Here is a 52,087-nt window from a genome sequence, read left to right on the forward strand (position 1 = left end):
CGGAGGGGCGGGGCCGACAAGGTGGGGTAAGGGGGGGTACACAAAACCAGGGGCAGGAGGAGTTAATTAGACGCCAGCCGAGGAGGGCGAGGGGCCACAATAGGGCTGAGGGGCTGCCAGGGACGGCCCCTTCACTTCCGAGGATTAATGGGGGGGGGGAGCTCAGCCCTGGGGGAGGAGAGCTGGAAGCTTCACAAGGTGGCACTGCCCCCTCTTGCCCTGCTGGGTACCTATGTGACAAGAGGCTGGAGGCAGGAGACTGGCCACCTGGGCAGGTGCCCTCAGTATCCCACAGAATGACTCTTCCTTACATGGCACCTACATAGGGAAAATGATGGGGCAGAGAGGGGAGGAAGCACCTCCTCATTTGTCAGGGAAGTAGAGGAGACAAGCATGTAATTTAGGAGCCCTGTTCTCAGCCCCTCTTACCCAGTACCCACAAAACCTACTCTGAAGCAGATTCCAGAGCCTGAAGCTTTACCTTCCCCAAGGAGGCTGCCAGGTTAAAGCCAGAACCTTCTGGCCTGTATGGCTGGAATTGATGTGAACACATAGGACTAGGGGTGGTTGCAAGTGTGCACAGGAGATTTTGCCTGCAGGTATGCCTGTGCACCGGGCTTGGTGTTGGCATGTCCTCAGTAAATGCCTGTTGAATGAATGAATGAATGAATGACCTTTTGATGAGAGTAACTGATTTGAAAAAAGAGAAGTGGTACTTGGCTGCACCCTGACACAGAGTGGGTGACTTTGGGCCCTTCCATACCGAACTTTCAGCCATGGCCAGGGAACTCCATTTCTGAGGAGATGAGCAAGTGTCTAGGGAAAATGGAGCAGCAGTGGTTCCTTCACCTGGAAAAGACAAAAAAAAAAAAAAAAAAGGCAGTAGGCTGTTGGAAGCCCCACTTCCTCCTGGGCCTCAGGGAACAGGGCAGCCCTGGCTCCTCCTTAGAGCCACCCCACCCTACCCCCTCCCAGGGGATGACAAGGGAGAGTTGGCGGCAGTTCCCTGGGCATATTTATAACCTGCTGCTCCTCACCAGCGTCTGCTTTTAGCCCAGACGGGGGAGGGGGCAGGAGGGTGGTCTGTCTCATGCTGGGCGCCCCAGCTGGGTGTGGAAAGAGTGAGTAAGGGTGAGTGGTGGGCAGCTCTGCATGGATATTCCTGCTCACACCACAGCCAAACAGCTTATTTTCTCCTCATTTTGTTATTTTTCTCTCTCTGTCCTGGAGAGGAAGACTGAGCCAGCCTGGGACAGGGGGTGGGGGGAGTGGACTGGACCCTAGGGTATTTGCAGCCCCACTGACAGGGTTTTTCCAGGGTGCGTGTGGCAGGGTGTGTGCGGGTGCCAGTTTGCTGACCCCCCAGGGACTACGCAAGACTGCTGTCTCAGTCCTCTCAGCTTTTCCACTCCCCTGAGGATATTTCAGGACTAGTACCTCCCTCATTTTCTGAGGCCAACCTTGTATCCAGGGTCCCTGCCAGCCTCAGATCCCCTTGGGTATGTGGCACCTGAAGATCAGAGGTGGGTGGGAGCCAGAGCATCAGGCACATTCCTGCTGACATTATCCTGTGGCCACTACCCTGAACCACTCAGCCCTGAGACCTTTATGAGACTCTTTCTAGGCACAGCTGTTCTTTCCCCCAGGATCTACCCACTCTAGCCCCAAGTGAGAACAGCACAGATGATCATAATAACAAAGTAATTAGTTCCTGTGCCATGCTTTTCGGATCCTGCACTCCTTTTACTTGTCTCCTACCCCATGCTAGGGATAGAACCCAGGACCTCCAGCATATTCGCCACTCTACCACTAAACTATACCCCAGCCCTTTTAAGAGCCTTTTTTCCCCCTTTTATTAGCGCATGCCCTGTTAGGGCCCAGCCCTGTTTTGTACTTCCCAGAATATTCTGCACTTTCCAGCCTCAGGAAGAGAAGGATCTCCAAGCTGAGGGCTTATGTATGGGAGTCTGTCTTTAAGCTTAGTACCTTAGTAAAGTCTTCAGGTACATGCAGAAGACTTTACACTTCATTGAACCTTCATTGTACTCCCTCCCACCCTTTAAACTGACAGTATCTGTTTATGTGTTTGATTCTCTGGCTGGACTGTAAACTTCTCCTAGCAGGAAATATGGCTTGTACAACACCATATTGCCAGCATTTGGTGTATACCCAGTACAGAAGAGGTGTCAGTAAGCTTCAAATGACTGAAGCCTTCATGTACATGATCTCATCTGAACCTCATATCCTCCCTGAAGAATAAGTAACAATAATCTTTCTTTCCTGTTTAATGATCAAGGCAAAAGAGGTTGAGAAAGCAAAAGATATTTACTGGAAACCCAAGGTCTTTCAGGTGTCTCCTACTCAGAATCAATAAGGGTTTTATTCTTCCCACTAGGCTGCCCATCAGAACTGAAATGGTGCTGCCTTAACCAAAGAAGAGAAAGGGAAAGGGATGTCCTTGCAGGGTTGAGCAGATCCTGGATCCACTTCCCTACCCCCACACACATCCCAAAGGCCAACAAGGGTCAGAGTTCATACACCCAGGGAGAGGTGGGAGGCAGTGACAACAGCAAAGGAGTCCTGGGGAGAGGGGGAAATTCTCTTGTTGGCTGGGACCAGTTGTTGCCCTTGGGGGGGGGGGTGGTTCTTAGCTCCTGCTGCCCTTCTGGTCCTTCCCTGGAGGGGAGGGGTTAAGATTAGAGACAGACATTAGAGTTTAGGAAGGGGCTAGTGTTTGTCTGAAGTTAGGGTTCAGGCTAGGCTTCAGCCTAGACCTGGGGACAGGGAGAGGATTAGAGTTAACATAGGTTTAGAACTATGGGCAGGATTAGCATTCCTGCTGACTCCAGTGAATGTGCACACAGAGGTAGCCTCTAGGAATTGTTAGTAACAGAATCCTCATTCTGACTCTGTGGGAATGGCCAGTTTAATGATTTGGTTATGGATCACACTTTGTCTCCTTTTGGTTTAGGGTGGTTTAAGCCTAGTCCACATTTGAATTCTAAACTTCCTGCTCCTTTCTTCTCTCCCATCATCATTCTGAGCTTCCTCAGCATGGAGATCCTTCTCTGAGGAAAAGAGTCAATAACCTGTTACCTGGATGCTCCTGCGTCCAAGGTATAACTGGGATTCTAAGAAGATATTTCCCTGTCTTGCAGAAGAAAGGGGTGCTTCACCACTGCCCTATACCTGGGTCCTAGTAGGAGACAGGATTCAGGGAACAAGAGATCTATATCAAGGGCAATAGCATCCTTTCTGCTTGGATTTCTCTTTCTACTCTTCAGAACATGGCCACAGTTATCACTCAGTTGTCTTCTAGGAGGAAAAGCAGGCTCAGAGTATGTTTAATCCCCATTCATCAAATGAATGCACTTGCCTATATCACATAGAAAGTTGCTTTTAGAATAGGAAGATGAGGGGCTGGGGTTGTGGCTCAGCAGTAGAGTGCGTGGGACCCTGGGTTCAATCCTCAGCACCACGTAAAAAATAATTGGGGCTGGGGAGGTGGCTCAAGTGGTGGCGCGTTGGCCTGGCATGCGTATGGCCGCCCGGGGTTGGATCCTCAGCACCACATAACAGACAAAGATGTTGTGTCCACTGAAAAACTAAAAAATCAATATTAAAAAATTCTCTCTCTCTCTTTAAAAAATAATAATTGAGTGAAACAAAGGTTTTGTGTCCAACTATAAAATAAATATTTTTTTAAAAAAAGAATAGGAAGATGAACCCTGCAGGATGTTTAAGCTTCTGACCAGTTTCTTCTGGAGACCAGGGTCCCATCTGGTCTCATTAGGTCATCCAAGGCTCAGAATTTCAGGATCTTCTTGCAGGTCCAGGAAACCAGTTCCCCAACAATATACCCTATTTGTTTAAGAGAAGTAAGCACCCAAATCTGGGAGTAGTAAGAGGAAGGTAAGTGGATACCACAAACCATGTTGTGTTCTGGATTCAAGGAAACACTACCAAGTCATTGATAAAAATAGAGATTTTATTCTGCAGAGGAAGATATTACATTAGTGGGGGCGAGGAGCCACTAATAGCTACAGTGGAAGGAAATACTGATTCCGGTAGGCAAAGGCATCTTTGAGAAACAGGAGAGGAGAGAAGGTTGGAGGGCAAAAGGAGAGAAGAATGGAGAGGGACTGGGTTAGAGTGAAGGTGGTCTCTGCAAACCAGGCTGGAACCCAGCACAATAAATAATTTTATTTACAACAACCAAACTCGTGGCTTTGTGTCCACGTTTCAGTGCAAATTATTTACACACTGATGAGGAGGCAGGACAGGAAAGGGTGGGAGGTGGTTGAGGGAGGCATGGCTCACAGCTGTTCAATGGCTCCAACAGAGAGGCTGGAAGAAAGGGGGATTTTTTGCTGCGTCCCCCACCTCCTCTTCCACATCACCACAGCTGCCCTTTCACCCTGGAACTTCTCGGCTTCGCTTGAAGCAGGGAGGAGAATGGCCCTGATGCCCAGGTGTGTGTTCAGGGTCTGCGCCCATCGCTGGAGAGTGGTAAGGCGCCTGTAGGGACCAGGAGAATAGGGAGGACAAAGGGGAAATGAAAGAGGCAGAGAGGACGCTGGTGTAGTGTGGCACAGTCAGGGCAGCGTCAGGAGCTGACCCCGGGTAGGGGAGGGGACGAATCCTTCTCTCACCTCCAGGCCAAGCAAGGGGGCAGTGCAACAAGGGGTCTCCCGCGGAGAGGGAGGTAGGTAGGTTGGGGCAGGTCCATCAGGATGGCAAGAGGGTTCATGCCGCCCCACGCAAGTGGTTTGAGGAGTCCCCAGAGAGGAGGAGATGGGAGAGATGGGACACGTATGAACCGCGGGGAATGTGGCTGAAGATTTTGGAGCGGGCCAATATCAATCAGGGTCTTGAATGCCAGCGAATCTGTCGCGGGAAGTCTGGAGGACAGCGTTCCCGGGCAAGTCTGCGCAGCGCCTCACAGACACTCGTGCAGTACGCGCGTGTGAGTGCAGTTGCGGCAGCTGACGTGGCAGCACCAGTGGAAGGTGCAGTTGCAGCGCTCGGTGACGCGCTGCGTGCGTGTGCGGTGGCCCCGGCCACAGCAGAGCAGCTCGCAACCATCCAGCGCCGGTGATGAACTGTTGCAGGAGCGCCCTGCAGTGCCTGCTGTACCAAGGCGTCCACTGTATGTGCAGAAGTTGGGTGATTTCTCGAAGTAGACGAGGTCATGAGGGGAAGGAGGCTTGTGCGCAGGGTCTTCGGGCTCTAGGCGCAGCAGCTCCGCCCGTGAAGCGCGGTTGCTACCGCGGTTGCCGTAGAGTACGCGCGATGCGCCGTCGAAGCGGTCACGCAGCACGTCGCCCACCGCACGCAGCGTGGGTAGCCGCATCCAGCAGGTGCGCACCGTGCATGAACCAGACATCCCATGGCACTTGCACTCCTGACGCATCTCAGAGAACACTGTCTGGGGTGGGGAGCGGGGTGGGGGGGAAGAAGGAAAAAAGATGTCCCAAGGCATTGTCAGTCAGAGCCCTTATTCCAGATACCGCCCCCTCCTGGACGCGGACGGGACCTCAGCAAAGTCCTAGCGGAACCCAGGAGAAGGCGCGAAATGTCCCTGTCCCTCTGAGATTTGGACACTTGGCCAAACTCAGCTGCACACCAGCGAGTCACTCTCGGCCTCTCTACCCTGTTTTTTTTTGTAATCTCTGCAAAGGAGGGGCCATAGGCAATCCATTCTATGTGTTGTATAACTTGTATCTTCTTCCGTTCTATCTGCTCTCAACCCAGAAATTCCTTTGCTTCAGCCACTATCTCTTTTTTGGCTTTTTTCCAAATCTCCTGCTTCCCTCAGGACGCCCACCCCTGGAGTCCTCATCTTACTACCGACTCTTACTTTCTGAGCCCGAGGTTAGCCTGGTCACTCAGCTTCGGGTGCTGAGCCTCTCAGGTCTACTCACCGTGCGGCCCGCCTCGTTGTTATGAAGGTTCATGAGGAAGCGCAGGTCCCGCCCCTTCTCCCCAGAGTCCACGAACTCCCGACCGAAGAGGCGGCCGAAATCAATGTTGTCACTGCAGCCCCCCCAGTGCCAATCGGGGCCTCCAGGACCGCGCCGCCGATAGTCGCATGTGCAAGACTCGATAGAGCCTTCTGAGCAGGAGCGCGCCACCGAATGGGTGACCCCGGCAGAGGTGATGGCGAAGATAAACGCTGTTTCCCTACAGCCTAGGGGTGAAGAGACTAAGAATCAAGAGAAGGCGCTTGTGGTCCGGCCAGCGCCCTCCTTGGAGGGCTTGGAACCTTGGAGTCCCACGCCCGGATTCCACCCTTGGAGTCCTGAGGGCTAGACTAGCGGTAGTGTTGGAAACCTTATTTCTAGGTCTCACAGAGAAAACAGGTGCGTGGGCACGAACCCACCAACACACTGGTAGTCACGCTTTACGGAGACTTTTCAGAACACTTTTTGGCTTTAGAGAGGAAGTGAGGCAGCACCAGAGAGAAAAACAAGAGAGGAACGGAAGAACTTTGCATTGTCAAGACTTCTACGCAGCCCAAACAATCTACGCAGCTTTTGGCGTAGCAAACTTTGCTAAGCATGAAGCAAGACACACGCGGGCAGACAGCAGCTTCCCAGGAACTTCGATAGATTGAGGAAAGCGACCGTCATCCAGCGTGCACAACCTGGAATTCATTTTCTTTTGGTCAGTGGCTCAGAAAAGTTAAGCTTGGTACCGAAAATATACAGCTGGAAAGCGCCTGGTAGAGTCTGGCCTGGAACTGGCGCTCGGCAAGAAGCAGTTAGGTGGGTTGATTGTGTGACCCTGCAGTGCCTGGGACATCTTTCCTGCGTTCACCGGCCTATGCCCTGGGGGTGACCCTGCATTTCCCCTGGTCCCGGAAGCGTCGACTTCCTGGGTACTCACCTCGGTTGACGATCTTGCCGAAGAGGTGGGGCCCCGGAGCAGTGGGGCAGTTCCAGCGGCGGTTCCGGAACTGCCACTTGCACTCCCGGACTGCGCTCTGCAGCCCACCGCTCACGCTGTGCAGGATCCCCGGGTTCTGGCGGATCAACCGCCGCTGCTTGCGGCTCAGCAGTTGCAGACTGGGCTCCAGCACCAGCTGCAGACTCTTGGAGTCGGTTAGCAGGTTCGTAGAGGAGGCTATGTTCACGATACCCCTGGTGGGACGCACAATGGGAGCTCAGACTGGGGAAGGGGACCTGCACTCTAATCATAAAGAAGAGTTTCTAACCTCACTCCTCAGAACTAGGAGTTTCTGAACATACCAATACATAGGAGCATGCACCTGACCTTTGGGAATACATACCAGGAGAGTTCGGGGGAGATCAATTATAAGGTAATGTCTTTGTGCTCCCAGACTTACTAGTATGAAAGAACTGGGTATCCAGACTTTTGGGTGTCTAGTAGTCCTAGGGGATTCTCAGAGTCCTGGGTCCAGGGACTGCACAGAAGAGTCATGGGGAACATGGAGACTGCAAGAGTACCTGGGCTTTCCCAGCCTCCTTCTGATCAGTACCAGGAAGAAATCCTGACCTGCAGTTCTTGCCTAGGAGTGAGATGCCCAGGAGTCCCACCCTTTTCGGGTCTCCTTTCTAAGTGAACACCTAGTCCTTCACTTCTGATCTTTGGAAATCTGTGGCGCAACCACGAGTATGAGGTTAAGACTGGGGCTCAAAAGGGAATGACAATCCTAGATGGGAGTGGGCTCCCCGACTGGGTTATGGTGGGCCTCTGCCGGCAGATCATTGATCCCACTTCATCAGAAATGGAATCTCTGGGGCTGATGATACAGGTCAATGGTAGACCCATTGCTGAAGCATGCCCGAGGCCCTGATCCCTAAAACCAAAAAAAAAAAAAAAAAGGAAAGGAAATGGAATGGAATTTCTGGTGTAGCTCTGGGCTAGAGCAACCTTTGGTGTGGCAGAAGGAAGTCAGAGATGGGGCAATGTCTGTGGACTGACGGGTCCCAGAGCATAGGAGCTGGATAGGGTTGGCCCCTGGCTCTGTCCCCCAGAACAAGAGGCCACCACCCGACACCAGCTCACTTACCACCATCGGCCACTGCTGTTGGCGGCCAGGGCAGCGGGCAGAGCGGCCAGCACCAGTAGCAGAGTAGCAGAAACCCAGCTGGGCAGCAGCGCCCAGCGCCCCATGGCCTGCCTGGCCTGGCCGCTTCTGTGCTGCAGTTGCGGCGGCTTTGGCTGCTGCCCGCGACGGTGGGACCGGACGCGGCGGTGGCGGCGGTGGCGAGAGTTTGCAGTCTGGCTTTAACAACCCCGGAGGCGGTCGGCGGGCAGCATGGCTTGTGGTCCCGGCTGGTGGGCTGAGGCGGCCACGGAGGGCGGCACCGCCTCTTATACTTGCGGCGCTGGCTGGAGTGACGAGAGAAGGCTGCCCAGCCAGGCTGCACTGTGGCACCAGGGCGCACCAGTCAGGGGCGCAGACAATGGGCAGCGAGCGGGGCCGTGGCTCCCTCCCGTCTGAGCAAAGAACTGACGGGATGACCGTCGGGGCTTACCCCCCCCCCGCCCCCTGCCCGGTGGCCCCCGCCTCCAGGCTTGCACTGGCCGCCGACCCCTCCCCTTGGGACGCCCTCCCACGCGCGCGCCTGCCTCACTACTCTTCGCGTCGGGAGCCCGTCGGGGACCAGCATCCGCCAGGGGGCGCGGGGACAATGTGCTTGGGGAGAATCCCCCAGGAGCTCAGACCGCCTCTCCAAGCGCGATGGGGCTGTCCCCTCGACGTCACCCTGGCCCCACTGGTGTCCCTTCTCTCCCCCATCCTGAGTGGCGGAAGGAAGGAAACCTGTGGTTCTGGCCAGAGACTAGGGAGATGCTTTCCCACCCAGGAACCCCCAACGGCTGGACAGAGAAGGAAAAGGGGGAGACAGGGACGTGGGTGGAGCTGTGGTCAGGGAAATCCCGAGGTTAGGATAGGGGTGGGCTGACCAAACAGAGCCTGGCGGTGGAGAGAAACCTGAAGCAGCAGCAGGTTGCACATGTGAGCCAGAGGAAAGCACAAGTGGCTGTGTGTGTGTGCAAGTGAAAATGTACACTGTGTTCTGAAGGTGCATGCTCCTGTGTATTGATATGTTCAGAAACTCCTAGTTCTGAGGAGTGAGGTTAGGAACTCTTTCCAAAGAATTTTGGACTCAAGTCAGAAGAGATCATCAAGTTTTTTTTTTTTTTTACAGTTGCTGCCTGGGGCAGTGTGTCAGGAAGGAGGTGGCAGCTATGATAGGAGAAACCCAGAAGCTTGACTAAGGGATGCAGAGTGTCTGGTACTGTTGGAAGGTGGGTGGATGAGTGTGTGCATGGGAAGATTACATATTGTGGATGTGTCACAGTCACCCTGTGTATCGTGTGTCATCCTACAGTGTGTCACCTTGTGGTATGTGTCAACCTGTGCATATCACTGGGGGAGAGAGCTGAACCTACAATGAAGTGGGTATGAAGATGAACCAGGCCTGAATGACTGAGTCTTTGATGACTAGGATTAGAAAGCGTGGGCAGTGGAGCCAGCCATGGAGGCTGCACATGCCAGTAATCCCAGCTGCTGGTGAGGCTGAGGCAAGAGGATTATATATTTGAGGTCAGCCTGGGCAACTTAGTGAGACCCCCTTTCTCAAAATAAAAAATAAAAAGGGCTGGGGGTGTAGTTCGTGGAATGTTATTGAATTAAACCCCCAGTACTCAGAAAAAAGTAACAGAAAAAGAAAAAGATAGGGTGGGCAATAGAGTAAGTGTAAGGTAAGGGAGGACTAGGAAGAAAAAGGCTGCTGACTGAACTGAACCTAGATTAGGAAATTTGGCCTCTATGTGTTTGCTTCTCTCTGGATTTTGCTACCAAGTTACTATCTTCTCCTAAAATTCTGGTTCTTTCTGCTCTCACCACACAGTGGTGCTTTGAGTGCCCAAGATCATCTTAACAATAGTACACTTTTCTCTCCCAGGGACTTCAATTCAACTTCATGGCCATCATGGTTTTCTGTTGAAGAAGTGGTGCTGTTCCCTGTGTGGGGCATAGGGGGCACTGCCAGCTTGGTTATCATGCCTCAATGTCACTCAGAGATGGCTCCTGGAGGGAAAGAAAAATCTCTTCTTTTACCTCTCTCCTCTCTCCCATTTTACAGAGGACCAATAAGTGAGGCAGTTGTACAAGGTCACAACTAATAAGTGATCAGCAATACAGCCCAAACCATTTTGACTCAAAGCTTATGTTCTTTCTTGTTCCTCCATTTCCCAGGAGGATGGAGGAAAGAGGGGAAAGGCCCTAGGTCTGAGTCACATGGTATATGGTCTGCTTAAATTACTATTCTGATCAAATCATATTTTATCAATTGTCCCCTCTTTCTTTTTTAATTTTTTAAGTTGTAGATGGACACAATACCTTTATTTTATTTTATTTTAATGTGGTGCTGAGGATCAAACCCAGTGCCTCACACATGCTAGATGAGCACTCTACCACTGAGCCACAACCTCAGCCCCCATCTTTCTTTCTTACATCATCAATTTATCTCTCTTTTGGAACACATCTATCAACATGCAAACATGCTGTAATATCTTCTATCTGAAAAATTCAAATGCTTTGTTTGATCTACATTATTGTCCAAGATTGCCCCATTCCTCTTCTTTTACTACAAAACTTGAAATTTTAATTTTAATTCTAGCATCAATTTATTTTCTTTCTATTCAAATTACATCTTTGCAGTGCTAGGGATGAAACTCAGGGCCTCATGCATACTAGGCAAGTGCTCTAACCACTGAACCACACTGGTAGCCCCTTAGAAGTTCTCTTTTAAAAATTTATCTTCTTCTTTTTAGGTATTAGTGATTGAACCCAGGGCTATTAACCACTGAGATACATTCCCAGCACTTTTTTGTTTACTTTTGTTTGTTGAAACAGGATCTCACTAAATTGCCTGAGCTGGCCTTGAACTTGTGATCATCCTACCTCAGCCTCCAGAGGAGCTGGAATTACAGGTATGTGCTACTGCCCCCAGCTCCAATCATACCTTTCAACTCACTATACTTCTTTATCAAAACCATTAATGAAAATCTGTATTGCTCTATCCAATAACCAATTCTTAGTTCTTATCCTAGTTAGCCATCCTGGAACAGCAGACACTGCTCAACAACAACAACCACAACTACTACTACTACTACTAGTTCTTCTTCTTCTTCTTTTTTTTTTGTACCTGGGATTAAACCCACAGGTGCTTTACCACTCAACCACAACCCCAGCCCTTTTTATATTTTATTTAGAGACAGGGTCTCACTGAGTTGCTCAGGGTCTTGCTGAGTTGCTGAGGCTTGCTTTGAACTCGTGATCCTCCTGCCTCAGTTTCCTGGGCTGCTGAGATTACAGGTGTGTGCCACTGCACCCAGCCATTTCCTTCTTCCTTCCTCTCATTTGGTTTTGAAATACTATTCCTATCTCAATGGCATCTTCCCTTTCAGGCTCCTTACCTGGATGCTCCTTGTTTACTGAATTTCTAAACACTGGAGCATACCCAGGTTTAATTGACCTTCTTTTCTGTCTTCATGAATTCCCTTGGTAAACTTTCCAGTCTTATGCTTCCTAATTTATATCTCTAGTCCTGAAATATGAACTTGCACATCTAACACTTAAATAGCATCTCAAAATATACCTGTGCAAACTGAACTCTTGATTCCTCCATTGCCTTAACTTGCTCTTTCTTCAGTCATTTCCATCTCAGTAAATGGCAACTCCTTTGTTTCAGTTGCTCAACACAAAAATCTTGGAGTCATCCTTGACTCAACTGCTTTATACTCTGAGTTAAGCCATCAGCAAATTCTGTCCCTCAATCTTCAATAGGTAGACTCTTATCCAATCTCACTACTCTACTGCTACATGCTAATAGGAGCCACCATCAACTCTTGCTTTCATTCCTGTAATAGCCTCCTATTTGACTCCTTGCTTCTAAGCTTTTCCCCACAGTCTGTTCCTGTTCTCCATATAGCACAAGGGGCCATCCTTTCTAAAAAGGAAGTTAAATAAGTTCATTACACAGCTAGAAGTTTTCCAGTCATTCCTCATCTCACTTGAATCAAGCCAAAATCTTTACAGTGGTCTACAAGGCCTCAGGTGATTTAACCCTGTTCCTTCCTAGTACTCCATCTTTGTTGCCTACCATTGTCTCCCTTATGTATTCCTCCCCCTTAGCCATACTGACCTCTTTGCTGATTATTTGAAAATAACAAGAATGCTACTTTTTCAGGGTCTGTACACCTGTTTTTCTGTCTTCTGGAATGCCCTTCCTTAGATATCTCTATGCCTTTGTTCCTTCACTTCCTCGTCTGTCCCCTTATATAAAATAGAATCCCATCACCAATCTCCTTTACCCTGCCTTATTTTTCCCTCTGTATCATCTTTGACCACAGATAACATTGTGTGTGTGTGTGTGTGTGCACACATGCACTGGAGATTAAATCCAGAGCCTCAAGCATTCTAGACAAACACTATGTCACTGAGCCATATTCCCCACCCAACCACAGATATAAAAGCTTGAAATGAACCAGGCATGGAGGTGCACGCCTGTAATCCCTGTGGCTCAGGAGGTGGAGGCAGGAGGATCACGAGTTAAAAGCCAGTCTCAGCAATTTAGTGAGGCGCTAAGCAACTCAGTGAGACCCTGTCTCTAATAAAATGCAAAAATAGGGCTAGGGATGTGGCTCAGTGGTCTAGGGCCCCTGAGTTCAATCCCCAGTACACCCTCCTCCCCCCAAAAAAGCTTGAAATGGAAAATCAGGAGAAAACCACCCTCCTGGAATAAGCATGGGGAGAGATGTTGGAGGGAGAGGAGCCTTGTTTTGACCTTGGGATATGGGAAGGAAGAAGGGAATCAGGGAGTTTTGTGGACAGAGGAGTCTACTTCCTTTGAAGCAACTGCCTCTTAGGCTGGAAAGGCACAGCCCATCCATCAGCCCCCTGTAGAAAAGGGAGCAAAATTCTCTCTAGGGTAATCCTGAAGATTTGTTGGGGCCAACTGCCAAATGTTGGGGGGCTTCCCCAGAGACCACCAGAATCTGGCTGTGGATACTTTGGTGCCTCCAGGTGGTAGCCTGTGGTGCTGCAGCAGAATGTGTGTGAGGTGGAGGGTAGGCAGCACAGCTGAGCTCACCACCAAGAGAGCGCATCCATTCCTCCCGGGCCTATAATTTGGGTTCCCCCGGCCTGGCCGCCCCTATCAGCGGCTTAGCAACAGATGAGTCACCCAAGACCCCGGGCCAAGGCAAACATGAGGGGAGGAGGAGGAGGAGGTTCCCGAGGCTGTGACTGGGTTTAGCCACCGCCTCAGTTACTTGATTCCCCCAATCTCCAGGGGCCCCCACTTTTTTCTTTGACCCCCGCCCTCCAGGGCCCCAGTGTTCTTCCCACATTGTTCTGTTACGCCCTCCATCCTCATGAATGGAAGAGCAGCCCTTTATTCTTCTCATTGAGAGGAATGGGGACCAGCTTGCTCCCACTCCCTTGCTGCAGTGATGACAGCCCCCCATTCGCCCCCTCCTGTCATAGCCCCAACCCTAGTCAAGGTCTCTCTGGTTCCTGCCCCTCCCCTTTCCTGGAGCTGGCCGCGTGCTTCGGGTATTAGGCAATGGGTGTGCACCCGCAGCCCTCTCCAGGCCCCGCCTGTCCCACCGCCCTTTAGCTGCCTGCGGGTCAGTGCTCAGGCCAGCCGGTCGGGCTGAGGGCACTGTGGGCCAGCTCAGGCCACCCAGTCAGCCTGCTTGTGGCCTCCTATCCCAGAGCTAGGCTTCAGTGAGGAGAGGGAGCAGGCATATGCATCCTTGGATTTGAAACATCCACCTTGGACAGCCACCCAATCACTGAGATGTTGAAACTTATGGCAATAGTTCTGACCCCGGTCCCATCTTGTCACCTGCCTGGAGTCTGAGGATAGAATCAAAGGCAAAAACAAAAACAAACTAAAACTGGACAAAATCCAAAACTTGAGGGAGACCAGAGACTCATGAAGAAATACAAATGTGTATGAGGTCCCCATGGAGAAAAGGGGCATAGGAAACTTCATTACCTCCTTTTCCAGGGACCTGGGTGGAATCCCAGGCTGACATGAGGAAAAAGGATGAGGACACTGGTAGGAATCACTGAATCCAGGTGTAAGGATGAAAGCTACAAGACAGGGCTTTCAGATTCTGGTGACCTCAATAGTCACACGTGTTTGGGTCGCATCCTATAAATAGGAAGGCTGTTCAGGAGTTCTTGGCCTTCTTCTTCCCACCCCAGAGATGGGGAATAAAAGAAAAGCAACCATTTGTGGTCCATGCTGTCCAATGTCAGGAACTATGGCACTTACTTCCCTAGACTGTTCAGTATGTGCCCAGTAAACATCCCAGTAGATTTAAGTTCCTGATTTCTCTCAGACTGCTATGCCCCTTAGCCAGGAGTGCCCCCTTCAGCACAAGGCAGGACCTGCCACAGCACAGACTCCAGGCTGGCTGCCCAGCAGAGCTGTTGCCACCACCAAGGAAGAGGTGATTGTGGCTGTGGGTATCATCTCCGTCCTTCTGCTTACTTGGTTGGGGGGCTGGTCTCTGAGTCAATGCGCTTGAGTGCACAGGGCCAGCAGTGCCTTAGGCTGTGGTCTGGCAGGGGCTGGGGGCGGTTGGGAAGCCTGGGGCCCCTCTCTGGCAAAAATAGTCCGCAGTGGTTAGAGCTACTAGGGTGAGTCAGGCGGGAGTGCAGCGGCGCCTAACCCCTTCGCTGCCGCTGGAGCTACCTAAGGCATTTTGTCTTGCTTGTGCACCCCAAGACCAGATTACTTCCCGGCTCTCCCTGAGCTAGGCTCAATTTGGGATTCTGAAGCACTCCTCAGCCCATGTGAAGCAAGTCTAGGAGCCTGGAGCAGGAATACAGTCCTCCCAAGTGCAAAGCCAGGAATCCACCAATGATAGGAGACCTCTTTGGGCAGTATGCCTACGGAGGAAGACAAGCATAGGCGCGAGATACAGATCTTTGGGGCTACCTGAACCTTTTGACTAGAGTCAAATTCTCCCAGGGGGTTGGGGTAGGGTTGGGAGGTGGGCAGGAGCCAAGCCACTTGGTCTCATTGGCTTTTTCTGCAGGTACTGAGTGCCCTGCTGTGTGCTCACCTTGTGGGTTCTATAAGTGACTGTCAAACGCCTGAAGGAGAAGATAATCCAGCTCCCTCCTCCCCTTGTCAAAGAGCTGTCCACCCATCCCACTGTCGGTGGGAGAAACTGAGGCAAAGAGCAATGAAAGATTTGGTCACTTGGGCTGGGTCCTGGCTCCCTAATCTGGGCCAGGCATCCTCCCTATACGTCCTTAGTGACCCCAGAGCAGGTGAAAGAAACTCCGGCCACCTCCTCTTTCAGGAGGACCAAGCGTGAACCCAGGCGTCGGGGGAGAGGGTGTGTGTGCGCGCGCGCTGGGAAGAGGGGGAGCGGCTGCGTTCCCCTAGTCAAAGGGGGGTGGGGTGGGGATGCCCGGGGCTCGGGGAGGGGCCATAGCTTCGTCAGCCCTAGCAGAGCCACCCGTCAGTTCGGCTCGAGCAGAGCCAGAGCCCCCAGTGCTTTGCTCGCCCGCTCGTTCGCTAGCCCTTTCTATCACTCCCTCTTTCCCTCCCTCCCTTCCTCCCGGCGGCCGCGGCGGCGCTGGGGAAGCGGCGAAGAGGAGTGGCCCGGCTCTGGAAGAATGCAGCTCTGCCGAAGGGGCAGAACCCGTCGCAGTCACCCCACGGTTTAAGCAGTCCGAGCGGAGCCCAGGCGACCCAACCGTGTGGGTCACGGACTCTGCACCCGAACCGCTGGAGGTAATCGGACATGGGAAAGCAGGAAGGGCAACGAGGCGCGCACCCAGGACCAGACAGGCACACGGGTAGTCAGACAGACACATCCACCCATAAGAGCACAGACACGCAGAGAGCCAAAGATGTTGCCAGAGATAAAGACAGAGAATAAAGGAGTGCTTCCAGATTTAGAGGGCAATGAACACCAAGGCAAAGGGGTGGGGACCGAGGCTGGGACCTGTGGGGACCAGACGGTCGCAGGCTGAGGAGGGGAGCATTTACTTAGGAAAGGGTGGACAGAGAAGAGGACCCAGCTTGCCACACCATCCCTTGCTGGGGAGCACCAAGTTTCCCTCCTCTTTTGCTGCACCTGGAGCCTCTCCTGTTTCTCTGTAGTGCAGGGAGGGGGTAGAGCTGGGTGGAGAGCCCAGTCTTCGACCTTTCTGAAGGAGCTTGCCTGCCATTGATGGCACCTGGAGGCAACGCCCCCCTCCCGCCCCCAGGTGGTGGGGAACCCCCTCCTGATCCCACCCCCTTAGCCCTATAAGGGTGTGGAAGCCAGTCTTGGGGCCCTTGAGGAGGGAGCAGAGGGAGCAGTGGGTGAGGTCCTGGAGCAAGTGTTTGCAAGTCTGTATTTGCATGTGAGTGTGTCTGTGTGCCGGGCATTGTGTCTAACTGGACTGGGCTCCAGGGGCCTTCGGGTGAGTCCTTAGTTGGGTGACCTGGACTCTTTCTCTTCCAGCACTCCAAGACTCAGGGACTCTGGAAATCAAGGGGGTGATTCTAATTGCTTGGTTTGGAGAGGGGTGAAAAGGGTCAGTGAGGTTGGCACCGGTGGCTTAGGAGACCTAAGTAGGGCATCCTTCGGTTCCCTGGGGAGCAACCATATTTCAGAGCTAGCATTAAATCTCCCTGTCCCGCAGGCGCTGATCATCTGCGCACCGGAGCCTCCGGGCTTCGACATGCTGGAGGAGCCCCGGCAGCGGCCTCCGCCCTCGGGCTTCGCGGGTCTTCTATTCCTGGCCTTGTGCAGTAGGTGAGCAGATCCCCCTGTCTTCCAGACTACGAGAGAAGCACTGACCTGGCGTGGGGAGATTGGGAGGGAGGTGTGCGGCCTGATCCACAGATCCCAGACGCCTTTTCTGTTCCCAGGGCTCTAAGCAATGAGATTCTGGGCCTGAAACTGCCGGGCGAGCCGTCGCTGACGGCCAACACCGTGTGCTTGACGCTGTCGGGTCTGAGCAAGCGGCAGCTAGGCCTGTGCCTGCGCAGCCCCGACGTGACGGCGTCCGCCCTTCAAGGTCTGCATATCGCTGTCCACGAGTGTCAGTACCAGCTGCGCGACCAGCGCTGGAACTGCTCGGCGCTCGAGGGCGGCGGCCGCCTGCCGCACCACAGCGCCATCCTGAAGCGTGGTGAGCCTGGCGGGCGGGACCGTGCAGCAGCCGAAGCTAGGGGGTGGGGGGCAGGCTGAGGCGAGCGGAGGCGGGAAGAGACCGGTTCATGGCTTCGGGAGGGGCCTCTTCGGGAATTCCCCCCGCCCCAGCGCTGAGCCGGGTCTGGCCACCCGTCCGTCCGTCCGTGGCTTTGCAGTCCCGATTTCCACCTGTGCGCTGCTGGCAAGGCAGCTGGGTCCCTGCTTCCCTACCCCAGGGCCCCCTCTTTCCTGCCTCTGCCCAGCTCAATCTGGATTGCACCTGTGAACAAGAGATGCCCCCAGCCCTGGAAGCCTCAAATTTCCCCTGTTCCCTCCCCTATTTTTCTCTCCCCCTCCCTCTCTACCGGGACAAGCCCAGGCCAGTGTCCCCAGCGGGGGTGGGGTGACGCCCCCAACCGTTTAAGGGTTAAACCTGCTCCCCTAATTGCTGGGGTTCCCAGGAGCCAAAGCTGGGAACAAAGACCCTGATGGCTTTGAAGCTGGGGAGCAGCCCCCTCCTCTGTGCTGTGGGGAGCCCAGGTGTCACTCACCTGAGCAGGTGAGGAACGCTGGAGGGACAGAGAACAGGTCACTGCTGGCCAGGTCTGGAAGGGATGATCTGGGAGATTTTATTGTCAGTACCTATGCCTTGCTTAAGTTTACTCCCTGAGGAGTAAAGATCCATGGGGGCTCAGCCTGGGGTGGGTGTAGTGTTTTGGGGACTATGGGGTTAATAAGCAGCTGCCATCTGCAGGGGAATTCCCAAGACTTGTGCAAACAGCTTCACCCTTAGAGGGTTGGGATTGGGGGGATCAGGAGGCTGGCCTGGGAGCCCTGAATCCCAGTGTAAGAGAGACCTGGCCTCTAAGAGGGTGCTGGAGCCCCTGCCTAAAATGAAGTAAGGGACCCTTTCTTCACCTCAGGGCCTGGCTTAGGGGAAGGCTTTGACACCCAAATGGTGAGCACATCTATCTAAGCCTGGGAAAGGCTTGTCATCCTGAGCCTCCATGACCCCAAAAACATAACAAAGAGGCCAACCTTTTAAGAGGGCCTTAGGGAAAATCACCCCCTCCTCTCTCCTCCTCCCAGTGTTTTATAGAGTAATAGCAGGTTATGATAAACATAAAGGGCAGTCTTGAAGGGCAAATATATAACTAGAATCTGGGAAAGGGAAGGGTAACTCCATAGCTCCAGTGTTTTGGGGTTTTCTGTGGGGTAATGGAGGGTAGATTGATTAAAAGACTGATTTAAATAATTCTTCAGGGGAATACAAAAGAACCCTAAAATTCTCTGCTCCCACCCCACTCCAGCTCCTGCAGGGCTGGGGAATTCCTAAGGCTTTCAGATGTAGAACTCTATGAATACATTTTCTCATCTTCTCAGGGATTCCCTCTTAGTCATCGCCCAACCCCAAGGGTCTCTCCCTCTGGATTGGCTCTTTTATCTACACCTGAAAATCAGAGTGAGAATGGACCTCAGAGAGCATCTTGATCAATGAGTCTGCTTTTATAGATGAGGAAACAAGCTTTGTGCTATTTCCTTTCTTGTCCTGTTAAACTTTCTCCCAATCACTCAGCTAGAATATAGCAGGGTCAGGATTCAATTAGAAAATTTTGGAATTGGAGGATGGCTGTTTATTTCCTCCTGCCTCCCCATTCTCAGCTGCCTGTCAACCTTACCTCCACCATTATAATCCTTATCATCCCCAGGTTTCCGTGAGAGTGCTTTCTCCTTCTCCATGTTGGCTGCTGGAGTCATGCATGCTGTTGCCACTGCCTGCAGCCTGGGCAAGCTGGTGAGCTGTGGCTGTGGCTGGAAGGGCAGTGGTGAGCAGGATCGGCTGAGGGCCAAACTGCTGCAGTTGCAGGCACTGTCCCGGGGCAAGAGTTTTCCCCACTCCCTGCCCAGCCCTGTCCCAGGCTCAAGCCCCAGTTCTGGCCCCCAGGACACATGGGAATGGGGTGGCTGTAACCATGACATGGACTTTGGAGAGAAGTTCTCTCGGGATTTTTTGGATTCCAGGGAAGGTCCTCGGGACATCCAGGCACGGATGAGAATTCACAACAACAGGGTGGGACGCCAGGTATGTTTGTGGGCCTTATCCTGGTTTCCTTTGCTATTAAGGTCAGGCTAGAGTGTGAGAAGCCCAGAAGCCCAGCAGAGTAAGAGGATGAGGGGTGGTGGGTGATCTCCATTTGCCATCAGCAAGTCACCCAGCCTTGGATTTGCATCTGTACAAAGAATCTGATGATAACCATATCACAACATCTTTAAAGCTAAGCTAGCAAATAGGGTACCCCACACAGTGCCTAGTCCTTGGCTTGTTACACGGTGGCTGTTATTACAGCTGCCTTCCCTAAAGACCTGAGGGGCACTCTGGGCTACACTTTCCATTTTACCAATCTTACTCTGGACTGAGAGTCCAGAAAACTGGAGTTGAGTTCTGGTTCTGTTACCAGTTGGTGATCAAAGATGGGCAAATCCAACCAGGTGTGGTGGCACATCCCTGTAATCCCAGCTACTCAGGAAGCTTAGGCAGATGAATCACAAGTTTGAGGCCAGCCTGAGCAACTTAACAAGACACTGTCTCAAAATAAAATAAAAAGGGCTTTTGTAGGCTAGTGGTAGAGCACACCTGGATTCAATACCCATTATCATATTCTGCCCCCCCCACTCCCCCACTCCGCCATACCCACACAAAACAAATCACTTAGTGATTTAGTTCAATTATACGATGGCTTCAGTTCAATTATATGATGAGGGAATTGAGCTATTAGCTAACTTTAAAATGCCCTTTCTCTTCTGATATTCCATTTGTTCCTCCTTGTGTTCTCTGTTTCCTTCCCTTTCCTATGTCTACATGCTCTTTCCATTTGCTGCCTCCCCTTCACCTGTGCCCCTCTGATGCTCTAGGTGGTAACTGAAAACCTAAAGCGGAAATGTAAGTGCCATGGCACTTCAGGCAGCTGCCAGTTCAAGACATGCTGGAGAGCGGTCCCAGAGTTCCGGGCTGTGGGGGCAGCATTGAGGGAGCGATTGGGTCGAGCCATCTTCATTGATACCCACAACCGCAATTCTGGAGCCTTCCAACCCCGCCTGCGTCCTCGACGCCTCTCAGGAGAGCTGGTCTACTTTGAAAAATCTCCTGACTTCTGTGAGCGAGACCCCACAGTGGGCTCCCCAGGCACAAGGGGCCGAGCCTGCAACAAGACCAGCCATCTGTTGGATGGCTGTGGCAGTCTATGCTGTGGCCGAGGGCACAATGTGCTCCGGCAGACAAGAGTTGAGCGCTGCCATTGCCGTTTCCACTGGTGCTGCTATGTGCTGTGTGAGGAGTGCAAAGTCACAGAGTGGGTCAATGTATGTAAGTGAGGGTGAGCCTGACCCTGGCACTAGGTAAAGGTACTGTGTGAAAGGGCAGCTTTTCAGCCCTTTGCTCTGATTTCTGTTTAGGGTCAATCTTGACACCCTGGAAGTTCAAAGTATCTATCTGGAAATGGCTTTGGGAGTGGTGAGGTTTAGGTGAGGTCTGTGATGTGCGGCCTTTTCCCCATAGTTGCAGGGTGGTTGGGGGAAACTGTTACCCCTATTTTGCTCCTTAAACATCTGAATGGACTAAGTTGAAATGCACTGTCATGCTCCCCTCTTCTCAAATCCAGGGCCCCTTCTCAACTCCAGGCTTCTGTTGTTCATACTCCTTTGGGGGGGGGGATTCCTTAAGGTTTGGCTGTCCTCTCCCTTAAGGGATAGTCCAAGCATTGTGTGGAGCCATTAAGACCAGTTTCTAGAAAGGAATCACCACTCATGTTACCTTTCCCATAATTCTCTACCACAGCCTAGACTTTCTCTTGTGGGGTCAAGGGAGACAGTAGGAGTAGAGAAGTTTTTCTTGGGGAAGGAACAGAGTACTAGAGAGTACTCTCCCCCAAATCTCACAAAAACTATCCATGTAGACCCTTAGGGAAGTTGTTTCCTTCCATTCAGATGTTAAAGGGGACCTGCCAAAGGAAGGGTTTACCTAAGATTCTTGGAGCCTGTTTTTTCTTCTTTAGCAGGAGGAATGGGAATGGATAATTTATTGTACTGAGACTTGTTCTTGGTTCCAGTTTGAAACTAAAATAAATTAAGTTACTGAACTGGTGGATGTACATGGTGATATATTTAGCCAAAGTTGGGATCTTATCCCATAGTTTCTTTTCCAGGTGATTTCTCCTACCCTCCTATACTCAATGACTTTATATACACACATCCTATTGAGTTCTACAAAGGATTTGAAATCATCCTCAGTAACTTAGTTGGCATCCTTTTCTTTGTGAAACCAGGGGTAGGGTTTACTTCTAGGTGGCATTAGAGATCCAAATGTAGACCCTGTTTAGTATTTGTGTACCTCAACTTCAGATGTTATCTTGATCACTGCCTAAAACAAGTTTGGCATTTTTTTCCCTATAAAAGGCAAGATAGTATACATATTGGGCTATCTACATTGTAATCTTTGTCTCAATTATTCAACTCTGCTCTTATGGAGCAAAGAGTAGCCATAGATCATACATAAATGAATGGGCATGACTAAATTCAATAAAACTTAATTCACAAAATTGGGCTGCAGGACTGATTTGGTCCTCTGGCTGTAGTTTGATGACCTCTACCTGTATTATGAGTTTTTCTTTGGAGTTTTAAATTCTTAAAGGTATTTTAGCATTGAATGTGAACCCAAAAGAGCAGGTCCCTCTTAGTCTCCAAACCAGAGAATTTGGGAGATAGATGTAAGACTGACGGGAAGCATAGAAAAGGGATTCCTATGTCAAAATGAGTTGTTCGTCCCACTCCAAGCCAGCAAAAAAACAGTATGCTCTCCCATTGAGTTTACTGCCTATGTATTTTTGTCCTTTTTTTTTTTGGTGTGTGTGGGTGTGGGGGGGGTAGGGGTTGAACCAGGGGTACTTTCTCACTGAGCTACATCCCCCCTCCCTTTTAATTTTTTATTGTGTAGCAAAATCTCACAAAGTATTGAGGCAGGCCTAGAACTTGTAATCCTTTTGCTTCAGCTTCTTGAGTTGCTGGGGCTACAGGTTTTAAACTACCCTATCAGGCTTGTCCTTTTTTTTCAGAATTCTTTTGCATTTAATCTTAGTAAAATAATTCTATTATTATTATTTGGTTTCAACCTCTCTTTTTCCAGCCTAATACCTTTGAGAGGCCAATTCCTAACTATTATACAACCAGGGAATGTCTAGTCCAATATATTTGAAAATAAACTTATCTTCCCATGATTCAGTGCTAAAAAGGGATATGCATTACACATTTAGAATTTTACAAATGACTAACAGGTCATGTCCTTTGCAAGGGAATGTAGAAATAGTTCTTTCCACTTCTCTAAGCAATAGATATTTCTGCAACCCAAATGACCCTCAAATCAGGTGAAATGAGAGTAGTACTGGGGTAGCTAGGAAATTTTGAGAAGTGTTGAGATAGGGCAGTAATTTATGACAACTTTTTTTCCTTTTCTTTCTTTCTTAAAATGAATATATTTTATAATTTTATTTATTTATTTTTATGTGGTGCTGAGGTTCAGACCCAGTGCCTCACACATGCTAGGCAATTGCTCTACCATTGAGCCACAACCCCAGCCCCTCCTTTTATTTCTTAAAAATTTTTTTTGTTGGGGGGGGATACTGGGGATTGAATCCAGAGGCACTTTACCACCAAGCTTCATTCCCAGCCCTTTTTATTTATTAATTAAAAAATATTTTTTGGGGGGGAGCTGGGGTTGTAGTTCAGTGGTACAGCACTTGCCTTGCACGTGTGAGGCCCTGGGTTGGATCCTCAGCACCACATAAAAATAAACAAATAAAAATAAAGTTATAATTTTTTTTGTACCAGGGATTGAACTCAAGGGCACTTAATGACTGAGCCACATCCCAGCCCTTTTATTTATTTTGAGGCAGAATCTTGCTAAATTGCTTAGGGTCTTGCTAAGTAACTGAGGCTGGCTTTGAACTTGTGATTCTCCTGCCTCAGCCTTCTGAGCAGCTGGGATTATAGGCTTGCACCACCACATCTGGCTTATTTTTTTAATTTTATGACAGAGTCTTAGTAAATTGCTAAGGCTGGCCTCAAACTTGCGATCCTCTTGCTTTAGCCTTCCAATCCACTGAGATTACAGGCCTGTGCCATGGGTACCTGCCCAGCTTATCTTTTCTTTTCTCTATCTTTTTTGTGGTTCTCAGGATTGAACCCAGAGCCTCATGCACGCTAGGCAAGCACTCTATCACTGAGATCGCCAACCCTATGGCAATGTTTTATGTCCTGAATTTTAATTTGAGCATGAAAATTCTGGATTTGGTAGTTCCTAGGTTCCAGAAATTATACCATTTTTACTTTAGGCATTTGTTGTAAGCATTGGGGGTGGTGGCGGGGAAGGAAGGTGGCTAGAGTGGGCATAGGATATAGAGAGAATAATGATAAAGAATATCCAGAATGGGAATTTCTCACATTTAGCAAGAAGAAGGAGAATTTCCAATGGAGTTGTAGCAAGAATACGTCAGCTTTTTCCTTTTTCTGTAGTCCCTTTGGCTCCTTTTCTAGCTTTCCCTCTTCTTTCATCAGACACACTCTGTGACAAACATAAGCCCCAAATCACAACCTTGACGAATTTCAAATGGATTTTGTCAGCAAGGCCTACACCTCCCTGCTCCATTTCTAGCACATGTGCTGGGCTCAGGCCCAGGCCTGGAGTCAGAGATGGAGTGGGAATATGTAACCCATACAGCTGGTGCCTACAATTTCAGCTTTTACTAGGCTCCGGAGAGAGGAAAAAGACTGATGAACTGTAAGGCTTCTGGGTGTCCTTCAGCTTTGGATGAGCTCTTTCTTTACCCTTTATCAGGTGGCTGGAAAACTGGGTGCGGCAGTGGTCAGCTAACTGCCAACTAGGCAGCACTCCTATCTCTGTTCCTGTTTGTTTCTTGGGTGGCCCCCTCTTATGCTACAACAGACATTTTCTTCTCCTTACTCCAGAGGGGTGATGTATAGATGAGCTAGGAGAGTCTCTAGTCCCATTTATTAGTCCTGAGTCAAATATCATGACACTTGCTGATAACTATATTAGGTTGTCACCATTTCCACCCTGTCATACCTGGGATATGATTTTGAGATTATTTGAAATCTTGGGCAGACATCCATTAACAGTTTCCATTTCCTTATCAGACTCTCACAAGGTATGTTGGTCTGGTTAGAGCACCAGGGAAGAGGTTGTTGTAGAGCATTATTTTGGTGGTTAGTATGGGGGTATGACCTGGTGAGAGGTGTTGCTAGAAATTTTTGTTACAGTAACTATGTCCATTTCTAGAAAGGGTGATATATAAAGATATCACAAGTCCTACTCTAGTAGTGTGTAATAACATTGGAGAAGTCTTTTGCTTTTATAAACACAGAACTTAGCAGGGCAAAGACTCTTAATAGGAATGGGCCAGGACAGATTATCCTTGTTATCTATCTCATCTCTCACCATTTTAAATTAGGGTCTTCTTGGCTTCACATTCCAAGGTCATGTTATTCTTTGGGAAAACAAGACTTTGGGAAAAGAAGGGTCTAGTGAGTGCATAAACCAGGGCCTGATGGGGTCAAGGGGATAGACATAATTAGGCTATCTACTAGTCTAGGCCTTCTTAGATGAAGACAAAAAACAAGGAATAAAGTTCAGAATAAAAATTTTGGCTCATGCTTGAAGGATGAGGCATGTGTTCCTTTACACTGCTGTAAATGAGAGGGAACCTAAAGAACTTTCTGTTCTTAGCCTTATTAGTGCCCTTCTAGCACAGCTTCTATCACAGCTGTGACTGTTCCAAGGCACCTCTGCATGTGTGGAACAGGTGCAAAAATAAGTGTGAGAGAAGTGGGGATGGGTAGGAAGTGAGAAACATGGGTGTAAAGACCTTCACTTTTCCTCTTGATGCTAAAACCCACATTAATCTAGATATATTTCCCCAGACAACAACTCTGAATATTAGGCTTCAGCCTTTTGTCTTTCAAGTTCCAGTTTCCTAAATGACCTAGAATCCAGTTTTTTTTTCTTTTAGTCTCTTGAATTAATTCCTCTCCCTCCTCTTCCTTGTGGGAAAGGATCTCTTGATTCAGGTCTTGCTGTAATATAGTCTTAGGAATAGTGAGTAGCAAAAACGGTGCAGCTGTCAGGGGTATGCAGGTAGCCCAGGATAAGAAATAAAGCAGTCTGGCACAGTAAAGCAGGCCGCAGCAAAGACTGTTCACCCATATTCCGTTTATAGCTTTGCCCATGGTGCCCCTGTACCTCTTGGCTCAACCTGTCTCCAGTGCAATCAGCAAGTGACCTCAGTCCTTTAAATTCTAGGCATGGCTCTGGGGCGTGAGGGGTCTCACCTCAGTCCTCACTGTCGCATGCCCATTCCCAGGCTCCAGGCTCCCGCCTCCGCCGCCTGCAGCCTCCAGCCCCCACACCAGCCCCCGCCTAGATTCAAGCTCCAGTGTTGGGCTGCTTCTGCTGCAGACGCTGCCATGGTGATGGGTCTCGCGAGAATTGCCGCTTGGTACCGTGCAGCTATCGCGCGATCGTGGAGGTGGGAAGTATCCTGGGCTGGGGTGGGGGTGCGCCGCACAGCTCCTGTTGCGGTTGCGGCTTCCGGTGCTAGGTGGAGGGAAGGAAGGAGGGAGCTGGGGAACGGGCCAGGAGAGCAGCGGCGCTGAAGTCGGCTTGGGGAGCCGGAGGAAAGAGAGCGGGAGCCGAGCGGAACCTGCGGGGGCGGAGGCGGCGGTAGCAGCGGCAGAGCTGGGAGCTGGAACAGGTGAGGGGCTGGGGAGGGAAGGCGGGTCCCCTTAGAGGGAAGAGGTTCGGTCAGGTTGGGGGCTGAGGAGATAGAGCGGCTCCGCCCGGCACTGCCAGACATGGAGCGGTGTAGCTCTTCTCATCCCAGAGCTCAGAGAGGGGCGTCGGGCCAGCCCCATGCCTGCCCCCGCATTTGAAGGACGCGTAGCTGGGATGGGGGTGGGGGGGGGCAACACCGAATTTGTCCTCCGCCTCGCACAAGGGGGCAACCTGGGCTGCAGTTAGGTTTTCCTAGCCTTCAGGTGGTGGGCTTTCAAGGGGTGGGGGTTGAGGGGGAGGAAAGCCGTCCAAAAGAGAGATGATGCGGGGGCGGTGTGGCTGTGAGCATCTTTCTTTCTTTCTTTTTTTCCTGTTAAAGGACTAGGGAATGCTGTTCTCTCCCTCTCCCTCCCCCACCTTAGCTATGGGAGACTGGAGAAAAGCCTTGCGTTACCCGCCCCCCCCCCCCCCCCCCCCGCATCATGGGGCAAGGGTACACAGGGGGTCTTGAGGTTAGCAACTGGGCAGGCTGGTGAGACACCCCAGGGGCACTATTCTGGTGGAGGTTGCATGTTCGGTTCTTGGGAACAGAAGGTTGGGAAGAGGGCAGCAGGTGGGGAGAGGATAGAGAGGAGGCTTTAGAAGGGGGAGGGGGATCCAAGCTTGCTTGGAGAAGAGAGGTGGGGCGTTCCTCCCCCAGGCGTGGCGGGGGTGGTTACACAGGAGGAGGGAGAATATTGTCACTGGCCCCGAGTTTGTGTCTTCCAATCCGCTTTCTTTCTTTAGGAAGTACCAAGATTCCCGGAACAGAAAATGGAGCCATTGCTTACGACAATCGTTTGAGTGAAGGAGGGGGTGGTGGGAAGGTGAAGTTCCCTGTTAAAACGGGCCACTTGATTAGCTGAGTAGTAACTCCTCTTTTGGGGGAATTCCTTTCCTTCTGGGTTGTATTACTGCCGGTCTGCATTTGACCATGCCAGGAGGAATGTGGTGATGGAGGTGGAGGAGTGTGGTATGTGGTCAGGAGTAAGAAGAAATAGTGAGGTCATCAGGGTGAGGAAGAAATGTAATGTAAAACCTCTCTGCTGCTGTTGGATTGGGTCATCCCTGGTCTATGACATAAAAGTTTTATTGAGAGGACGACTGCTGCAGGAGTCTGATTGCTTGGGTCAGTACAACAGGACAGAATCTAGATTCCTTATACCTCCTTCCCTGTCCCTAATCAGGCAAATATAGACAGTCTGTCCTTCCATTTTATCTTAGGCCTGTTGTTGGGGCCGTGTTATGACTGGAACTGGCCAGAGGATTGGTCCTTGCACATTGGACCTGAGTTTGAATAGCCTGTCTTTAAAAGTTCTTTTTTTTTTTTTTTTTTTTAAGTAGCACTGGGGATTGAACCCAGGGGTGCTTGGGTGCTTTGCCATTGAGCTCCACCTCCGTCTCCTTTTATTTTTAATTTTGAGACAGGTCTCACTAAGTTTCTCAGGCTGACCTCAAACTTGCTATCCTCCTGCCTCAGCCTTCCTAGTAGTTGGGAGAAGTTTGGGTTATAGTCATGTGCCACCACCACATCTGGCTCAGTAAGGTTTCTAACTACAGTTTAAGGAAAGGAGGGAGATGGCTAGACTGCCACTGAAAGTGCTTGAAGATAGCAGAGTAAAAGACTTGGTCTTTCCTACCTTCTTAAGAGGCACAAAACAGGCATAGATAATGGAAACTAAAATCTCCCCCACCAAAAATATTATTAGAATATAAAGTCATTATTTATCTGAAATTTCAAATTTCCTGCTTTCCCATTGTGTACAGAAGGCATCTCTCCATCATACCTAAGTCCTTCAAAGTGTTGTTGTCTGTTAATTGGGATCCTGGAGAGGAGAGGCCAATGTATGTATGTGGTACCTGGCACAGAATTGGTACCAGTGAATGATACCTGCTGATACACTGAATATAAAGTATAAAGGAAAGTAGACAGCAGTCTAGAAAGAGTGAAAGTGAAATCTTAAATTCACAAAAGGTCATAAAGTGTGTGTTCATATTCCCTTCTCTCTTTTCCACTAGACTTAAAAGGAAATAGACTTAAAGGACAAAGGGTGGGATTTATTGGTTAAAAGGAGAAACTTCTTTAAAACCAGTTTTGTTAAAACTGAGTATGTAACTGAGGGAAATTTTGGAATCTGCTTTCCCATATAATTTAGATGCTGAGAAGCCCGAGAGTTGAAGTCAGAAAGTATCACTAGCCAAGCAAGGTGACACATACCCATAATCCCAGCTACTTCCAGTGACTGAGGCAGGGACAGGAGGATCATGAGTTCAAGGCCAGCCTCAGCAGTTTAGTGAGACCTTCAGCAACTTAGTGAGACCCTGTCTCAGAATTAAAAAAAAAAAAAGGACTGGAGATTTGGCTCAGTGGTAAAGTGCCTTTGGGTTCAATCTCCAGTACCAGTCTCCCCCCACCTTCCCACCCCCACCCCCGCCAAAAACAAACAAACAAACTCAAAAACCAAAACTGTTTTTGGCTCTCATCTTTTCACTTTCAGGTAAATTTAAGGCAGAATGGTGTAGTAATCAAGAGTGGGCCTTGGGAGCTGGGGCTGTAGCTCAGTGGCAGAGTGCTAGCCTAGCACATATGAGGCACTGGGTTTGATCCTCAGCACCACATAAAAATAACAAAATAAAGACATCTACATCTACAACTACAAAAAAAATTTTTTTAAAGTGGGCCTTGGAATTAGATAAAATTGAGATGATATTCTGCCTCTGCTCTTTATAAGTTGTATATTTTTGGTAAAAAGCACCTGTCCTCCCCTAGGTTTATTTTCCTTATCTGTAAAGAAGACAGTGGTAGTACCTATGGTTGTCATGAAAATTAAATGTGATGAAAAATGTAAAGCACTTAGTATTGTATGAAGCACCAAAATGTTAGCTGTTATGAATAATTGATCATCATAATAGTAATAATAACGTGATCACTCCAGGCTGCCTTAAAGGAGAAGAGGTTTACAAAAGAACATCTTGGCACCTGAGGTGCCTGTGTAAAGGGATGATTGTTACCATGACTTTCTATGCTGGTTGTAGGCTTATGAGCAGTGAAATCTTTTTTCAGCATTAGCCTCATAGAGGCAGCTCCTGCTGCCTGAGTGGGAGGTGAAGCTGAAGCAGAACAGGGGCCCTGTACCATCAACTTGGATGTAGAGTGAGGATGTGGGGGCTTAATAATGTTTGTTAGAAAAGTCAACATGACTCTGAGGTAATGGTTGAACATCCTGATTGGTCTTCATCAGAGGTTTAGATTCCTTGGTCCCTTTGTTTTAAGTTTCAATCAGTATTTCAGGATCCTCCATTTCCTGGGTCACTCTTTTCATTTAGTCATACCGTTTTAAAATGTCTGCCTCTGAGTATCTCTTTCATGATATATTGTTTTAACATCTATAGAGATTGTGATATCTGTGTAATTCTCTTTTATCATACCTATCACTCCAGCATCTGTGGTAAATATAGGTGAAGTGCTAATAAGGCCTTTTTTTAAAATAATTTTTTTAGTTGTCAATGGACCTTTATTTTATTTATTTATATGCGGTGCTGAAAGTCAAAGCCAGTGCCTCACACAAGCAAGCGTTTTGCCACTGAGCTATAACCCCACCCCCTAATAAAACTTTTTGATAATTTAAAGACTTGAGAAACATTTAGAAAGAGTCCTATAAGTGTAAAGGCTTTGTATTGTAGGCTGGGAAAGAATTGACTGAGGTAAGTTCTTTGAATGTGTTAGGGCTTTTGCCATGGACTTCTGCAGAGAATCTGCCACACCATATGGACTAGAAAGGAAGTGGCTCAAGATTTCAGGGATCTGCTATTATTGCCATATTCCTGAAGAAAGATGAAATGGCAGGTCTCATGGTACTTTCTAGCTCTTACTTGTGAGAGCCTGGCATAACACTTCCTTTATTAACTTATGCACAAGTGTCAGGCATGAATGTTTAAACTTCGACATGAACTTAACATGCTGTAAAGTGTTTGCTTTCTGTTGCAATGATTTTTTTTTTTTTTTTTTTTTATAATTTTTTAATATTTATTTTTCAGTTTTCGGCAGACACAACATCTTTGTTTGTATGTGGTGCTGAGGATCAAACCCGGGCCGCAGGCATGCCAGGCGAGCGTGCTACCGCTTGAGCCACATCCCCAGCCCTGCAATGATTTTTGTCCTTTTTTTTTTTTAAAAAAAAGTATTCAAACTTTACCTTATGTAAACTCTTATTTGAAGTCTAATACATCAAATGAATAAAAGTTAGCTGAGTGTAGCAGTACACTCCCTGTAATCCTAGTTACTCTGTAGGCTGAGGCAGGAGGATCATAAATTTGAGACTAGCCTGGGCTACTTAATGAGATCTTGTATCAAAATGAATTACAAGGGGCTGGGGTTGTGTCTCGTGGTAGAGCGCTTCCCTGGCATGTGTGAGGCACTGGGTTTGATTCTCAGCACTGCATATAAATAAATGAATAAAATAAAGGTCCATCAACATCTAAAAAAAAATCAAATATAAACTGGCTGGGGATGTGATAGAATACCTTTGGGTTCAATGCCCAGTACTGCAAATAAACAAAATGCTGCTCTGGTATTAGTGGGGAATGGGAGAATATAATGGGACCTCCTCCTTTTCCCAGGCAGCCTCTGAATCCATCCAAAGAACCTGAGGGCTCTGAGATCTTGGAAACCACTTATTCAGTTTGTAAAATACGGGAAAAGAACCAGGGACCACATATAGGATACTGTTGTCTTTGATTCCCACATTTTTTTTGCCACCCTTAGTAGAACCATTCTCCTCTGCAAGGATTTCAGTCACTAACTACAAGTCAGTCATGGTGCTGTATGCTAGGCACATGAAACATGAATAAGGCATAGATCTTACAGGTAAAGGGACTCACAGTCTAGTGGAAAACTGTCCAACCTTTTTTTTTTTTTGTACTTAGGGGGACTTAACCACTGAGCCACATCCCCATCCCTTTTTTTATATGTTATTTAGAGACAGAGTCTTGCTGAGTTGCTAAGTGCCTTGTCAAGTTGCTGAGACTTGTTTTGAACTTGTGATCCTCCTGCCTCATCCTCCTGAGCTGCTGGGATTTCAGGTGGAAGGCCCCAACCTTTTTCCTAACATGACATACACAGAAATAGACACAACTGCTGTTTTTTTTTTTTTTTTGTTTGTTTGTTTTTTTGTGGTGCTGGAGATTGAACCCAGGGCTTTGTGCATATGAGACAAGCACAAGCTATATCTCCAGCCCTAGATACAGCTTCTTGAAACTTAAGATGATCGACCCAAGGGCTATGGCCACCCCAAGTCCTGCCATTGTTTCTTGGGATCATTATCTCCAGCTGACCTGTAAAGCATTAGAGGCATATCCAGAGTTTCAGATAAATGTAAATAATGTTCTGATGAGTCCTAGAGTAGAGAGTTTCAGATAAATGTAAATCATGTTCTGATAAGTTCTTCAAGAGTAGAAGAATGTTTGAGATGCAGAGGAATCACAGGTAGCTTTTTATTCCCCAAGGTCCCTGTTCTTCTGTTCTTAGGCTGCTCTTAATGGTTGGCCTTGTCCAAATCCTGGCTTGTCTTTGACCTGTTTGCTGTCAACTCTGCTTTGATACGTGCTGTGGGACCAGATTAGGGACAAAGGTTTAATGGGGTTTAGGCTGACTACCTAGAGTCACTGACGATTTTCATCAGTTTTGTAATTAGGAAAGTACAGTCTCCAATATATCTAAGGCTATATATACACAAACATCATAGCAGCCACAGAATAAATATCAGGATATAGAACAGTTGTAAACTTGTCAGATTCTAAGAACAAGATAAGCTGAAAACTGTACAGAGGGCAGTGCCATAGAATGTTCCAAGGAAACAAATGAGTCTAGTTTTCATCTGCTTACTGTATTATCTGGCTAGTTCATGTATTCTGAAACAGACCTATATATCCTGTGTCCTGACTGACTTGCTGAGGGTTCTCTATATCCCCAAAGTTGTCATTGATGGGCTGGTAGTACCTTTCAGGCCTTATTTAATTTGACCTTTGACCTCTACCAGTGAGCTATAGCTCCTTTTTTTTTTTTTTTTAATTTTGTGACTGTCTAAGTTGCCCAGACTGGCCTCAGCTAGAGAGATTCAGGATCCCTTGATATCTGTCATCTTCAGTTTTCATGCATTGGAGTCTTTTCCAGGACACTTTTTTTTGTGTGTGTGTGTGTGTGTGGTATCAGGTTTGAACCTACAGCCTCACACATGCCAGGCAAGCAGTCTGCCACTGAACTACATCCTCAGCCCTTTTAAAATTTTCTCTTTTAAAATTTTTAAGACAAGGTTTGGTTAAATTGGTTAGGCTGATTTTGAATTTGTAATGCTCCTGCCTTAGTCTCCTGAATAGCTGGGATTACTGGTATGTACCACCAGGCCCAGTTAGTACTCTTTGTTTTAAATTTCCTGGCCCTGGGCACAGTGGCATAAGCCTGTAATCCTGGTGGCTCAGGAGGCTGAGGCAGGAGGATCAACAGTCAAAGCCAGCCTCAGCAACTTAGCGAGGCCCTAAGACCCTGTCTCTAAATAAAATACAATAAAGGGCTGGGGACATGGCTCAGTGGTTGAGTGAGGATTCAATCCCCAGTACCAAAAATAAATTTTAAAAAAATCTGTATCCAGCTAGAAGGGAAACTGGCATATAACTCTGGCCTGAGCTTAAACTTTAGTGGGGCCTGATTTTAGTAATATATTTGTGTGTATATGTGTGTGGGGGGTTTGCAGTACTGGGGCTTGAACCCAGTAGAACTCTACCAGTGAGCTATATCCCCAGTTCCTTTTTTTTTTTTTAATTTTGTGACTGTCTACGTTGCCCACACTGGCCTCAATACCTGTGATCTTCCTGAGTAACTGGGATTTCAGGTATGTGCTACTGTAGCTAGCTCTAGTTAGATATATTTTAATTTATACCAAAGTTGTCATTGATGGCCTGGTAGTACTTTTCAGGCCTTATTTAATTTGACCCTTATATTGCCTTTGTTTTTATTTTTTAAAGAGAGAGAGAGAGAATTTTAATATTTATTTATTTTTTTTAGTTATTGGCAGACACAACATCTTTGTTTTGTATGTGGTGCTGAGGATCGAACCCGGGCCGCACACGTGCCAGGTGAGCGCGCTACCGCTTGAGCCACATCCCCAGCCCCTTATATGGCCTTTGACCTTCATCCCTCCCCTACCCCTACTGGGGATTGAACTAATTATGTTCTACCACTGTGCTACCTCCTGAGCCACCTCCTGAGCCCTTTTTATTTTTACTTTTTTTGGTACCAGGAATTGAACCCAGGGGTGTTTTACCTCTGAGCTGCATACTTCCTAGCCCTTTTTTTTTTTTTGGTACCAGGGATTGAACCCAGGGTTTTTTAACCACTAAACCACATCCCTAGCCCTTATTTTTATTTTGAGCCAGGATTTCACCAAGTTACTTAGGGCCTTGCTGAGTTGCTGAGGCTGGCTTTGAATTTATGAGCTTCCTTCCTTAGCCTCCTGAGCTGCCAGGATTACAGGCATGCACCACCACACCTGGCTTCATCTCCAACCCCTGCCTTTTTTTTTTTTAATTTTGAGATAAGGTCTTGCTAAGTTGCTTAGGTCCTCCATAAAGTTGCTAAGCAGCCTGCCTCAGCTACTCAGTTGCTGGGATTACAGGTGTGCACTACCACACCTGGCCTTTTTAATTTTTATTCTGAGTCAGAATCTTGCTAAGTTGCTGAGGCTGGCCTCAAACTTTTGATCCTTCTATTTCAGTCTTCCAAGTTGCTGGGATTATAGGTGTGTGCCACTGTGCCCAGCTACCCTCCATCTTTAATTAATTAATTAATTAGTTAATTAATTAATTGGTGCTGAGTATCATAATCTAGGGTCTCAAGCATGATAGGCAAGTGCTTTACCTCCAGCCCTACCCTCTGTCATTTTAATGTTCTTTTTTTTTTTTGTACCGGGGATTGAACTCAGGGGCAGTAGGCCCCTGAGCCATATCCCCAGCCATATATATATATATATATATACATATATATATACATATATATATATATATTTGTATTTTATTTAGAGACAGGGTCTCTCTGGGTTGCTTAGTGCCTCGCTGTTGCTGAGGCTGGCTTTGAACTCATGATTCTCCTGTTTCAGCCTCCAGAGCTACTGGGATTACAGGTATGTGCCACCTTCCCCAGCCCTTTTTTTATATTTTATTTAGAGATAGGGTCTCGCTGAGTTGCTGAGGCTGTCTTTGAATTTACGATCCTCCTATCTCAGCCTCTGGAGCCACTGGGATTATAGGCACATGCCACTGTGCCCAGCTGTTTTTAAGTCTTAACTGGGCTCCCTTTCTGCCATTTATTTATCTGCTTGCTTGCTTGCTTATTTATTTATTTTTGTGGGGCTTGGGAATCAAATCCAGGGACTTGGCATGCTTCACACATTTTCTACTGTTGAGCCACACCCTCAGCTCTTTTCTCACATTTAAAAAATTTTTTCCACTCAGTACTGGGCATTGAACCTAGCAGTGTTATACCTCTGAGCTACATATCCAGCCCCCACCTTTCTTTTTTTTTTTAATTTTTTTTTAGTTGTCAGTGGACCTTTAATTTATTTATTTATATGTGGTGCTGAGAATCAAACCAATGCCTCATACACGCTAGGCGAGTGCTGTACCACTGAGCCAAGATTCCAGCCCCCCCCCCACCTTTCTTTTTCTTTTCTTTTTTTAATTGCCTAGGCTGGCCTCAAACTTGTGATCCTCCTGCCTTAGCAGGGTTTACAGGTATGCACAGTATACCTGGCTCTTATATTTATTAGCTAGAATTAGCAAATGACCATTTATGACCCAGTCATTGGCAAGAAAATGGAATGTCTTTTATACTGATTACTTTTCATTCCCTGGAGCTGAGGAAGGGCCGTGTCTGCTGAAGTACATTTGATGTCCTGCTTCTGTACCCTACATCTGAACAAAATAGGAGTTCTGTTAGAAGGAAGAAGGGAAAGAATGGTCATTGTGTAGATACCCAGTAATTTCTGCCATTTTGGGTCATATTGGTTCCTCTTAAGGGCTTCAGTTCCCATCTGCAAAGATGACACCCAAATTCCCAGCCCACACTTGTCTCCTGGATTTCATACCTTATCACCTCAAAATCAATGTTTAATTTAAAAATAAACATCTTTACCCTCAGATCTGTTCCTCTTTTATTTCCTGCCTGAAGAAAAGCCACATGGTCATCCGAGCTGGAAACCCAGAAATCATGTTTGACTCTTCTTTCCTACAATTAATCAGTAATCAAGTCCTGTGGATTCTACCATTTTGATGTTTCAAATCTATCCCCTTCTCTACCTTTCAAGTGATTTCTGCCTCTGGTCTTTCCCTCTTTTAATTTACTCCAGAATCTGATTCCAGAATGGTCTTTCTAAAGTATATATTTGATCATGTTGCTCAGTGCTGCTTTTAAGGCCCTCATGATCCAGCCCCTACTTCTCTTTCTAGTCCATTCCTCTTCACTTTCGTTTATTCACCGTGCTTAATCCAAGGTTTTGGCTAAGGAAAAGCGCTATCTGTAACTCAGTCTATGCCTTTGCCCACACTATTTCCTCTCATTCATTCTATCTTTATTGTGTGGTTATTTCCTTTTTTCAGGAATCAGCTCAGTTGTGACCTGAGAATATGTCTGGAAATCATCTTTTTTAAAAAATATTTATTTATTTTAGTTGTAGATGGACAGCATTTCACTTATTTATTTTTATGTGGTGGGGAGGATCGAACCCAGTGCCTCACTTATTCGAGGCGAGCGCTCCACCACTTGAGCCACATCCCCAGCCCTGGGAATCATCCATTATCTTTCAGTCTTGATTAACTTCTCTGGTTTTCTGTCCTCATGAAACTTTGTGCTTACCTCACTGTTATCCTTACGTTGTTTTGTAATTTTTTATTACTAGTCTTTCTCTCCCATTAGGTTGTTTCATGAAGGCAGAAACTGTCTTCTCTGAATTCATAGTTAAGTAATCTCTATTCCCCCATGTTGTGTATGTGTGTGTGTGTGTGTGTGTAATATGTATGTATTTTTATGTACCAGTGTTTGAACCCAGGGGTTCAGCTACTGAGTTTGAACTACCGAGTCACATCCTCAGCCCTTCTTATTTTTTTAAAGCCTTTTTAAAAACAATATCTTATTTTTATTTATTTTTATGTGGTGCTGAGGATCAAACCCAGGTACTCATGCACACGAGGCAAGCACTCTATCACTGAGCTACAACCCCAGCCCCTTCTAAGTTATTTTGAGACAGGCTCTTGTTAAGTTGCTGAGGCTTTCTTTGAATGTTGGATCTTCCTGTCTCAGCCTCCTGAGCTCCTGGAATTATGGGCATATGCCACCATGCCTGGCTTCAATAAATGTCTGATGAATGATTAGAAGCTGACATCACAAGCAATTTCTTAGCTTTGTGAAATCTTTGAGTCTAATAGAAGTTGCTGATATATTAACTTAGAAGTTCTTGTGTTCTGATTTCAGTGCACTTGAGATAAAAACTGGGAGTTTATAGTCACAGATCAGCTGTACTGAGGAAACTAAATGCAGACATACCCTGCTTTTGTTTCCTTAAATTCTATTGGTTTGTTTGGTTAGCTGTGCTAAAAATACCATCTGTTAATGATGTCTCAATTTGAAAATTATCTGGGAATATAACTGCTTTTTCTGCATCTTGCCTGACAGCAGAGGGTTTGGTCTTCCTTTCTGTTGAAGAGAAGGTGGTGGTGCCAGATCAGGAGTCCCCTTAGAGGTGTTCCAGAATACATGGCTAGTCAGTCACTAAAATTACGTGGGGGAGGGGCTGTGGCTGTGGCTCAGTGGTAGTGCACGTGCCTGGTATGTGTGAGGCACTGGGTTCGATTTTTAGCACCACGTATTAAAAAAAAAATAAAGATCTATCAGCAACTAATATATATATATATATATATATATATATATATATATATATATATATATATATATATATAAAATTAGGTGGGGGAATGTGTATGGCAGACAGGGCTGCAACTTTCAGAATGGCCTGGAGATGGAGACAGGCATTTTCCTGCAATATAGACAAGCTGAGACGACTGAGCAGCCAGCCATAGCAACAGCCTGCCTCTCCTGAGGGGGTGGGGTGGGAGTGGTGAGTGGTCCTCAGGTGGGGATATCCTCAGATGAGTTTTGAATCAGCAAATTTGCTTGATTGAATTCATACAGTGCCCCACACAGATAATACTGGAACAAATTTTGTAGCTCCAGTGGTTATTTTTACATCTGATAACAAAGTTTCTAACTGTAATATAGAATGTTGAGATATCTTCTTTGTTAATAGAATTATTACTATATTCCATTTTTTCATCTTGAGTCACTCACCTTCAGTTTTAACTGTTCTTCTTGGTTTCCAACAGCCCATGGAACCCTGGCATTTTGCCCTGTGAAGTCCTGTGTTTCACCATCTGTGGTGAAAAGGAGTAACTGTATAGGCTCTACAGTACATGGGGAGATAATTCAGGGTTTGTTTATTTTTTGCCATTCTGCTTTTTTAAATTATTATTATTTTAAGGAATGCATTATGATAGAAGTGAGAATTATCTGTGTAGCCAAAAGTTTGTGTTCATGGCACAAAAGCTGAAAGCTGCCACCATCCCAGTGGTAAAACAGCATACTATCTGGTAATAGGCAGGGACAGAGAAAGTTTAGAAAGCCAGCATTCCCTTTGGAAAACTCAGCTAAATCACGCTCCTAATTATATTTAAAGAGAATCATTATGTCCATTAATTTCAAGGCCAAGGAGAGAGAGAGAGAGAGAGAGAGAGAGAGAGAGAGACAGACAGACAGACAGACAGACAGACACACACACACACACACACGGTGTTTTTGTTTGTTTTGGTACCAGGGATCAAACCCAGGGGTGCTTAACCACTGAGCCACATCCCCAGCCCAATTTTTTATTTTGAGACAGGGTCTCACTAAGTTGCTGAGGCTGGCTCTGTGATCTTCCTGCCTCAGTCTTCTGAGCTTAGTCAGGATTACAGGCAGGCACCACTCCGCCTAGCAGCTACTGGATATTTCAACATATATTTATCAATGCCATTTCATATTATTTTTTATATTATTTTTACATCTGATATTCATATTAAGTAATGAGAAGATTCCACCAATTCTGCTCTTCTAGTCCTTTCATGTAGTTCATGAACCAGTCCTGGGGTCAGATATTATGGAATGGATATTTAAGCAACCATCTGAAATTAAATACTCCTGAGCTGAAGAAATTATATAAAGATATCCTTAGATGGGACTTAAATAAGACAGTGTGCTTGACTGAACTCTTACAAAGTTGACACTAGGGGTGAGGACAGGTCCAAAATAAGGGATATAGTCCTTATCAATTGGAAGTACACAGTTTAATTGGGGAGATAGTAAATGTACATATCTATAAAGGAAAGAAAAAACTCTAGAAGGTGGTAAGTACCACAAGAGTGGTTCACATCATTCAGGGACCTTAATATGGCATGCAAGGAAACAGAAATAGAAGCAACTGTAGGGTCAGCTTTTAAAGCAAGATTTCATCATGACAACTTAGCAGAGAAATAAACTAAAGGTTCACATGTTATGGGTCAAATGATGGACTGATTATGTCTTTTTTAACCACTGCTATACTTGTGTTGGTAATCCTTTTTAAAAATATATTTATTTTTTAGTTTTTTTTAGGTGGACACAATATCTTTATTTTATTTTTATGTGGTGCTGAGAATCGAACCCAGTGTTTCACTCATGCTAGGCAAGCGCACTACCACTTGAGCCACATCCCCAGCCCCTGTTGATAATCATTTACTCAACAGTAGATTCAGTTATGAAGGACAGCAAGATAAATATAAATTCAATTCAATTATAAATATAAATATAAATTCAATTCAGAATCTGGGCCAAAGCCCGATATCAAACCTTTAAAACAAAGTATTGTCTGGAGTTGAAAGAAAGGTCTCCTGAGTAGGAGGTAGGATAAAGATGAGAAAGACTTGGGGAAGGTTTATATTTCTGGAGGAGATGGTAGCCACTCTGAAGTCTGACTACTACAGATTGTCAGTGTTGATCTGATAAGCTGGGCAGGTGTCCCCTCCTGCCTCAGGGATCCTCAGGAGTCTGTCTACCTGGGTGGGTTGAGGCAAGAAGGGCAGGAATGATGATTGTTAGTGGGTCATTTAGTTGAAATTGAGTCCTAAAGTTGAGCCAGGCCCTCTCTCTTGGGTGTTAAGCCCTGTGGGTCAGGGGCAGGGCTCATCTGGGGAATCTACCAGAAGTGCCACACCTGGCTCATTAGTGGATGTCTGGGGAAACCTTTGAAGATGAAATACTCCATAGGCACTTGATTCTGTTTTTTTTTTGGACAAACTAGTACTTTGGTCTCCAGGGGCTGTTGATCTGACTTTTTTGCATTAGTCTGGAATTTACTGCAGATTGAATAAGAAAAACAAAACAAAAAGCCTGAAGAAGTTTCTAAAAAAAAAACAACTCTCATCAAACCCCCATGTTATAGCTTGTTAAAATAGAATTCTTCCCCATCCATCTTTCACATTCTTGAATTTGGGTGTACTCTGTCTTGACCTGTTTCTTCACCTTCTGGGTTTGGGATGTGTGTGTCTCTGGTTCCCAGACCATAAGAGATTGCCAATAGCTGGCATATGGTGATTGCTGAATAAGCTGCCCGCTGACGCATGCCTCCTGCAGGCACAGACAACTGGCTAACATGGGTGGTTCTGAACCCCCATTTCATGTCTCAAAGATGCATTTATATGGCTATCCTGTGCCATAGAGAAGGCAGTGAAGAAGAAGAGAGATGAATGAATGAATCTGATAATTTCTGTTAGAAGCAATGGACAAGATGGGCAGGTAGGCATTTTGTATCTTCATAGTGGTTCTTACTACTCTTTATCCTTTCAGCAGGTATTTATTAAGTGCTTACTATATACCAGACATAAAAATCCAATCTGAGTGAGCTGTCAGTGAGGTCAGTAGAGACCCTAGGAGTTAATTCTGTTATTCAGTTATTATGTGCTTTGTACTATTCTAGGTACTAGGGACATAGAACACATAAGGATCTGACAATATAGTAGGAGGAGTGAAATAATATAGCAAGAAACCATTATATAATGTGTCACATGGTGATAAATGTTATAAAGATAAGTAAAGTATGATAAGTGAGGTAGGAAATGGTGTTTATGTTGAACCTGTTAGAGGCCTCTTTCATGGGTGACATTGGAACAGACACCTGAAGAAAAAAAGGGAGTGATCCATGAAGGTTACATGGTAGGGGAGCATTTCAGGCAGGGGGAATAGCAAAAACATAAGCTCTGAGTCAGGAAATTGCTTGGGGAATTGGAGTGGAACAAGCAAAGGAGAAAGTGGTAAGAGATATGATGAGGGCTGGGGCTGGGGCTCAGGTAGAGCGCTCGCCTGGCACGTGCAAGGCCCTGGGTTCGATCCTCAGTACCACATAAAAATAAATAAATAAAATAAAGGTATTGTGTCCAACTACAACTAAAAAGTAAATATTAAAAAAAGAGATGTGATAAATCTTGGCCTGAGTGTATATCTTGCAGGACCTTGTAAACCATGGCATGGACTTTGGGTTTTATTGAAGACAGATATGAAGCCAAGAGAGGTTTTTGTTTTGTGTGGGGGTGATGCTGGGACTCAGATCCAGATCTTTGTTGATATTAGACAAGCATAAGAGAGGGTTTTGAGCAGGGGAATCACATGATTTTGCTTTTATTTCCTTTGTGCTGTCCTAGGGATTGAACCCAAGGCCTTATTCATGTTAGGCAAATGTATTACCGCTGAGCCACATCCCCAGCCTGATTTTGGTTTTTTAGATCTGGGATTGTGGCTTAGTGGTAGAAGGAGCATTTGTCTAGCATGAGCAAGGCCCTGGGTTCAATCTCTAGTAAGGAAGAAAAAAAAATCACTGGCTGCTCTGTGGATGGGCTACAGTGAACCTAGATCTGCCTGACTAAGGAGAGGATAGCCTCGCTCCCCTCTACCTCCCATTTTCAAGTATGCTATTATATGGATAGGGCATATCTTAAGCAGCATGTAGTTCGGAGTGTAAAGAATTAGCCTCTTAGGAGTGCTGCTTTCTTTTTTTAAAAAATATTTTTATTTTTCAGTTGTAGTTGGACACAATACCTTTATTTATTTTTAAATGGTGCTGAGGATGGAACCCAGGGTCTCACGCGTGCTAGGAGAGCACTCTACCGCTGAGCCACATCCCCAGCCCAGGAGTGCTGCTTTCTTATTTCTTCTTCATTTACACTGATGTAGAAGGAAGATGGAATTGCAAAAATATATAGGGAAGAAGCAGAATCTCTTGATGAGGGCTGAGAGCAAAACCTTGAGAACCTGACAAGCCTAAACCTTGTCAGGAGTCACAGAGAGCCACTCCTCATTCCACTCCCTCCTTTCCCACTCTTTCTAGAAGTCTCAGTAAGGTTTGGTGAGGGAGGGGTATAAATGATCTTGCAATGCCTTGGGGTGTAGTATAGAATGTCAGAACTGAAAGAACTTTTAGAAATCACCTAGTTGAACCCCCTCAGCATACAGGTGCAGATTTGGAAAGATGAAATAATTTTCCCAGAGTCACACAGTACATTACTGGCAGGGGTATGGATCCTACATGTTCCCAGCTTTGTCTCTGCTCCCAAAGGCTCAGGATGTATCTGAGTAGTTCTTGATATTCATAATCCCCTCAGGCTCTCAGTTGTCATAAATGAACTCCCACTATGACTTTGGCAAATTCCATTTACATGAAGCCTTGACAAATGAGTGATGGTAATGAGTTTGCATTTTCTTTATCTAGGATCAAGTCTTCCATACCAGGGACCAGACTGCCACTGCCCCGACTTGGGCCCCACTGTCCTCAGAAAGCAGCTGCTGTGATCATGGGCAATATCTTTGGAAACCTTCTGAAGAGCCTGATTGGGAAGAAAGAGATGCGCATCCTGATGGTGGGCCTGGATGCTGCAGGGAAGACTACTATACTGTACAAGCTAAAACTGGGGGAGATTGTCACCACCATTCCTACCATTGGTAAGGGCACAACTAGTATGTGGGCTTTTATGCCAACAGTTGAGCCAGGGCCTATTCCTAGATCACCTACCTGGCTTCTCCCCAGGCAAGTCCATACAATTTGTGGGCCTCAGAAAAGGATGACTATTTAACTTGCTAGCAGGTGCTGGTACTGCCGTTTGCCCACCTATCCTGGCCCTCCCTGATGCGGGAACTTCCACAACCTGGCACTCAGCGATTGCCCTCAGGCCCTAGAGTTGGTTTGTTCTTTATGTTGTTTGGAAAGCAGGTGAAGAGCTTTGATGTTCCTGCCAGAGGCCTGGAATTGCTTTGGTTTAGATCTTAGGTGGCAGTTCCCTGGTTAAGACCTGTCTATGGGAGGGAGAACATTTGCCACATAGATCAGGGCTTCAGATCATCATGGTCAGTTTGTTCTGCATTGGGGCTCCGGTACTATAGCTGATTTTTCACTATACACTCTGTCTCTCAGCTTCACATCTTAGCTGAGGCAGACACTGAGGGCCAGGGTACAAGAATGGGGCTGAGTCATTTCTTTGCAGGAGAGAGGGGCAGAGTCTGAAGGAGTGATTGGAGAAGCTTGATTTACATTACCCAGGCAGCTGTGAACCTCCTGACTAGAACTCCTTGTTCTCTTTGACTCTTCCCCTTAAATTTTCTTTTTGGCCTTCAGACTATCAGGTCTGAGGAAACATTAGCTTTCTATTGTTGGTGTCATGAGGAAGGCTGAGGAGAAACAGGACCAAACTCATTGGGACATTGTTTGCAGGCTTGGTATTTGAGGGCAAGTAACCATTGCATGTATTTTCCCAAAGGGTTCAATGTGGAAACAGTAGAGTATAAGAATATCAGCTTCACAGTGTGGGATGTAGGTGGCCAGGACAAGATTCGGCCTCTCTGGAGACACTACTTCCAGAACACTCAAGGTATGACAGATAAACTGCTCAGGACTGGAATGGGTTGGTTGGGTATGAACAAAGTGTGGCTGTTTTCTTTAGTTAAGGGACACCAACCCTTGTTCTGCTGCATCTCCTGTGGGTAGAGAAAAAAAGAAAAGGAGCAGAAGGGGGTGAAAAGGGTGTTGGTCTGGGGGGGGCGGTGTGGCATCTGTCATATCTGTGCAGCCCATGCTGTGCCTCCCTAGGCTTGATATTCGTGGTTGACAGTAATGATCGGGAGCGAGTGAATGAGGCCCGGGAAGAGTTGATGAGGATGCTGGCAGAGGATGAGCTCCGAGATGCTGTGCTCCTTGTCTTTGCGAATAAACAGGTGAGGCTTCTCCCCATGCCTGAATTTGGGAGAGGGCAACCAGTCTGTGGAAATCATGGGGTCTTGGGCTTATTGTCACAGGCTTATAGTCCTGTGACTGTACCCTCAATTTTGGAAGTGTGGAAAATATAAAGTAGTCAGCTTGCTTATGTCTCTCGTTTTCCCTACCAAGGTTTATTTAGCAACATTTTAGTCCTCAGGGATCAGTGTGGTAGAAACATCATCTCAAATCTTTCATTTCTCTATTGTGAACTTTAGTGGAATTGCTCTTACTCCTGCTGTCAGGCAGACTTAATTCTTCACCTTGTCTGAATCACTTCTGCTTCTTTACCAACCCTGTGTTTGGTTTCCAACTCCTCTATGGAATAACTATCTGATGCCTTGGATCTGGGGGTCTAGGATGACTGAGTCCAAAGTATGGTTTCCTAAAATGAAGGAGGAGGAAAAGGTAGGTGGTGCTTTAGAAGTCTTTGAAAGATCCTGAGCCTCCTTTATGTGTTTCTCTCTTGCACTCCAGGATCTACCGAATGCTATGAATGCTGCTGAGATCACAGACAAGCTGGGCCTGCATTCCCTGCGCCATCGCAACTGGTACATTCAGGCTACCTGTGCTACCAGCGGGGACGGGCTGTATGAAGGCCTGGACTGGCTGGCCAATCAGCTCAAAAACAAGAAGTGAGAGCCAGGCAGCCCTATCCGACTACCCTACCCATCCCTTACATACCTATTGTTTCCCTATCCCAGCCCTACCCCTTCCCCTCCATTGCAAGTGTGGCTAGGGCCCTGGGTATCATGTCCGCATGCCCAGCAAGAGCCTTGCCTCCCCGACTCTCCCCCTCTACCTGTCCACTGACATGACCAGTCCCCAATTACTGTCCTGATGATGAATCATTCCAATTTACTGGATTTAAAACAAAAACGAGGTTGTTATGGTTTCATGGGGTACCCCCTTCACTCTCTGGGTTTTGGGAGGTGGGATGGGGTATTCTCTCCGTTTGTTCATTTGGCACTGGTTGCTGTGCTTTTGGCATTGGAGTCCCTTTCCTGTCCCCTTTAGACCCCTCTCCTTTTCCTTGTATTCCTTTTCTTTGACACCCTCTCCCTGTTCTACATGGAAATTGCACGGGCCTCTCTGTGTGTGCGTGCATGTGTGCGCCTGTATATACATGTATAGAGAGATATATATGTGGGGTCCACAGGGAAAGAGGGAGGGGTGGAATGCAGCTCAGGGCTTACAGCCAGGACACTGCCCAGTGGAGCCTGTCATTTGTCCCTTCCTTGTGCTGAGATAAAGGGAAGAGGGTTTCATTTAGACAGGACTGCCTGTCTTGGACTCATCCCTCTCCTCTCTGCAGGTAGGTGTTCCTGGATGATAGGATAGATCATGGATTTTTTACCACCATCTTCCTTATACCCCTTTTTCCACGCTTTTTAGGGCAGGGGGTGGCATTTATCCCTAGGTGACTGTTCCCAAGGAGATGCCATTCTGCTCTGCCTTATTAGTGAGAAGCAAAGAGAAACCTACTCATTGTTAGCCCAGAGTGTTTAACTGATCCTCCCCCACTATCCTTAGATCTGTTCTTCAGGAGCTTGAGGGGGAGGTAGAGATAGCAAGGCTGGTGTGTTTGGGACCCAGGGTACACAGGGGTGGGGTGCATTGTGGTGGGGAAGGCTTCAGGGTTTCTACATTCCTTGTTTGTTATTAAGAGGTGAGGCATGGGTCAGTCCTATTCCTGCCTTCCTGTGCCTCGCCCTCTGATCCTGGGGGCTGGATGGTTTCATTTGTCCTTTGTCAGAAGTTTTCTCACCCTAATAGTCCTGCTGGCCTGATCAGGACTGACTGGGTAGTCTAATGAGAAGCCGTGGAGTTGGGTTGACATAGCAGACCTCAATATCAATCCCCTTATTCTCCAATTCTCTCTTTCTAGTACAGAACGAGCTGAGAGCTGAAGATTTTGTATTGTTTCCAGGTCCTCAAACTATCCTTGCTGTCCTCTTCCCCTTCATTCCAATAGCCTTCCCCTGTCCTCAACTCACTTACCATAAATGGATCTGGGGATTGGATTGGAGGAAACTGGACCCTGAATGGTGGTGATTGGTGCTGGTAGGAGACAGTGGTCTTCAGGGTCCATCCCTCATTATTATGCAGTTGTTCAGAAGCTGCTGCTACTGTGTCTGTCTACAGGGGGCGCTTGTCCCTAAAGTCCTGACTCCTGCAGATTCTGTGAAGCTGTCGCTGTTTTGTGGGCTCCTGTGTGTGCTGGCTGCTCCCTGAGCTCTAAGACGGCTGCCTATAACCTTTCTGCTAAAGTCAGGGCTCAGGCCTGAGCCCTGGGGCTAAGGGACCCCTTTCCAGAAGGCCTGTCCCAAGCCCCACTCCATGGGGCCAGATTTCCTGCCATCTTTGTCTACAGCAAGCAGATCAATACTCCTGACCCCACCCAGATTTGAACTGTGAAAGAGGTTTAGGGGTGTCTCCCTCAGTGCCAGTTACTTAGTGGTGTGTTACCCAAAATGCAGTGGGTGTGTGCAGGTATCTTGCTCTCTAGGCCTTTGTGTGTGTGTGTGTGTGTGTATGTGTATGTGTGTTTGGTGTGTGTGTGTGGGGGGGGGGGGTGTTGGAGGTTCTGTTTCATTTTTTTTCCATTTTAGAATGCATTCACTATTTGACTCTGTAGATTATTCCCTCCATACATTTTCTTTGCTCTGTTTCCTGATTTTTTTGTGCTGTCCCTGTTGCCTTTCCCTCCCTGAACTCTTTCCTTTGCCTTCTCAGTTTATTCACCACTGTTGCCTGCTTGTCTTTCTTTTCCTTGTTTTTTTTTTCTTTTCCTATTTCTGATTCCCCACTGTGTATCTTTGCAGTTGGAGAGGACTTTGCCTCTTCTCCTGATTCACTCCTTTTCTGAACTTCCCTGGTTAGATGCCAGTTCCAAACATGTTTTCCTTATTTTAGGCTTCAACCCCATCTTGTGTTTGAGAGGTCCAGAGACCAATATGGGACTGAGGATATTAGGAAGCCGACTTGGAGATTGCATTCATGCTGCTTCAGATCTTTCCAGCAGGGGGCAGTAAGTGATCTAGTAGCATCCCTGACTGCCAGGTCCTTGAGCAGGGGTGGTCCTTTCTACATTCCCATTCACCTAATAGCATTTTTTAGGATTGGGTATTTAATTTCGTTTCTGGACACTCCTTTTCCTGGTCTCCTCAGATGGATTTAATTTTGTGCTTTCCCATGTTCTAGTTTTCTTCTTTCTGGGGACTCCCCTCCTCCCCGTACTCCAGTTTGTTTGTGGTGTTATAGTGGTAAATGCAGTTTTGATCTGGTTTTTCTCTTTTTTCCTCCTTTGGAATGTAGACTGTATATGTTTAATAACTCACCTTCTCTATCCTTGCTCAAAATGTGGGATAACACAATGACTGTGACCTTGGTTGGAAATTAAACTTGTTTTATGCAGCTTTGGAGCAGACCTTCATCCTTGATGTGAAGCAGCTGTGGGGCATTGGGTTAATGGTGAAGGTAGTTCTCTTTGTGGTCCCTCTCTCCAGAACGCTTCTTCTCTCAGCAGAGGGGAGAATGGATACACTTGCTGAGAGAAGAGTGAGGTTATGGAAGAACTTAGTTCCATCTCTACACTACTTATTTCTTCCCCATCATATCCCATAGTAGGGGGTCCAAATGAATCTGATGCTGTAATGTGAAGGCTCTGTGACTTTGCTCCTCTAGATATGAAGAGTGTAACTCTGAAATTAGCCATATTTATCACCTGTGGGTATCCTTTGTGCATTCCAGTGACTGGAGGGCCCTGAACTTGGAGGATGCCGTATTTCCTCCATTCTCAGATCTCCCTAGGCCTGCACATCAGGTGCTTCCATTTGAACATAGTCCCCCTCAATCATATATTGGAGTCCCCCTACCTGTCTAGGTCTGGATTTTGGTAGCAAATATGCATTAGGGGTACAAATCTGTGAACTTGATTCTTCTTAGAGTGGATGGCCCTACATCAACTCTACTTCCAGCTTGTGGTTCCCTGCTGTCAGGATGCCAAGCCTCATTCAGAGATTGTATAGATGTCTTGGGGAATCAAATTATTCCATAAAGCTTATTTTTTCCCACCCCACTCTTACCACTGCTCTGTTTCTCTTTTGATATTGTTGTCTGGCTCCAGGCAAAGAAAAAGGGATGGTGCTATGCTTAGGCTAGTTAAGCCATCCAGGCCTCCCCCATTCTCAATACTTTCTTATGCTTTGAGGACAGAGGTCTTCCCAGGTTGCTGTGGTAGGTAATGGACAGGATTTCGGACTATAATAAGCTTGAAAGCCCAAGTACCAGTATGAAGTATATAATTTGTATTCAATTGCCTTTCAGTTGCCTTCCCTGCCATTTTTCCTTTTCAGCCTCTCTCCTGTTAATAAGCTATCACTCTCAAGGACCAAGTGCTTCTGCCTTCTTGTAACCCTCAAAACTGTTAGATATCACTGTACCAACTCTGTAGCTTCAGGCATTACCCATTTACCCTCAAAATTAGATGACATCATTCTCCAGTACTACCACCCCCCTACACACACACAAAAAAAATACACAAATCAGATGACACTTTCCTCCTAGGCTCCTCCAAGGTCTTCTGCTTGGTGACAGACTGCTAATAAGAGCATTTTTCCCAAGTACTTTATTTGTGTGTTAATAAATAGATAACTTCCAGAGCTATAACTTCTCATCAGACAATGATAATGGAGCACACTTGAGCTGAATGGACTTGAAGAGATTGTCCTATTCCTTTTTGGCCCAAATACTCAAGACTCCAGGAAGAAGTAGAAGACAGCCCTCTTGTGGTAGTTATTTAAACCATCCAGTTTGTGGGGAACATGGATTGAGGAAAAAACCTGGGGGACAAAGCTATACTCTTCCTTCCAGAGTATAGGGGCAGTGGGATTGGCGATGTAACTCAGTTGTAGTGTGCTTGCCAAGCATATGTGAGGCACTGGGCTCAATCCCCAGCACTGCAAGAAACAAAACAGTATGAGGTACAACAAGGTCTGAAGGCTCTGGGGATTCATTGCACTCAGCATTGCCAATTCAAATTTCTGGATTGGTTAGAAGAGAAAGCTGACAAGTTTTATATATTTTTTGTTATCCCCACATATCCCAGGACTGGAGATTGAATCCAGGAGTACTCCACCACTGAATTATACTCTGAGCCCTTTTTATTTTTAATTTTGAGACAGGGTTGTGCTAAGTTGCCAAGGCTGCCCTTGAACTTGTGATCCTCCTGCCTCAGCCTTCTGAGTTGCTGGGATTGTAGGCATGTGCCACTGTGCCTGATGGCAAGTACTTTCATGTTTTCAGGTCTGTGTTAAAAATGGGTCAGACCTCTACACTCATGGAGGGACTTGGGGATCCATTTTTGGGATGCTCTGGAATCCTTTGGGATATATATATAATGTACCATTTGGAGAATAACTGTGTAGCGGATACCCTGTCTTTTGCTGCTGCACAGAGTTGGGAGTAGTGTACTTGGTCAGGCTGTAATAATGCTAAGCAGCTTCTTTCCAGTTCTCTCACTTTCTAACTCAGTAATTGAAGAGGTGGAGTATCATGGTGGTCCCTGGGGAGTAATAGGATTCAGATGCCTTCATTCTTTAATTAGAAAGGTTTTTTCTAATTGGGTTTCCTGACCCTGGTTATCGGTATGGGTAAGAATAATCCTGAATTCCTGAGAAAGGTGAAGCAGGTTAGGACAGAGGAAATGGAAGCTTTGAGTATGGTAAAGGAAGCAAAACCACTGAAGGCACTGGAAGTGAGGAAATTGGGTCAGGTGTGAAAGTGTCTGCTCATCTGTGTCACTTTGGCCATGAGCCGCAGGAGAGTATCTGGGCCCTACTTGTGGATCCAATATGGCTTCTGAGCTAGACATAGCAGGGTAGAGACACTCAAGGCAGAACTGGCTTTCCATGCACAGAGCTGACCAGTTCTACCTATGTGCAAACCATTGAGAGTTTTCTGGCACCTCTGAAGGTGGGGGCTTTTCTAGGAGTGATTCTCTGATTTATGTAATACTTCTAGTCAGGGTTGAGGGAGCTCCCCTCCCTTTTCCAGAACCCCATCTCATCTTTCAGGTTCTTCTAACTTAACCCAGGGAAAAAGCTCCTTCCTTGGTCCCTCCTGGGTCGAGGTGGGCTTGTGCTACCTTCTGTAGGTGGATATTGTTGTCTGTTTTTGTTTTGTTCTTTTCTTTTTCATTGTTACCCTCTTTTTCTTGTATCCACTCTCCCTTCACATTCAGGTTCTCAAACAGAGCCTGAACAAGACAATAGCCTCCCACTTTCCTGACACCATTCTAGGAATGTAGCAGGAACTTTCAAAGTGTTTCCACTGCCTTAGACTGGCATTCAGGGTTCTTCACAACCAGCCCTTAATTCCCTCTCCACCTACCTCTCTCTGCTTCTCTGGCAAGTCTCTTATTTTCGCCAAGTTGATTGATTAATTTCACCCCAAAATCTTGTCTTCTCTGCCTTTACCTTCTTTATTGTTTGATTAAAAACATCCCATGTCAAGATCTAGCTTGTTTCACCTCCTCCACAAAGCTACCCATGGCCTCTCTAAACACAGGCCTTTTTTCCTTTTTTCTTCCACCCTGATTCCTTTAGCTCTATTAGCATAGTTCAGTCAACACCTTCCATACTTCCCTTGTATTGTTATCTTTCTTGTTGATTAATATTTAAAAAAATTTTTACAATAAAAGTAATTTATATTATAAAAGATCCAAATAATAGTGCTGGGTGGGATAAAGCCTGTAATCCCAGCTACGTTGGAGCCTGAGGCAGGAGGTTCACAAATTTGAGGCCAACTGGGCAATTTAGCAAGATCCTGTCTCAAAACAAAAAGTGTTGGGGATATGACTCGGGTAGAGTGCTTGTCTAACATTCATGTTGCCCTAGGTTCAATTCCCAGTACTTTCAAACAAACAAAACATAAATATATAGAGTAATGTGGAATTTGATGTCTATTCTTCCTATTCCTATCTTCTAACCTAACCACCCTCAGTTATGCTCCTAGCACCTTTAGAAAAAGATTTTTTTAGATGTTGATGGACTTTTATTTTATTCATTTATTTATATGCAGTGCTGAGAATCAAACCCAGTGCCTCACACATGCTAGGCAAGTGCTCTACCACTGAGCCTCAACCCTGATCCCCCTCTCATTACTTTAAAAAATATATATATAATCAACACATTTTAGTTAAAATATGAATTCATTTATGTCACATGTGTACTATACCTGCTTTTTTATTTAAGGGTATATACATTTGGCTTAGAAGTTTTACATACTAGTGTAGTTAGATCTTTATTTTTGATAGTTTCTCCTTATTTCATTGTGTAATTTTTCAAAATAAAACACTTGTGCAGGGTGTGGTGGTACACACATCTGCAATCCCAAGTGACTCAGAAGACTAAGTTAGGAAGATCACAAGTTGGAATCCAGACTCAGCAACTTAGAGAGACCCTGTGTCCAAAAAAAACTGGAGAGGTAGCTCAATCCATAGTACCAAAGGAGGAAAAAGAACACATTTGTCTAGAATCTGTTATTTGGAGATTATTGTTCAGCTGGTACCTTGGGAGATCTAGGAATGATCACAGCCTGTCCTTGGTATCAGTGAGCTGGCTATTGGGGGATATGAGACTGGAGGAGAGGGGCATGCACAAATAGCTGCAACCCAAGGGAAAATATAAAAATGTCCCTAAGTATATGCCTGAAGTTCAAAAATAGGGAAAGTCACTGTTAACTAAGAGAATCAGAGCTTCACTGAGGAGATACTTGAATTTAACCTGGAGGAAACTTGACAGGTAAAGAGAGGAGCATGAACTAGGACATAGAGATGGAAACACATGGTATAGGTTCCTCTGATGGCCAGATCACAGTCCAGAAGCAGGAAGAGGTTTTGGTCCAGTTCATAAACATTTGTATGTCAGACACAAGCAATGAGGATATAGAAAAGAGAAACATGAGGTTCTGTTTCTAAAAGGCTTTCAGTTTAATAGGCTAAAAGACCAGTTGAGAAAAGTAAATAAGTGCTAGATTACAAAAGCTTTTAATTGGCATGTCAAGGAGTCAGAATTTTATTCACTGGGCAATGTGGAGCCATGGTAGGTTTTTGGTGGGCAACTGACATGACAAACTAAATAGTAAAAATGTACAGAATGATCTCAAGTAGGAGAGGTTGGGAATGAGGTTTATTCCTCTTTTAAATAAAAAAGTAAAATCTCAATTTAAAGATGTTTGGTGGTTTGGGGATGTGATTCAATAGTAGAGTATTTAACCTAACATGGGGGAGACCCTGGGTTCAATCTCCAGTGATCCCTAAGGGATGGTTGGAGGAAGGCATCTGATGGTAGGCAATCCAGGGGCTGATGTGGTGGCTCTTCAGTTTTTAGGCTTTTATCTTTTTTTTCACCATGCTAGGACATAGCCTTCATCCTTATGATCACCTCATGGTCTAATATAGCTACCAGAGCATAATTAATCTTATCTATCTTCCAGGTAGCAGAAGGAAGGAAGGCAAGACCTTGTGGGGAGGGAGAGGAACACAGTGATACATTTCCTAGCTAACTCCCTTTGAAGAACTTTCTTGGAAGTCCAAGACAAT

The 52,087-nt window shown here is 46.7% G+C and overlaps 3 protein-coding genes across 17 annotated transcripts; 2 read left to right on the forward strand and 1 right to left on the reverse strand.

Moving 5' to 3' along the window:
* Window positions 1–3,967: 3,967 nt before the first annotated feature.
* Window positions 3,968–8,421, reverse strand: Wnt1 (Wnt family member 1). Its single transcript, XM_027949943.3, has 4 exons — window positions 8,036–8,421; window positions 6,889–7,142; window positions 5,925–6,190; window positions 3,968–5,428 (listed from the first exon to the last, which is right to left on the reverse strand). Exons 1-4 carry the CDS (start codon window positions 8,137–8,139, stop codon window positions 4,940–4,942), a joined length of 1,113 nt encoding a protein of 370 aa, XP_027805744.1. The 5' UTR covers window positions 8,140–8,421; the 3' UTR covers window positions 3,968–4,939.
* Window positions 6,101–21,329, forward strand: Wnt10b (Wnt family member 10B). Of its 13 annotated transcripts, XM_071609917.1 has the most exons (10): window positions 6,101–7,321; window positions 9,180–9,279; window positions 10,892–10,968; window positions 14,409–15,800; window positions 16,700–16,812; window positions 16,929–17,191; window positions 17,655–17,752; window positions 18,903–18,988; window positions 19,216–19,276; window positions 20,107–21,329. In XM_071609917.1, the coding sequence occupies exons 4-10, from the start codon at window positions 15,471–15,473 to the stop codon at window positions 20,563–20,565; spliced, it is 1,410 nt and encodes a 469-aa protein (XP_071466018.1). In that variant the 5' UTR covers window positions 6,101–7,321; window positions 9,180–9,279; window positions 10,892–10,968; window positions 14,409–15,470; the 3' UTR covers window positions 20,566–21,329. The 13 variants fall into 13 exon arrangements, with proteins under 13 accessions (XP_071466018.1, XP_071466014.1, XP_071466009.1 ...); XM_071609913.1 differs by lacking the exon at window positions 17,655–17,752 and having other exon boundaries at window positions 14,409–14,514; window positions 15,094–15,800; window positions 18,903–19,276; XM_071609908.1 differs by lacking the exon at window positions 17,655–17,752 and having other exon boundaries at window positions 6,101–7,111; window positions 7,229–7,321; window positions 18,903–19,276.
* Window positions 21,330–25,805: 4,476 nt separating this feature from the next.
* Window positions 25,806–46,899, forward strand: Arf3 (ARF GTPase 3). Of its 3 annotated transcripts, XM_071609918.1 has the most exons (6): window positions 25,806–26,012; window positions 33,132–33,202; window positions 41,947–42,176; window positions 42,989–43,099; window positions 43,318–43,442; window positions 43,960–46,899. In XM_071609918.1, exons 3-6 carry the CDS (start codon window positions 42,029–42,031, stop codon window positions 44,119–44,121), a joined length of 546 nt encoding a protein of 181 aa, XP_071466019.1. In that variant the 5' UTR covers window positions 25,806–26,012; window positions 33,132–33,202; window positions 41,947–42,028; the 3' UTR covers window positions 44,122–46,899. The 3 variants fall into 3 exon arrangements, with proteins under 3 accessions (XP_071466019.1, XP_027805571.1, XP_071466020.1); XM_027949770.3 differs by lacking the exon at window positions 33,132–33,202; XM_071609919.1 differs by lacking the exons at window positions 25,806–26,012; window positions 33,132–33,202 and adding an exon at window positions 34,222–34,245.
* Window positions 46,900–52,087: the final 5,188 nt, after the last annotated feature.

Source organism: Marmota flaviventris, chromosome 3 (assembly GCF_047511675.1).
Source record: "Marmota flaviventris isolate mMarFla1 chromosome 3, mMarFla1.hap1, whole genome shotgun sequence".
NCBI lineage: Eukaryota > Metazoa > Chordata > Mammalia > Rodentia > Sciuridae > Marmota > Marmota flaviventris.

Excerpts from the sequence above, each read along its gene's own strand:
- Wnt1 (XM_027949943.3), bottom strand. The coding sequence starts at position 8,139 with ATGGGGCGCTGGGCGCTGCTGCCCAGCTGGGTTTCTGCTACTCTGCTA. Across the intron at positions 7,143-8,035 it reads AACAGCAGTGGCCGATGGTG|GGGTATCGTGAACATAGCCT; the intron begins GTAAGTGAGCTG and ends GCGTCCCACCAG. Across the intron at positions 6,191-6,888 it reads CGGCAAGATCGTCAACCGAG|GCTGTAGGGAAACAGCGTTT; the intron begins GTGAGTACCCAG and ends CTTCACCCCTAG.
- Wnt10b (XM_071609906.1), top strand. The coding sequence starts at position 15,471 with ATGCCCGGGGCTCGGGGAGGGGCCATAGCTTCGTCAGCCCTAGCAGAG. Across the intron at positions 15,801-16,699 it reads CTGCACCCGAACCGCTGGAG|GCGCTGATCATCTGCGCACC; the intron begins GTAATCGGACAT and ends CCTGTCCCGCAG. Across the intron at positions 19,277-20,106 it reads ACAACAGGGTGGGACGCCAG|GTGGTAACTGAAAACCTAAA; the intron begins GTATGTTTGTGG and ends CTGATGCTCTAG.
- Arf3 (XM_071609918.1), top strand. The coding sequence starts at position 42,029 with ATGGGCAATATCTTTGGAAACCTTCTGAAGAGCCTGATTGGGAAGAAA. Across the intron at positions 42,177-42,988 it reads CACCACCATTCCTACCATTG|GGTTCAATGTGGAAACAGTA; the intron begins GTAAGGGCACAA and ends ATTTTCCCAAAG. Across the intron at positions 43,100-43,317 it reads CTACTTCCAGAACACTCAAG|GCTTGATATTCGTGGTTGAC; the intron begins GTATGACAGATA and ends GTGCCTCCCTAG.